General features: G+C 30.8%; 3 protein-coding genes across 3 annotated transcripts in view; 2 read left to right on the top strand and 1 right to left on the bottom strand.

Moving 5' to 3' along the window:
• Positions 1 to 3,456, top strand: part of LOC114183582 (trihelix transcription factor ASIL1) — a 3,764-nt gene extending 308 nt beyond the window's left edge. Inside the window, exons 1-2 of the mRNA XM_028070655.1 lie at positions 1 to 729; positions 3,157 to 3,456. The exon at positions 1 to 729 is cut by the window's left edge and continues 308 nt beyond it. Coding sequence (XP_027926456.1) covers positions 1 to 729; positions 3,157 to 3,170 — 743 coding nt within the window. The 3' untranslated portion in view covers positions 3,171 to 3,456. The remainder of the gene's footprint in view (positions 730 to 3,156) is intronic.
• Positions 3,457 to 17,073: 13,617 nt separating this feature from the next.
• On the bottom strand, positions 17,074 to 20,438 carry LOC114183865 (protein LIGHT-DEPENDENT SHORT HYPOCOTYLS 10-like). Its single transcript, XM_028071025.1, has 2 exons — positions 19,750 to 20,438; positions 17,074 to 17,296 (listed from the first exon to the last, which is right to left on the bottom strand). The coding sequence occupies exon 1, from the start codon at positions 20,277 to 20,279 to the stop codon at positions 19,776 to 19,778; it is 504 nt and encodes a 167-aa protein (XP_027926826.1). The 5' UTR covers positions 20,280 to 20,438; the 3' UTR covers positions 17,074 to 17,296; positions 19,750 to 19,775.
• Positions 20,439 to 53,663: 33,225 nt separating this feature from the next.
• LOC114185473 (T-complex protein 1 subunit beta) lies at positions 53,664 to 59,457 on the top strand. Its single transcript, XM_028073209.1, has 11 exons — positions 53,664 to 53,965; positions 54,054 to 54,110; positions 54,272 to 54,337; positions 54,435 to 54,546; positions 55,413 to 55,541; positions 55,980 to 56,051; positions 56,210 to 56,325; positions 56,961 to 57,037; positions 57,324 to 57,809; positions 58,315 to 58,630; positions 59,095 to 59,457. Exons 1-11 carry the CDS (start codon positions 53,960 to 53,962, stop codon positions 59,239 to 59,241), a joined length of 1,584 nt encoding a protein of 527 aa, XP_027929010.1. The 5' UTR covers positions 53,664 to 53,959; the 3' UTR covers positions 59,242 to 59,457.
• Positions 59,458 to 60,948: the final 1,491 nt, after the last annotated feature.

Genomic DNA, 60,948 nt, shown 5'->3' on the forward strand with positions numbered 1-60,948 from the left:
GCCAGAGGCACTGGCAGGAGGTCGCCGACACCGTCAACGCACGTCACGGCCACGCCGGCGCCAGGGCCCGCCGCACCGACGTGCAGTGCAAGAACCGCATCGACACGCTCAAGAAGAAGTACAAGATCGAGAAGGCTAGGGTTTCCGATTCCGGCGATTCCGCCACCGCCTGGCCGTTCTTCCGCCGCCTCGAGTTCCTCATCGGCGACAATTTCCCGGCGAAGAAGCCCTCCCCGCCGGAGTCAGGCTCCGCCGATCGACGGAGCACTCCTCCGGCGAAGTCCCCGGCGTGGGCCCTCATTCCGGTGGGTCCTCGATCCCGCTCCCAGAAGCGGCCGACGCCGGCGGCGCCAGCGGCAGAGAGCGTTGCCGACTCATACTTCCGGCGGAATTTCTCGGTTTTTGCGGCGGCGGCGGCGGCCGCCGCGGAGGCTGATAGCGATAATTCGAACGGTTCCAAATGGAGCAGTGGGAGTGAGAAGAGAGAGAAGAAGAAAAGAGGAAGGGATTGGGAATTTGGTTACAGAGAGGTTGCAGAAGCGTTGGAGAGGTTTGGGGAGATTTATGAGAGAGTTGAAGAAGCTAAACAGAGGCAAATGGTTGAGTTGGAGAAACAGAGAATGCAGTTTGCTAAGGATTTGGAAACCCAGAGAATGAAACTCTTCATGGAAACTCAGCTTCACTTGCAAAAAATGAATCGCTCCAACTCCAAGCGTTCTTCTGCAACTGGTTAGTTACCCTCTTTTCTTTCATGCCAATCACTGCATAAGAGACAAAATTCACAGATAACAAAAACCAATTATCATCAACCACTGTTTGATTGGTTACCTTCTTACTTTCTTCTTTTATGAATACTATAACTTTATTTAATGTGATTATGCATTTTTAGTTATTGTGCTGTTGTTATTTATGTGCTATTTTGATTGATTGTAATTAATCTCTTTAGTTATAGGTAACAGTATTTTCGTGGCGTTGTTGTTTTAAAGCCAGATATTGGCTCTGAATCATTTGTTTAATGATTCTCATAACGGGTATCTCGTATAGCATGATACACCTTTCTTTTGAACCTTACATGTTAAAGTGTTTTCTTCAACATTTTCTTTTGTTCATTCTGAGTTCTACCCAGGCTTTTGTTGGCATCTGATTTTTGAAGATGAGGATTTGTGCTATCTCATGATATTTTTAATTACAAATGCATGTAAGATTCAAATGGTTGAAATCCATGTAAACCTAATCACAAATATGTGCCTCGAAACTCTTTGAAAATCAGCCATACCAGTAATGTGTTTCTGTCATCAAACTTCACATCTATTGGTCATATTTTTTAAATAAAAGGCGAATCAGAAAATTTTGCTTTAAGAAAAGAGTTTTCTATTATCACTACAGAGGTCAAACTCTGTCTCTTGCATTAGAACATCTGCTTCAGAACTTCAGCTGCAAGCCTATTTTCGTTTGCTTTTTCTTATTTTCTTTGTTTTGAGAGACACTACTGTGTTCCCATGGTAGAAGAAAATGAATGATGGATGCAGTTTAGTACTTAAGATTATGATTGATTCACAAGTAACAACTGCTGTGTGCAGCACTGAAATGATTAAATTTACAAAAGAAAAAGCATAGCACACTTAGTTGTAAATTAAAGGCCAGTAGTCATTCATCGAATTCCATTGTCATAAATTTAACATGAAAAGTAGCGAATGGTGTTTTTTATTCAGCAATTTTTTATGCTTATTATCTTATGATGATATGGGACAATAATGGAACATTTTGATTTTTGTTAAGAATCTGGGTTAGCAGTGAACTGCTTGAGCCATAGTACTATTTGTTGTTCTAAATACAGTGATGGGCATATAATAATTAGAAATCTTGCAGTATCAGAAAATAGTGAGGTAAAGTGAAAACCCATACATTTGAAATAATTATTAAGGATTTAAAAATGATATAATCTAATAGGTAGGAATGATATTAAAAAACATTAAAATAATATAGAATGGTGTTAAAAATAATGCAATGATTATCTTTTTAAAAAATTATTTAGTAATTTTGGAATAAAGTCAAATTGTTCAATAGCTTATTTTATTAAATAAATAATTAGTTTTATTTATTAAAGAATAAAAGTGTTCTGTGAAACATAGGTTATATATATAAATGAAAATAAATATTTTTAATATTTTTATTATGTCATCAAGATCAGAACAAAATAAAATATTTTTTAAAAAACAAAGAATAAAAATACTTCAAAGAAACTTAAAAGTTAGGAAGATTAATTTCTGTTAGTTGGATCATTTAAAATCAGATTAAATAAAAAATGTACTATATTTTACTCATCAAGACCTCCTCCACTTTTCTTTTACTAATTCGGAATTATTGATGTGGCATGGATCGGCAACCTTATTCTATATTTTAATAATGATATTATCTTTTTTTAAATATATTTATGAAAAATTTGTTTGACTCTTACTTTAAACTTCTACAGTTTTTTGTTTGTTTAAGTGATATCATAGTTGTAGCAGTATTTTTAGTACTATTTTTTTTCTTAATAACATGTTTACAGTGATAGTCTTTTAATAATGCTGTTTGCTTTGTATATCAAAATACTATTATTTTAATAGACTACTTTGATAATAGTATATTAATATTTCTAATGTATTTAAGTCATTTAATATTGTTTCTATCGAAAATATTTTCATTCTTTGTTTTATTCTTCCATAATACTTAAATTCATGAATGTTATAATATTTTAGAATTATTTTAACAAACTTACACTATAGCAGTGGAAGGCATTTTTTATAAGGAACCGTGAGAGGCATTATTATATTATTTGAAGTTACATTATATATATATATATATATATATATATATATATATATATATATATATATATATATATTTTAAGTAAGATAAATGTACTAGGCCAACCAAGCACACACACTCATTAGCTTGAATCATATTTCTTGGTTTTTTTTTCTTTGTTAGAGACCATATCTGGTATTTGTATTACATGGTTAAATCTTTCTCATATAGCTTTAGTTGTCGGATGTGACACTGATTTATTATGTTTTTATTTTTTTCACTGATTTATTATGCTTTTTTTTTTCTTTCCCATGTTGGAGGTAGTGGAATGAATCTAATGGGTTATATTTCTCTGTTCCCTTGCAGACAGTGTCTCATAGCAAACGGTGATGGAGACTCTGATCCAGAACAACAGAAACACATTACCATTGGACATGGAAGCATCTTTAGCCTTTTTATTTTTTTAATGAAAAAGGAATTTAGGAAAGGTATTTTTACAGTAAGGTTTTAATTTGGTCGTGTTCTAGAATCTTAGTAGTCCAAAACTATCTTTATGTGCAGTAAATTTACTTTATCTGTCTTCTTCCAGCATTTCAACAAAAATGAACAAAGGGGCTGTGAATATTCAATTGGAACTTTAGTTAACCAGTGTGTTTCTCCAAAAAATCTCATATTCGGTTTTTTTTTTAAAGGTGAAAATTGGTTGTTAATATTCCATGTTATACTTTTCATTTTGCTATACTACATTACATTTCTTTATTTAAGAAAACCTCTTAAATATTGTTCGGATAATTTTTTAAAAAATATTTATAAAAAATGTAAAATATAGCAAGTTTTTTTTAAAACTAAAGTAAATTTATTTTTCTGTCTTTTCTAAAAGTATTATAGAAGATGATTTTGGTTTGAGATAAGCATAATTTATTTATTTTATTTTTTAACTAGTATGAATGGAAAAAAAAATTATCTAAATAAAGTCTCAATCATGTTATTTCACGTCTTTCTATATTTTATTTTATTTACATTCATATTTGAAGATAGTTTCGTCTTTTGATGTTGATGCATGACATTGTTGATTATTTAACTATTGCTTTTGAGAGTCATTCAATTGAGGGTTTCAGAATTTAAACTCTCAATTTCTTTTAAATTTTTATGTTTGAAATATCATTTAATTATTAAAACTCGCCTTGCTACCAAAACTACACAACTAAAATTATACATTCCAAAAATCTTATTCTTTAAAACAATGTCTTTAAATTTATTTACATTAACTTCGTAAAAATAATTTAAAAGTAAAAGAAAAAATTGCTTTAAAATTTGATATTGAGTAATTTTTGAAAAATAATTGTAAAGGCTTCTACTATTTTATTTTAAAGTACAATTTCCTATGATTTAAATTTCTTAAGTTATATAGTAATCGAATTATTTGTTAAATCAAATGTTAATGTTTTCAATTGCATTCGTGACCTAATTGCTCTGAGAATTTTTTTTTTAGAAATTTAATTGCATGGGTGTGATTTATAAATTTATATAAATTTTAATTAGTTGATATTTCATCAATTTCATTTAATTTAATATATGATATAGTTTGCTCATAGAACAAAAATAGTCATAAGATTATACAATTATAAATATTTTATTATCTAAGTTTTGACAAGAATTAACTAGTTTATTCCAACTATTTATTTTAACTCGTCTTTACTAACTCTATCATTACTTATACCTTTTGAACAATTGGTGATTTCATGTACGTGGAATTAGAAGACCAATGATGAGTGAAGTAAGAGTTCTGTTCTTTTAGATAACAGATTGTTGGAGAATCACTTCCTGCACCTCAACATTGGAGATGCTGTTAAATAGGACCACTACATTGTCCTATGGCTAAACATAAGACAAAACAAAAGCCCATAACTAAGACCAAGTTCCTCATTTCACCCTTAAAACTCTACAATTAACAATAATGAAAATATTCTTACATTTATATATTACATTAATCTTGAAGTAATGATGCAAAAGTATATAATACTAACTAAAGATTAAAATCTAATTAAAATTAAATTATGTATCTTTTATTGTCTTTTCTTTCCGTGTCACAGTTGTATATTTTCTCATCTTACTTTTATGTTTTAAGAATAAAATAAAATCAATAATTTAAATTTTATATTTATTAATAATTATATTTTCCTATTTTTATTTATTTTCTTCACATTCGTATTCAATTTTTAACATAAGCAACTCGTCGTTGGACCAACATAGTTCATCTTGAACTATATTTTTGCAATAGACGCCAACCACCATTGAAACTAACATTTTCGTGTTCTCTTTTGGTGTGCTATAATAGGTTCTAAATATTTTGCATTTTGTTTACTCTCATGATTTTTTGTAATTTTGCTTGTGATGTTTCTATATTGGTATTTTACTATCTGATGTGACCACGCTTATTAAAAATTGGTTGAAAACTGAAAAATTAACGAAATATTAAAAGCCAAAAGACTACCCGAAAGCTGAAAAACTAGACTAAAATTATTTAGTAAAAGTAGTTAATTATCTGTTAGTATGTTTTAGCTTTGGAAAACACAGTTGGATTAGTCTGAGATCATTTTCTAAACAATACTTTGAAGGAAAGGTTGTGATCACAAACATGGGAGATTACATCTCTCTTTCACAACTTATCTACATACCATTTACAGCAATGCACCATGTCCCATCTAATTAAGAAAAAAAATATTGGGGTGTATGTTTTCTTTTATAATTATATTTGAGAACCTAACAAATTGAATGAAAAAAACGAAGTTGAACTAATACATATGAGGAGGGATAACTAAGAAATTTATAGGAATTTTCTTCCTTTTAAGATCAGAATAGACATATTTTATAAAGTTTCTTGTGTTGTCCTTTTTATTGAGTCTCAAAATAGGTATATTAAAATTTGTGTCTATCAATATGTTTTGAAAATTCGAGACAATACAAATAAAATCAATAAAAAAATTCAAATTTCTATTATATTTGGTGTTGTGTTATGTTGTATACATGGTGTAAATATTCAATTTCGTTCGGAGTAATAAATTTATTTTCAAAAAATAAATAAATAACTTTTTTAGTTAACAGTAAATAAAAAAATATGAAACAAATTTTTTTTTAAAGATTTTCAAATTTTAATTTTAAAATAGAGAAACGAAAAATGATAAGAAAATAAGAAGGAAAAGACTCAATTTATTTTTAGTTATTACACCATTTCTCATGAGCTCAACAATCCAACCTATTTTCACCTGACTCTTTGCATTTTTTACCGTTTGTTTCTCATAGAGTAAATAGTGATAAGATTCTAATAATTAGAAGCGATATCTGTTCTAATTATTAGAATTAATATTATTGATGATTGATAGTGTACTCTGTAACACATTCCTTCCTTATATTGTTTATTACAATTAAGGCTGAGATTGAGATTATATTAGTATTGTAATGTGTATATATAAATACAGAGCTTGCCATATGAAGAGAGATCGGAAAAGGAAATATTCTCTACACTTCTTTCTTCCTCTCTCATTACCACTCACACATACACACTTCCTATTTACCTCTTTTGGGAGAAAAACAAAAATGTTAGAGAAGGAGGCAGAATAAAAAAAGATAGGAGAAAAGATAGTTATAATGTAGGAAACGAAAGGCTGAAATTGATAGAGAATAATAGCAATTGAAAAGTTTAGAAGGTTTTTTCTTTTGATTTATGCATTCCCAATTTTTCACTATATTTTGTTTTAATATTGTACATTTTTTATACCTAATTTTGGCCTTCCCTTTATGGTCATTAGTTCTCTTATTCATAATATGTTATACCAAAAATCATAAAAAAAAATATTTTCCTCATTTCTTTTTAGTGTCTGTTTGGCCATTTATGTCACATGATACCAATTTTTAAATTTTTTTCTAGAAAATATAAAAAATATAAAAGAATTAAAAATAAAAAATATTTTTCTTTGTTTACTTTTATTGTATGTTCAGCTACTCACGTCGCGTGACACTTATTTCCATATAATAAAAAATACTCAAAAAAAAACATAAAAAGATTTTCAAAATTAAAAAAAAATAAAATCACATCAATAATTTTTTTAAATGTTCATTAAGAACTACGTGATCATTGATTTTCAATTATGAATGGAAATATGTATAAACGAATACAATCCTTGTCGAGCTCACCAAATAAAAATTAAACCATTTCTTAAATAGAATTTCATTTAAATTTACGTGGTCCTTTAATTCTCATTTTGAATGAAAATACATAGGAACGAAAGACATACTTGTCGCGTCCAAATTAAAAAAAAAACATTTTTTTTTGTTTCTTTTTTAACACATGTTTTCTTATTTTTGACGAAAATTAAATATTTTGAAAACCACATAATTTTTTCACATTTAATTAAAGGTACCATCTTAGGATGCATTGGCAGAACATGGTTTTATGACTAAGGGGAGCCATGGCTCCCCCAAAAGTCTTCAATTTTATTTTTTGTATGTATTTAATTATATTATATTATATTATATATATATATATATATTATAGATTATTATTATATATATATATATATATTAAGTTTTGAAAAATTGTTATCATTTTATTTATATATATTATTTATTTATGTATTTTTATTGTTTAAAAAATAAAATAAAAATCAATTTGATAGATGCTCGTTAATAAAAAGGAATAAGATTTTGTCTTTGTACATAAGGTTCTTTTTCAGTAAGTTATTAATAAACACTACAAGAAAAACGTGATTTATCTACATATATTTACATACGGATTTGAATCCGTAGGTAACGTAGGTATTACATACGGATTTTACCTATAGATGTGTAAAATTGAGTTATATACAAATTTTTTCGTAGGTAATGTAAAAAAGTATTATCTGCTGATGTTCTGTATGTAAAATTCGTATGTACATTTAGCACATTAGAGCGATAACATTTGCGAAGGACAGATCTATAGGTAATGATCCGTATGTAAGTTCAAAAAAAATTAACTACTAATTTTACATACAGATTTAGAAATAATTAAATATTAAAAATAAAAATCAATGTTTATTTTCCACTATAAAAGAAGAAACCCTAGCTAAGAAGCTCACTCACTCAAAAATCACTCTCCGAGAAAAAACTTTCACTAAGAAGCTCACTCGTTCAAAAACACTCGCGAAAAAAAAAACCCTCTCAAAGCTCACTCGAAAGTCACTTGCATAGAAGAAATCCTCTCGAAACCCACTCGAAACTCACTCGAAACCCACTTGAAGCTCATTCAAAACCACCGAATCTCCATTCTTCTCGGACTCAGTCTTCATTCTTCTCGCACTCACTTCCATTCACTCGTCGTTCAACCACATGACATCAAAACCCTAGCCTCCACTGCTTGCGCCTCCTTTGCAGTGGCCCACCCCTAGAACCATCTACACTTGAGCTCATTGCAGGTTGCTCGACTTTTGGAGCTTGCACCCTTGCGTTGCATCACGGAGCTCTCATCCCACGACCACCACTACGTCTTCTCACCTCCAGCGAAGCATCCCAAGGTTAGGGTAAACAACCCATCCGAATCCTAAACTCGATTGGGTTGCAAGTGGATAGAAAATCCATTTTTTCTCTGCGTATATTTTGGATTTTGATTGAATTCAAGAGATATAAATTTGGTCTGCTATGCTTTGTTGTTTTGAGTGGGTGGGTTGTTCTTTTGTTTCTTGTTTTTGCATTGTATAAAATGTTAAAGTAGTGATATATACATATATTTTTGCTACATAACTTATTGAATATTTTCGTTTTGGACTGTGGTTATGGCCCTTGGGGATGCTTCTTCAATTGATCTTTGTAAGCAAAATAACTAGTCCTATAGTCAAATATGGTTCCTAATTGTGTAATACAGGGTTGTAACTACTTACTAGGTTAATGTGCTTTGTCTTGCACATCTTGATGATTTGAACTTAAAGAAAAGGAATTGCTTGCATTATAAATTTTACTTTAATGGTCCAAAAATGTTCTTCATAGAAAATTTAAAATACCAAGACAAATGTGTTAGTGTAGTCGTCAAGTGATGAAGGCATGCAGGTTTCTACCGATGATTATTACCCTATTTGTTTCATAATAGAATTGAGATGGCACCTCAAATATTTCTAATATTTGTAGTAGTCTTAACCTCTTTAAAGAATGGTGCCCCTCTACTATAATAAAATCAGATAGCAGGTACTAGTTTGAGAGTTAGTAAGGAAGCCAAGGAGAAGCTTAATCATTGGTCAACAACAGGATATTGTAAAAGGAAAGATAAAAAAATAATCGGGGGAAGATATTGAAGAACAAATAGACTGAGGAATGTATTATCACAATACATCTTATAAATCAATATTAGTATTCCATTATGATTTATGTATCTTTAATTTATGATTCTTTTATTCCTATTACAATATTTTTTCCAGCTTAAGTTTTCTCCAAATTAGTATGAACCCTAATCAAGATTTATGTATAAAAAGTTTATTTATTTAATTAAAAAAATAATAATTTATGTATACAAAATTTTAATTTGGCACTCCTAAAATTTTTATCCAAGTTCCACCATTTTTAGGATGGGCATTGTAGGGTACCGACACATGGACCCCAAATCTGGTTTTTGCAAACCTTGTCTTATCTTTTCAGTTTTGCCATAGTTTTCAAGAATAAACTATGGTGTCAACTCCAAACTCTGTGTTTTCCATTTTTTTGTGTTCGACATCCCATCACGAGTTTGGTTGCGACACATAGGTTTGAGTAATGATGAGGTTCTAATGTAATAACTAATTCAAGTAAGTGCATTGGTGCGTAGTAGTATCAACAATTGTCGTATGCTCATTGATTTGTTAATATTATCCAATATTTATCTCTAGATTCAACAAAACAATGTTTGTAAATGAGTTATTGTTTATCATAAAGAGTAATCAAAGTTCAAGTTTGGAAAATTAGAATAATAGATGCATGGTGAGATTAGATTTCATTTCCCTTTATTATATTATACTATCTATGATCTTTTATACTTATTATGTCTTTTGCTTAATATTTTGAAAGTACTCTAAGGTAGATCTAGGCCCATTTCTGTAGCCTGAAAGCTAAGGATTTCAGACCCTGTGTGATTCCTCCACTCCTGATTGAATGAATCCTTATTTTATTGTGCAGGACTTTTGGATCCAGCACACCTTCTAATCATATGGAAACCTCTAGCTAGAGTTGTCAAAACGGGTAAACCGACCTGACCCAACTTGACCCACCACGAGTTGATCATTTAGTGAGCCAACCCAACGCGGTTCACTTATTAGCGAGCCAAACAAATTCGAACCCGACCCAGCCCACCACGAGTTGGTGGGTTAAACGGGTTGGCTCACGGGTTCACTTAATTAATGAAATACAATTTTTTTCCAGTCAAAACTAAATTATAATTCTAATTAAAATCTAAATAAACTTTAATACAATCCAAATACGAACCAAAATCACAAAAGTACAAATTATCTATGTGTTGGGTAAAAAAAACAACATAACATGACCCAAATGCTAAGCCTAACTTAACAAAAAACACTTGTGTGACCCTTTATTTGTGGGTTGGTGAGCCATCCTGGCTCACCACGGGTTCAACCCGGGTGAGCCGTGATAACGTTGTTTTTTACCTTTTATTGATGTTAAGTTTTGTGAATAAAATCAACTCCTACCTAACTTTTATCTTCTTTAATCCTCTAGTTTATGTTATTTTTGCATTGTTTCGTATTTTAGTTGTTTTATGTTTTTTTACTTCTAATCTCTATTATGAGTTTGTGAAATAAAACAATAGGAAGCAATTCTGGTGGAGGAAAACAAGTTAAAACTCAAGGAAGCATGATTGGACATGAAAGATTGACTTTTACACAAATACCCATGTCGAGGGGCACCAAGATCAAGTCCAGCACTGCAAACATTGAGAAAGGACTCACCTATATGTATATACTGCCTTTGACCAACCTTGGAAGGCCAAAAAATGACCATTGGGCATCAGGGTCACTCGCTGGGCGAGCTGGTAGCTCGCTGGGCGAAAATGACAGACCAGAAGTGCAGTAATTGAGTCGCTGGGCGAGGTTGCATGTCCAAGAACGTCGATTTTATGCCTCGCTGGGCGAGTGTGAAGCCGCTGGGCGAGAATATCGACCCCAATACACGAATATGGTTATTTAATCATGTTTCTACGAGAGTATTAGGGGATTCCTAATTTTTTACGAATAGAAACACCTTGGGTGCTTGGGAGAGACTCTTGGAGGCTATTAGGGGTGTTGGGAAACTCTCCCTTCTCCTTCTTGAGTCTCCTTCCTCATCCATGGAGGTTTTACACCTTTTGGATTGGAGAGGATGATGGGCTATGAAATTGAAGGCGGAGATGCGAATGGGAGGCGCAATTGAACCATGAGCAGTATTCAAGAACCTTGGAAGAGGGATTGTTTCTACTTTATGGTTCCAATTTCTTCCCTATTCTTCAATTTTGTAAAACCCTAGGTTCTCCACCATGGAGAGCAATTTCTATTTGTTGAGATTAGATGTAAAACATTGAATTCTTGTGTTGTTAATTTATATGTTTTTCCAATTCATGTTAGTATTTGATTTCCATGCTTAATGCTTGTTGTGGTTTAATCACCCATGCTTGATTTGTGATTCTTGAGGTGTTGGGAAACATCTTTAGAATCTAGATTTGAAATTAAATACCTAATGGATGCTTGTATCTAGGAATAGAACTTGGTTCATTAGTAATTTTAGATTCTTGAAACTAATGCATGATTTCACTTGTTGAGGATTCAAGGGATTGAAACTTGATGAGTAATCATAGGCTCAAAGGCTCTAGGAATAGGATTTGAGTATTCTTGTGAATTGATTTTAACAATAATATGGAATTGGGATAATTTAGAATGCATGAGAATGAAATGGTTGAAGTCTAATATTGACAAATTGTAAATACACTATGTTAATTTCTTGTTGCACACCAACTGTTTCATAAAATACAAAAAGAGTTTCCATTGTGTTTGTGTGAACTTTGTATCTAATTGAGTCGTGAATTGCGAAAGTTGTCATGCGTTGCACAAGTCCCTTGGGAGATAACGATAAAATACTTATTACTTGCTATGTGTGACTGATGCACTTGCCATGTTGGTTTTTCACTAACAAGCCGGGTTCTAGGTGAGTCGAGTCAAAAATCAACCCGTATTGAAATTTGTAAAAAATTTTAACCCAACACGGCCTGAACCCGTGGTGAGCCGGGTTGGCTCGCGGGTTCCAATCCATTTTGACAGGTCTACCTCTAGCAAGAGTTTGAGTGCACCATCGTTTGAGATTAGTCTTCCAACCTAATCCAAACCAGTGGAATAAATGAGTTATCAATTCAAAACCAAAAACTATTGAAACAAAATACAAATAAAAATTAAAAGAGTACTACTGCAGAAAATCAAGGTTAATTACATCCAACTTCCCACAAGAGAGTTTAGTCATTCATGATATTATACTTATTACAAAGAGAAAGTGTCTAAAGCTATGAAAATTGCATGATGAAAACAGAGGTAGGGCCTTGTTTTAGAGTTTATTGGCAATGCTCAACCTTGTCTTTAGCGCTCAGCCACAAAGGGTTTCCTCATAGGTGGGTGTTCTTCTCATAACAACCATTTGTCCTAGTGCTCAACACTCTTGAGTTGTACTTCCTATAGGAAAGTTTTCTTGGTTGTTCAACCTCATGTATTGGTGCTCCAACTTCCCTTGCAAAAAGGGTTTCCCCGTGTGGCTCAACTCCTATTTTTTGTGCTCAGCCAAAAACTCGAAATATGTTGTTGTGTCTTCTCTACTTTCATGGTTCAATGCGAGTAATGGTGGCTCAACTACATACTTAATATTTCTCTCATATTCACTGCAAAACAGAAAAATATCACTAAAATTTAGAAAACTTCAATTCTTTATGTACCTCATTTTGTATCTTAAGTAAAAAAGGAATGTTTTTCCTATTGAAATAATCATCTGACCATGTCTAAATTGATATGAAATTTAAGATATCTCCTAGATAGTTATCAAGTAACATTAGTATTCCTTGTACAATTTTATTCTTTTGCAAATATATATATAAAAAAAGGGTAAGAAAAAAGTGAGAGGAAAGGAATTAATGTACATTAGAAGAATTTTAGAATTAGTGGGTGTGATGAAAGAATAGGAAGCAGAATTAAAGCAGTGGTAGGTTGTTTCAATATTGTCTTCTCCATGCATGTGAGGGATCAACCTACACCAACACACACAACAAAGAACACCGTCTTAAAAAGGTGAGCTGCTCATTTATAAGATGAAAATATAGCACCTCATGTGACCCTTAATTTTTCCTTAGTCTATTTATCATACTAAGATATATCCTCACCTAAAACATTTATTAACAATATTTTCAAATATAAAAATTATATTTTATTTGTCTGGGTGATCACCAAAATAAATAATTATCTTTTATATATTTATTTCAAAAACAAAAATCCTCATTGAACTTATTAGAATCATACCTAAATTTTCTAAAATTTAATATAAATGGAATAGAATGTGTTATAGGAACTTAGAAGAGTCTATTTTTATAATTATAATTTATATTTAAAGTAATTGTATTTTTTTATAATGTTATTTTTATATATAAATTAAATTTTAGGTAATACTTGTGTTAAAATTTATTCCGCATTATAATTTAAAAAATATAGTGTTTCTCAAAAAAATATATCGTACTAATGCATAAATTCGTACAAGTTATTTTTTATAAAGGTTGGAACACCTTTAAGTGTTCTTTTTTTTTATTTAATTTTATTTTTTATTGATAAAAAAAAACATCGTATTAAAACCAAAAAATAAATAAAACAAAAACTAAGAAAGTGTATCACTTAAATTGATAACTCAAAATGATACAGCATTAAAATGATAATCCAAATATCATAATCACAAATAGTATTTAAACACCACTAGTGCAATTTTGGCCTTTTAACTCGCGTTATAGGCCTCGGTTGTCGCGCAACCGAAGCATAAAATGGCGCGGTGAGAATTTTGTAATTTTTTTCAACTTTTATGCCTCGGTTCATTAGAAAACCGGTGCCAAAAGGTCTAATATGCCTCGGTTTTGAAGACTCGAAGCCTAAAAGTTGGCTAATATTTCAAAAATGTCATTATAGTAGTGACATTTGGCCTCGGTTGGAATTGAACCGCTGCCAAAAACTGTTTTTTACCTCGGTTAAAATTGAACCGAGGCCAAAAACCAGTTTTCTGCCTCAGGTGGAACTGAACCGCTGCCAAAAACCAGTTTTCTGCCTCGGTTAAAAATTGAACCGAGGCCAAAAGGTTCATTAGGGTTCAAAAATCGCGAATCACTTTTTTCCTCTTCTTCCTCGCGTGCGCGTTCTCTCTCTCAGCCACCCACCTTCATTGCTACTGTTGCACTCCGACCACTCACAACTACTAGACGTTTGGCTCATTCGTGTTCTGGCTTGGCGAAGTGCGATTTGGGGCTCGCGAAGTGGACATCAGTTCGTTGTGTTACAGGTGCGTGGTAGATTGGTGTTGTGCGTGGATGGAGATCTGTGATTTGCTGCAGATGGTTGATTTTGGTTTGCATTTATGCAAGTGTGATGTTCACATTTTTGTGTATGAAGAACATGGTGGTTGCACGATTCAAAAATTGCTCTTACGATGAAGGAGAAGACTATAGTGGCTACAGATCTTTCGTTTTGTGTTTCAGATCTGGCGGTGGTTGACGAAGTTGTGGTGTAACCATGGTGACTACCTAGGGTTTCTGGTGGAGAAGATGGGCAGAGAAGCACATATGGCCTCGGTTCTCAGCAGAACCGAGGCAGAATATGGAGCTTCTGCTTCGGTTGAGACCCGAGGCAAAAAGTTAACCTTTTTGGCCTCGTCCTAATATGCCTCGGTTCTAGAACCGGGGCAAAATGACAAAAATAACCGCTGCCAAAAGCCCTTTCTGCACTAGTGCACTAAGGTTTTCTGAATTTTACCAATTTGAAACCCAGTCCATGAAAATAACATTATTTAAGTTAATTATGGCAATTGAAATATTATCCCTAATCTAAGTCTAAAAGGAATAACGATTTCAATTTTTTCAAAGAATCGCAACACTTTATTTTTAAACAGTGTTTTAAAGTGTTGAAGGACAAAAATATATTTAAATTATTTTTGTTTTGAACTTTTAAACGATATGGAATGTATTAGAAGAAGCTACAAGTTAAGATTTAAGGGAAATTAAGGGAAAAAAAGTTTCAATTCCTTAGAAGAATGATTATTTGTATTTGAAGCCTCGCTTTAATTCTTACATACTCCACCAATATTTCAACTTCATGTCCATTAATATAATATCATTAAGAATGACCACTATATTTGAGATATTATTTTTTGAACGCAAAACTCCACAATTTTATCCTTAAAAACATGTAAAAAAATATTTACTTAAATCATTCTTAGCTTTAACTCTTGAATAATATGAACTATTAGATATACCGAAAGAATAATATGAACTATTAGATATATTGAAATAAACACTTAAGAAACTCTACAAAATTTTAACCAATAGTTTTTTGTTAAACTAAGAAAATAAAGGATTACTTCCTATGCGAATATATTATTTTGGATGGAATAGAATAAATATTGAAAACATAGAACTTATATTATTATGTGTTATTAACTACTGTGATGACTTTGAAAACATACAAATCATGGTCTGTGACTGACCATGCATAATTTGATTTTTGAGGATGTAGTGTGATTATAGGTTATAATAGTTAAGGGGTTTAAACCAACATATTCAATGTTTTTATCATATATTATTTCTTTTGTATGATTCGTTCTGGTACCTTCTAAGTATTTTATATTTTGTCATCCATACTTTGAAATATTATACATTATCTTAAAAGTCATATCACAATAATGTATATAATTAAATAGCAGTGTAAAATAACTTTACACATTATAAGTATATAGTTTAACATATTATAAATCTATATATCTATTAGAAGTTAATTTTTACGCTTAAAACATTTTTTAAACAAAACTAACAGTTTAATTAGAAGTTAATTTGTTGTTCTTAAAACACCTTTAAAAACAATTGAAGTTAATTATTATTCTTAAATCATTTTCTAAACAATCTGGATTCCATGACTTACACTAAATAAAAAACCTCCCACGTTCAATTGTACAACTTTATTTCTTAAAAGTGAATTTGTCTCAAGAAATTGAAAAGGTCAGAGAATATATACATAGATACATGAATTGCAATCATTATTGCAACTTGCTTGTCTCTCCATCTTTTCATATTAAAAATATTGAAGATGAAAAAAAAAACTAATTACTAGTTAAACTTATTTCAACATTGACCAGAAAATAATTATTAACTCTTATTAAATGGAAAAATTACCACAAATATATATTCATCATCCAACCAGTATTTCACTTTCTTTTAAGACAAATTGAAGGTATCGGACAAAAAAAAGACGAAAAAGAGTAAATTAAGTGAATACCTATTTAATGCATATTTTAAATATTTGATTCTTTAATTTTTAAGTAAAAGGCAAATACATTTACAATAAACAAAAAGTATTGACCAACGACATGTTTCAATCACTGACATTTAAGATATTTACCTACATATTGCAAATTATAAACTATAAGTAAAACTCATTAAAATATGGAAGAACCTAATCAAATTTTGGTTTTCAATTTTTAATCAATAATACTATTAAGTAAAACTATATAAAAGTATATGTTACTATTTTTCCAAACCAAAATATCCACATTCACGAAGTACTTACAATTAATTAATGTGTGTGTTCCTTTATCTTTATGTGAAAATTAATATTCTTTTATATGGAAACAAAAAATTATTAAGTAACCAAGTACGATGTCTTACAGGGCAATTTTATTAGGACGTTAAAAAGGAAAAAAAATGTTACATGATCCATGCATCAATTACAAATAAAAATTGATTAGTGAAAATATTAGCATAAATTTCAGACCTTGCATATATACTCCAATTTTACTATTAGAACTAAACAGCTGTCTAGGCAAAAAGATTAATTATGAGAATTTTTCTGTAATCAATCACAAAAGACAAATGCATCAATAACATTAGAAAATGAGTTTGAGAAAGACTTTGTTTCTTACATTGATGACAAGAAAGCAAAGGATATACACTCACCATTTGGAAGAGCATAGAACCCAATTAATGAAAATACCTAACCATTTTTCAATCACCAATTCCAAAAGTACATGACAAAATATAACTATATATGTATATATGCAACTGAATAGTTTGAAGACAAACAAAAGCATAAGTCATATATATTTAATGAGTATGTTGTTCATTACGCTAGGATCTTACAAATTCCCCAGAAAAACAAAACACAACAAATTATCGACCGAAATAGAAACCGAACCTCCAATGCCTTTGAAAAAAGGATCTCCAGATTTCATTGTATGCTACATTATCCTGCAAGGAGATACATAACCATGGCTTAATATATATAAAAGCAGAAAAAAAATGGTGTGACTCAGTTATTTCATCTGTCATGAGAAGAATAATATGAGAAATGCTGAAATGAGTCTTTCAATTAGAACAATTAATGATGTTTCGTACATTGTGTTAATTATTACTAGTGTTTAATTAACAAAAAACAATAAAATACTGTGAAAGATTAATGCTGCAGGAGATGCTTTATGGGCCATAATAACTGCTTTTGTTTGTTCTGAGGCATATATCATTTCTGAAGTTAAAGATTTCAAAAGAGATATGCATACCCTACACGGGTCCGTAACAAAAAAAAAAACCTAGTAATTCCTCAAATAATTCACACACGATGTACATTACCAGGCAACAATCTGTTTGATGAAGTTCTTACTCTCACCTTAATTGAATATTTATTGAAAAGAATGTTATGTTTCTTTCAGAAATGAAAATAGTTATCGAGAGAAAGTGGAAATATATAGTACCAACTTGGTAGGGAAAGCTGATTAAAAGAAAAAGCTTACCAATATTCTAAATTAACTGGTTCATAATTATGACTTATGGATGGGGAATAGAAAAAGAATGAAGGTAGGGAAAGATCTGATGCACCAACAAATGTTTTTGATGAAGGAAACAGAAGTGTAAAAATCTGATACTATATCATAAAAAAGTCTCAGATTCCCAACAAAAAAAGCTGCCGACAAATAGTTTTCACATACTTGGATCATAATACGTACAAGGAAAACCCTAACTTGCCACCAGCTGCCACACACTGACACACACTGTGCAGACAAACAGCCGTACAAACTGAATATTCCCTTGATCTTTGCTATTAGCCACACATGATTTTCTGTATCAGTGTTGTATTATAGGAAGCATTATATATGCTTAAAGAAACCCTAACCCAAGTTTTACGTAGTTCAATAATCTAGATATGCATAATTTAAAGGCTCAAAGAGTGGTGTTTGCAGTAAGTTTTACGTGTGTGAATGGAATAATCACTTCAAACCAAGAACTTGTCTTCAATGTCTAATATATATATATATATATATATATATATAATCTACTGGTAGTGCAGATAAAAAAGAAAAAAGAGAAAAGAAAGCTTCTCGTTCAAATTGCTGTATGAAGTTGTATTTAAATTAATGAACAACCGACAAGAACATGTGAGGTGATGGGAGGAACACAAAGCTCGACCATTTGCCTAACCAAACAATAATGAGTTTATTAAAATTATACACATGATGACTAATAACATTGTGAAGAAGAATATATAGGTACTGTTCCACAGAATCAGAGGCTAGACAACATGATCTAACCAGGGTACGTTTTCGACAGAAGTTACATGTTTCCATTTTCTATTCTCTTACATGTCTCTCTCCAATATATAACATTCTTTATCATATACTAATTTGTTATTTATTTATTTATTTATTTTTACTAAAGTGTTAAATTTCTATTAAGGGACAGGAAAGGAAAGGAGACACATACAAAGAAGACAGAATATTTGAATCCGTACTTGACATGGTAATAAAACAAAGTGGAGAAAAAAGACATGTATATCCAGTCACCCTTTGCATGGAAAGATCTTCTACATCAAAGATAGCAATAAGTGGGGCATATGGAGGTGAGGATGGTGGGAAATGTTTAAGGTTAACATAACATTAATTAAATAATTAGCGTCAGATTTCTCCAACATTTACTCAAAGAGAGATTCCACACAATCATGACTTTGTTAGTATTAAATTCTGAATTACAAAAGCGTTACAAAAAGCATGCATTTTCTATAATTATTTGTTACAAACTATATATTAATGTTGAGTAGAACCTTAATTAACAGTTGAATTAAAAAAAAAAACTTAATTAATCAAATGCTTTTAATCATTGGTTTAGTCTATGTGCAGGAACTGAATAGAGAAACCAAGCATTTCACTTTGAACATTCATGGGACATAAAATCTGCAGAATCTTAAAAAGGGCAAAATTTAAGGGAAAGGTATAAGATGCAAATAACAAACATTTAATTGAAGTTATGCAGACCACAAATATTTTTCCAGAACAATTCCATGTCAGCGGGTACCTGAGGGGTTTAACACAATCTTTACAGTTTTAATATCAGCACACGTTTGCAACCTAATGAACTGATAACATTGTTAATAGTTTCTTTCGTGGGTAAGTAATATTATTATTATACCAACCCAATGTTTCATAAACTGATTAAATAAAAGTGAAAATCTTGGTTTATATGATGAAGATTTGCTATCTGATCTCTCTATATTTGACAGCAACTGTGTAAACATAGTACTTTCTGATACACTGATGTTTTAATGAACAAGATCAGATGCTCCTAGATTGAATTCCACATTAGGTTACACAGTTATACATGACAAAACTAGATGGTAAAGCAGCACATTGAGTGTGAATGAATGAATGAATTACCATGATGATGATGATGATGATGATGATCAAGAGAAGTGGATGGTGGAGGTTGATTCATCATTTGGCTTGGTTTGATTTGTGCCCTTCTTTTTCTTCTTGTAAGGGATACCTCTGGCCTTAGCTTGGCACTCTCGAACCTCTTTGAGATAGACACGGATGGAGCCAGAAGCAAAAGGGTTAGTCTCTGGGGAGCCACCATTTTCCTCATAAGCAGCCCTGAGCCTCCCTATGAGAGCATCAAGGCTTCCCCAAGCCTGTCTAAGGGGGCATGTGCAGGGTGCTGGAGGTTCTGGCTGCCCATAGAACATGCAACCTTGAAGATGAACCTTAGTTTTCCCAAACTGGTCCAGATACCTTAGAAAATCCAAAACATGGTTGCAATTGCACTGAGACAGTGGAACTGGTGGTCTCTGATTCTTCAAATACTGCCCAAAAGTGTTCCAATCCCTTCTCTTCTGAGACTCATAGCGGCTAAGTGTCCCTGTCGGAGAGCTTGATCCTTCTCCCAAATCCTTCCCACTTGAAGACATTTCTGCTGCTGAAATGGTGAAGATGATGAATTGGGTTTTCTAAATTAACCAAAGGGAAGGGAAAAGGGGATGTGAAAGCTTGGTGAAATGAATAGGGAGAGAGCAATGTCATTGGGCTAATGAGTAGACATTTTATGGGCCATCTTAGTTGCTTTCTACTCATCTTTTTCTTCTCTCTTTCATATTTATACTCTCTTTTTTTAATAGCGACCTTACCATTTAACTATACATTTTTCCTGTAATCAAACAATTATTGTTTGCCATTTCTCAACACGCATCAACCTTATCACCTTATTATCAATCTCACTTAACATTATTGCCCTAACTATATATATTTATCAATCCATTAATAGGACTAGCTAGCTTCTATAACCCAACTTTCTTTATTTTATTTTCCTACATCGATACAACTCAATATACAAAAAGGGTGTAATCTTTTATCAGAAGGAGGTGTTTGGTGCCCAATTTTCTTTATTTTCCTTTTTCTTTTTGACCAAAGTTATCATAGGACTTTTTATTTCCCCTTTTTAATTAATCAATGTTATTATATGGTTAACCTGTATAGTTGACACTCTTTTCTTCTATCCACACCATATCTAGTTATACAGTAATATCAAACTAATCTATTTGTAGTGTAAACATTGTGGAAATGAGTTTTATATATTTTCTATACAGGGCAAATAGAATTTTCACTTAATAATAAGGGATAAGCAGTATTTTCCTCATACATACACGACAATGTGTGCCAAGTCTGAATTCATACATGTACGTGTTAACTATACTTGTATTTCAAGTTTATATAATATTTATATATATATATATATATATAGAGAGAGAGAGAGAGAGAGAGAGAGGGAGCATGATTTTTGTACAAAGAGTCTGCAGTGTTGACGTTTGAGGCCACTGTGATGGTTGTCGTTGTCTAAATGAGTGTTGGAATAAGCACACAAACCCTAGAGTAGCTACATTATTGGGTGTGAAAGAAAATATTATATGAAATAGTTATGTAGTCAGACAAAACAAACACAGCAATGACAGAGATAGATGTGCTTAGAGCCATGATAAGGAGAAAGAACCAAAAGATACAGAAAAGTTAATGTGGAAATTTATAAGTGGAATTTGTGTTTTACACATTGTTTGTGCAAGTATCACTGTTCATTCTATAGATTATAATTACCGCAAGAAAAGTAATCTACATATACTATACACTGTATTAACCAGGAACCTTTTCCAGAAACAGTTCTTATACCATGTTTTTTGGGACAGTTCTCTGGGATATTGCATCACACAAGATATTTGGCCGTACATCTTTTAGCACGCAAGATCTTTTCTGTATTCTGTTCTGTTCTTTTCTTTTCTTTTTTTCCTTTTCTCGTAAAATATAGTTTCAACAGTATTAAAAGCTCAAGTGGTTAATAAAAATAGTTTTTTGCATAATTTTTTAGTGAATCCTTTTTAGAAGATTCATCTGGATTTCTCACTATCGATTTTCAGGTGATTTACCACAAACACAACATCACTTATGACATAAATTCAATCTATATAAAATGATATTATATTTAATTTAAAACTTTAAAATAATATATTTATAAATTTTTCTTCTTTTGATTTTAGTATTTGTAACAATGTTTTTTCTCAATTATTTTAGTTAATGGGTACCAATATTAATTAAAAAGAGTTTAGTTTCACATTAATATCATTAGAGGATGATAAATTGACACAATGTCATGAGCTCAACTCCTTTGCTAACAAAATATTAATAATTATTATTTATCGATAAAAAAAATTATCACTCTCTGACAACATTAATGCGATTATAATGAAAGGGACCTTCTATAACTCATCTAATGAAAATAAGGACATCCGTTCCTTCTAATAAATATGGAAATAATATTAAGTAAAAAAATTGAGAGAAAATATTGAACAATTTTATAAATATTGGGATAAAAAAATTATTAAGTTATTTTCTTTCTTATACATTATTTCATTTTTTTATTTTTGTTAATATGATACTTAGACTCGTATTTAGATCTCTAACTGTAAGGTCCACTTATATTTTTGTCCTAATGTTTAAGGGTTGTCCCAATCAGTTGGGTCTAGGACAGATCCATAGGCTATCCAAACCCCTAAACAGCCCTAACACTCTCATTTCTCTACACTTTTTAGAAATCATTTTTCCTCATTCTCTTTTAGAAACTTCAACCGTGCTCTGCTAGGGTTTGGTCCCAACTCTCGATCAAGCAAGTTCATGCTTTTTCTACTCACGTAAGTTATTTTCAGTTCATACTCTTCTCCTTTGGTTTGATTTTCGTGATTCTAGTTACGGTTCACAATAGTAATCACGTGTTTTATCTCCTCCACTATTTCCAGCTCTCGAATCTTCTTCGGGAGCTATCGTACTTATTTGCTTAGGTGTCGGGGTATTTTGCTAGCGTTTTTCAGGTAAGGGAAAGTTATGGCTTACTTGTTTAATTCGATTTTTGCTTGCCTTGCCACTGTTTTCACAATTTTATGTGTGCTATTGTTAATGTATGGAATGCCTTATTATGTTGTTTGGCTGTGTATGTATGGCTGATGCAAGGAGAACAGTGGCGAGATCTGATGTTTTCGTCCAAGCGAGACTAGCAGAAACAGGCCTAGGTTCATACTCGAGCTCTCGCTCAGGCGGAGAACTCTCGTTTTGAGCGAGGTACTATCTCGCTCAGGCGAGAGGGGCTCACCTAAGCGAGAACTCGTGGGAGCTTGAGGCGTGTCGCTGCAGTTGTAGCCCAGGCGAGGAACCTCACCTTTGGACGAGGGGTGGTCTCGCTCAGGCGAGGAGGGCTCACCTAAGCGAGAACTCGCGAAATCAGCAGAGCTCTCTGTTGGCAGTCTCGCCTAAGCGAGGGCTCGTAGCTTAAACGAAAGACCCCTTTCGTTTGAGCGAGGGTCCATGGCTTGAGCGAGACTGGTGCAGGGATTTGCTTTGTGCCTGTTCTCCCCTCTCTTTTTGGTTGGTGATCACTTGTATGATTGTATTTCTTTATTAAGGCATGAATTGGTGAAGTATGCATGTGCTAAGTGGTTTATGGACTGGAAATAATAAGTTTGGTATGATCTTAGTATGGAATATGAATGAATGGTTGGTTATAAATGTTGACATGGAATTGGTATGAACAATGATTTTATGTTGGTTGGAGGAACATGATGTTGGTGTAGTCAGGACGTAATTTCATGATAGTTTCGTGGTGGTGTCTCATTGGTTAGAACGTAATTCCATGACTCTCTAGGTGAGATCTCATGGTGGTGCCTCATTGGTCAGGACGTAATTTCATGATTCTCTAGGTGAGATCTCATGGTGGTGCCTCATTGGTCAGGACGTAATTCCACGATGGTTGCGTGGTGGTGCCTCATGGTCAGGGTGTAATTCCATGACCCCTGTTAGTGGAAGTTCATGGTGGTGCCTCATACTTAGGACGTAATTCCACGAAGTTCGTAATTTAGTAAGAATTCAAGTAAGGATTGCATCCTGACACTCTAAAGAGTCAGTTAGTCTCATGTAGAGCGTACTGACTCAAGTGGTGAGAGTAGTAGGAGGACTTAGATATTTTAAGGCTAACCTTGTAAGTGGTAGGGTGAAACCATTGGCAATTAGCTCTACAGAGCAGTAGAGGCCGCCACAAGTGCAAGCATTCGGTGAATCCGACTAATTATATGTATCTGGATAAGTCGTGTCTTGAGTCTTAATGTATTGTTTGCGAGTCATCACATGATTGGTTGATGTATGGATCTTTGACTATGAAAATGTATACACTTGTATGATAAACTGTTTTTCTACTCTAGCTTACCTTTCTACTTGTTTGTATGTTCTATGTGTGGTTTTCTTTTCTTGCGATAATCATTGGTGTGAGCAGATGTGAGAACTCCTCGTGGTCGTCAGGGTGATGGAGACTCTGCTGCTTAGCTTTGGGATGGATTTCGTTGTCCAAGTTTCTTTTAGGGTTGTAGCCCATGTATTTGTCTGCCTCTTGGACAATTATTTTGAATATTGTCGATCTTGTACTTTGTTTTATATTGGCATCATGATATGTCTTAGTATTTCATTTTTAGTACCTTAGATAATTGTAAGGAGTGACGTTATACTCCATGACTTTGCTTCTTTTATTATTCTGCATAATATTTCATTTAATTACATTATATTTTAAATGGAACGTTAGACTAACGATTTTCTAATTTACTAATAAAAATGATTTCACTAATGTAAGGAAAGTTGAATGGAGGAATTTTTATATACTTCACAAATCTTTTTATGACTGTTCATAAAATGTTGTGATAAGATTTTATAATAAGAACAATTTAAATTTTGGTAGAAACGTAAGATCAAAGAGATTTATTGCTTGGTTTTTGTCTGCTCATAACTTTTATTATTTTGAACTCTCATAATGTTAAATAGGGACAGATATTTTACAGTGAGTCGATTATACCTGAGAAATAGTTGTTGTGAGTAGCCTTGTTCAAATTATTGAATATCATTTCAAATGAAAGCAAATAAAGATTAGGTGTGGCATGTGACACAATTCTGGAACTAATGGAGTTTTTTATTAATGCATATCAACAGATTAATTCCTTTTTGCTATGATTTATAAGAGAAGGAAGTTATAGTACACATCCATTGCATTTAGTTTATTTTATCTTAAGGGTGTACATATCAATTTGATGGAGACAACAAGCTAGCCGAGCAATCTTCTGAGATGAGGGGCCCATAATTGACGCCCTTGGTCACAAGTCAAATGCAATAACATTTCACTCATTCATTCCCTATTAAATTTACAAAACCCTCATCAATTCATTCAAAAGTAAACGGCTAAAAAACACTGTTTTCACATTTTTAATTTCCTAAAATTTTATACTAATGAAAATATATCACTAAATATCATCACGATTTTGAGATATTGTTCACTTTGGAGCACTGAGCATAAGATATAGAGCTTCATCACAATTTTATTTTTAAAAAATATTTAGAAAGTGAAAAGAAGAAAAAATATTTAAACTGTAATTGATCTTTGTCTTTAAACGATGTGAAACTATCGGATGTATTAGAAAAAAAAAACATTCTTGATGTTATTAAAAAACATGCTCAAAGAATAATGGCAAGTGACGTGTCTTTCGTCCACCATGTACATTCCAGTCCACCCAAATAAATGTCCCAATTCATAGCACCGACACATGAAACTGTAATATCAACAACGCATTAAGAAGAACACTAACTCAATTCTCCGCCAATCTTCTACACATCACCCAAACATGTATAATGCTATTCATGTTTCTAAATTAAACAAACGAATATTACTTAATTTATTTATTTTTATATAATGGGAGACACTCTTACTTTAGTATGTGAAATGATTATATATAATACAATTGTCTAAAAAAGATAAAAATAAAACTAAGGAAAGATATTATTGGAAGGAGACACGTTTCTGAACTATAAATATTTAAACAAAAATGTGAATGTAGTAAAATTTGGGACAAAAGAAGTTTGTGGGGTAGTTAACTGAATAACTGTAGTATGAATCTTTCTTCAACTATAATTTTCTTAACAACTTGTCTTCACACATAAGTAACGGTCTTCTCCAACTCCTATTCCACTTCCATCCACTTATATCAATAAATGTGCCTTTTTTATAAACTGCAAGTGCATATAATCTGTGAAATTTTCATCTTAATATGTGACCCCACCACCATATAGCTTCGTGACAAAACGAGGTGTTTTTCCATCTCCAATCTTTCTGAAAAATTAATAATTTAACGTATAATCATTATTTTATTTTCTACTGTCCACAGCCCAAAAGAAATGGGAGTCACCATCATAACTTATCTTTAGATAGAGAATTTTATAATTTTGAAAATTTTAAATATACTAAAGTAAATTTATTGATCAGTATTGTACCGTATGACCTATTAACACTCTCAACCGGACAATCCAAGGATAAACGGTCGAAGACCACCCGCTACAGGTGGACTATTCAACGGTTGGGATTCAAAGTTGTGAACTTTGTTGATGTGGCAATTTCTCCAGAGTGATTTTAGGGAGCTCACAATCAAACGGTCCCGAGAAAAAGCGGTCGAAGGTCGTCCGCTACGACCGATCGGCCTTGGCCATAAGTAATTCAAAATCATATTGAGATCTTTCTTAATGTGAGCCATGATTTATCATTCTTATCCAACTATTTGGCCACAAGAACATGGCCGACCGATGTGCGGACGCTCAGCAGCGTCAGTCGAGCAGACCAAAAGGTAAAACCCTGTAATTAAAGTAAAGTAGGTCAGTAATCAAGTTTAAAAAGTTTAAAAAGTAATTGGGTCGTGCTTAAGAAAACCCTAATCACAGACCCATATAAAAAACTATAAATAGGAGCCCAAGGTTGGTTAGTAAGGACTTTTACCTCACATTTATTACAGTATTAATTGCATTCATCCGAATCTACTTGAACCGACTTAAACATTGGAGCCTAATTAACAGGTACCTCGATCGTCTAGACAATTGAACGGGAGAACGGGAGAAAAGGAGAAAAGACCGAAGGCGAAGTTACAAGGAGAAGACAGAAAGTTGAGTAAAGACTAATTGAGTGTTTTAGATAGGTATTTGGTCCATGTACTCGAAAGTATAACATATAATTTTTTTTCTTTTTGGAAATTTGTTGATTAAACAAAATGTATAAGCTGAAAACTCAGATTTATTAATTGAATTGAACGTGGCTAGAATAGTTTAATCTGTTGATTAAATATAAATGATATATTTAGTTATTTTACTATATATACACACATATTTCAATATTAGAATTTATTTTTAATATTTATCGGCTTAAATCGAAGACAATCATTTTTACTTTATAAAGAAATCAAAATTTATTTAAAGGTTGTTAAAAAAGTGACACTATGGCCACAAAGTGTCACAACGAATAACCGTTGAAATAAAGATATTTTATTAGTTAAATTATAGGTTTGCATAGCAGTATAAAATATTATTTAATCAATTTTTTTTAATTTAATTATAATTTATATAGTAAAATATTATAAGAATAGAGTTTTGCATAGAAAAATATGAATGAAAATTATAGAATATATTTGTTAGCACAATTCATTTAATAACAAGTGCATTAATCACATATTAACAATATTAACAAGAAGTAGTAAGTAATTATCATTTAAAGGATTCAAAGGATTTGCATAATTGCAATCTATAACTAATTTAGAAAAAAATCCATAAATTATTTTAAATTTTTAAGGAATTAAAAATATTAAAAAACACGCTTTTTGAAATTTTACAAAAACACTTAAAAAGCAGAATAAATTACAAATTATATGATTTATTTTTGTTAGGTTACACTTTTCTTTACCGAACTTCATTCTCATGTATATAATCACTTAATTTCTTTCTATTGTAATGTCAAAGTCAACCCACATGTTTACTCAAACAATAATTCCTTAGTGAAATAGGCCTAAATTTTCTTATTAATATTTAATTCCATGAATACTTAATAAGCAAACTTATTTTCATAGCAAGATTTAAGACGACTAATAAATCAAACTTCATTAGGTATTTTGCTTTGATTCTAGATTACAAAAGATATTTATGAATACCCAAAGAATTAAATATTAAGTTATTCATAATCAGACCTAATCAGACCACAACAACCATTAAGCATAGAAACTAAATACTAACATTCAATAAGAAGACATATATAAATATAAACAACATAATTTATATGAGAGTTTAGTTGGTAATATCTAACCCCAACAGATGGGTTTAGCTCTTCATTGTCGTGAAGAGCCCAAAAAAAAAGATGAATAATAGAAGGAAGATGAGGATTCAAGGAAGAGAATGGACGTTTGCAAGGAACTTTAATAGATCCACAACCTTCAAAACTCATTCCTCTCTTCAAAACCACCCAAAAATTCCCCTTTATCTTGAAAAAGCAAGGATAAATAAGCCAAAAGTACCACACCAGCAAAAGCAGGGCCTAGCCTAAAACATTCCACGTTAGGCACCTCAACATAAACACATTTCTCTATTCAACTAGCACTTAGTGCAAGTCACCCCGTTGGGTGCATCAGAGGAAAGAAAAGAGTTCTTTGTCCCAAGTGGAGCTTCGTGCGAGTGAAGTGGAGCTTAATGCAATTTTGACCTTTTATGTACACTTTTTAGCTTTCAATCTTTCTGCACTTGATCTAAGATCTTCTTGTTCAATTATTAGAAAAAAAAAAGGTAATTAGTGGTATAACGTTACAAGAAAATTGTGTATTACCGATGAGCATAATCTGTCATTAATAGCAAAAATTTATTGGTAATTTTTGTTTACCAACGGATTACCAACAACCAAAATTTTGTTGATAAAGTGGTCATGGATAAATTTTACTAATGAATCGCAATATCCATCGATAAATATTTGTTTGTAATTACCGATAGGTTATGGCCATCGATAAAATCCTTCAGTAAAAATCGCAATTGGGTCTTATTTTTCCTTCTCATCTTCTCTTCTTTATTTCTTTTTTTATTTTCTTCTTCTTCTTCCTCCTATCGTCCTCGTCCTACGTCCACCCTAACACATCTCTTCTTAATATACAAAAAATCTTATCAGATTGGCAAAAAATTTACCAATCAATTTTCCGACCAAAAAAATCGTCAGTAGTAGAAATTATAAGTTATCAACGGAATTGACCATTGGATAAGTTAACAGCAAAAATATTTGTCGATAATATAAATTCTAATCTACCGATAGATTTAACTGGCAAATTTATTATTGATGAAAATATTTGTCAGTAACTTAAATTCTAAAATTCATTGATAAAATTTGTTAATAACTTTTATTTATCGAGTGATTTATTTTTGTGGATACTAACTGTAAGGCCCATTAAAAATCTTTTATTCATTTCTGCCCTAAAGTTAGTGGGCTGCCCTTGTAAGTGGGCCTAAGGCCGGCCCAACAGATAAAGTCACTAGGTCTGCCCTAAACCAAACATTTCTCCCCATTTTCAGAAAACTATTGTCCTTGCCTTAGAGCCACAGCCGCCTTCTACCTTTGCTAGGGTTTGGTACCATCGTGAGCACGCAAGTTCGAACCAGTTCCCCTTTCCTACGTAAGTGCTTCCTCTATCTGTGCTTGTTTTTCCACCATTGTTGCTCTAAGTAACTAATGTTTCCGCTATTGGTTATAGTTTCCAGCTCTTGGAGTCGTCTCTCGAGTACTGCGTTCCGCTGTTTAGGGTCAAGATCGTGTACGAGTCTTTTTCCAGGTAAGTAAGCTAAAACCTTGCTCATATGTCCTGTTTTCTTTGTGGTTTGGTTGTCATTTCGAGTTGTATGGTTGGTATGATGCTATACTGGTTTGAATACATGAATCTGTTGTTGAACCTATTGTCTGGCTGGTGTGAGGGACTGTTACAGGAGAACAGTGGCAAGACCTGCTAATCTCGCCCAAGCGAGCCAGTCTCGCCTAGGCGAGATGAGCAGGGACTCACCCAAACCCTATTGCGCGAAAGGTCGCCCAGGCGACCCGCTCAAATTTTTGAGCGAACGAACACCTCGCCCAAGCGAGAGGGGTCTCGCCTAAGCGAGATCCCGTGATGTTCTCTGGATGCTTCCTTGAGCCCTCGCCTAGGCGAAAGGGGGCTCGCTTGAGCGAGCACGTCTCGCCTGAGCGAGACCCTTCAACCTGAGCGAGGGGTTGGGCGAGGCAGTACGTTGTTTGGGTGTTTGTTCATTCTTGGATGATTGGTATTGGTTTGGGTATGAACGTTATGATGAGAAACATGTATATAATGGAGTGTTATGTATGCTTGGCATGAATCACGAATTGTAGATGATGGGTCTGGTATGAAAGTTGGCATGTGAACTAAATGAGTTGGTTATTGTTAAAGTGACACGAAAATGAGATGAGTTGAGATCCTATGAACATGGATGGTTTATGATGAGTTGAAATGGATTGGGCCTGGAACATGAAAGGCTTTGGCTTTAAAGGTCGGTACGATTAAGGTATATCTATGCATGGTGAATATTCTTTGGCTGTGTGAATGTGGTTCATTTGTGTCAGTGCATAATTCCTTGGAGTCCCTAGGTGAGACTTTCAGGGTCGCGCTTCAGTGGTCGGGACGTAATTCGATGGCCCCTGTTAGTGGGTGTCCATGGTGGTGCCCCATCTGTATAACTAAGTAAGGATTCAAGGTAAGGTTGCATCCTGACACTCTAAGGGGTCAGTTAGTCTCACCTAGAGCGGACTGACTCCTGTGGTGAGAGTAGCAGGAGGTCCGAAATTCATTAAGGGCTAACCTTGTGGTGAGGGAATATTGATTCAGTATAACACTTGTAACACATAGCTCGGGGGTGAGCAGCTCGGGGGTGAGCAGAGGTATCCACCACAAATGTAAGCATCCGCTGAATCCGACCAAGTTATATATATCTGGATAAGTCGAGTCGAGTCGTAGTGTATTGTTTGGAAGGTCGTGACATGCTTGTGTGATGTATGTATGATGGACTGTGTAAATGTATCTGACTCCATTGATGAAATGATTTTATGCTCTAGCTTACCCTACTTTTGTTGTTGTGTGTTCTGCTGTGTGGTACTCTCTTTTGCGATGATCATCAACTTGTTGGTGTGAGCAGATGCGAGGAACACCCGTGGACAACAGGGAGGTGGTAATTTCGCTGCATAGTCTGCGTGGATTGGACTTTAGTTTCCTTTTGGACTAGTTTATATTTTCGTATGAGTTTATCTAGGGCTGCGACCCATGTAATTGATGGTTTTAGATTTATATACTTCTAGTTAACTCCTTATCCAGTTTTCTCTTGGGCATCGTGGTGTGCCATGGGTTGTAAGGGGTTGAGTTTCAAACTTGAACTGCGCTTGTATGTTATATTTATGCGACGCTACATTTAATTTCGCTTATAAATTAAATGGGGTGTTACACTAACAAAAATTCTTATAGTATAATTAGATGAGAGTAATAAATGTCCAATTATTTACGAAAAATAAAAAGTTCAAAATGGGGACTAAGTAAATAAAAATAAATAAAGAATAGTTGATTTTGTTGATGTAAAATAACTAATAATAATGTTGAAAATTAACATTATCATACCTCTAGTTTAAAATTTGGTACTAGAGTTTAGGATTTTCTTTCTTTCTTTGAATTCTTGAAGATCATATTAGGAAGATATCATAAAAACCAAATTCAATAGTAGTTCAATATGAATGTGTCTTTAACGTAAGCATCATTGTAAATCCAATTATGATATTTAGTCACAACTAATGGAGATGCACATCGCGAAGAGAGAAAATGTCATATATGCATGAAGGTGAAACTTTCAATAGAAAAGAAAAAATAAGGGATATGGAAAATGGCATGCTGAAAAACCAAAAAGGGAAAAAATGATTGTTGATGTCTATGAAGTTAAAAATCATAAAAATATATCACCTGCCCTTTTTTATTTTTCTAAAATATTCATATAAATTAATATTTTTGAAAATAACATACTACTTCTACAATAATATTGAATAAAAAATATAAAAGTAATAAGGTGATGATTATATGGTTTGTAGATTATTGTTTAGAGGTTAAAAAATGTATTTAAAAGAGTTTAACAAATTTGAAAAAACAAATGTCAAACTATTGATTCTAGAGTAATAGACGAGGTAATGCAACATTGAGATTATTATTGTGGGTTGGGCAGCAGAGGAGAATAATTTGTTTTGGGTGTGTAAGGTCATAAGATGGTCTAAGATACTCGACCCCACAAATCCCTTCACCCTTTTTTGTGACGTTGAAAGGAGAGTATTATCCCCCACATTCCATATACAGACATGAACCCTCTCATATTTTATGGGCCAAATTCCACTCATATTTTATAACTTTTCCACTACGGACAACTAAACTTGTGTTTAGGTGAATTTATTTCAAAAACAAAATACTATCATCACATTTCTTTTCTCTCTCATCTTCTTAGGGTCCCAACTCCCAACTTCAATTATTGAGTGGATGAATAAGAATCATCCACTCTTATGACAACCAAACGGATAAATGCTCTACTTTTACATCTTCAAACCCTCGTTCCTCCTTATTTTTGTGTTTATAGGAGTAATTTAAATGAAGAAATTAAAAGAAAATTAACATTGAGATATTTTAAAAACGTATTTCAAATAATTAAAATAATAAAATTTAAAATTCATTCAAAAAAGTGAGAAATTGAAATTATCCAAGTAGTAAAATTGTTCATTGTTTGGACAAAAAAATACACGTTCCAAAAAATCGAGTTAGGTCAGGCCTAAAGTTGAGTTGAGTCAACTCAAGTCGAAGGTCAAGCATAATCGGCCTGAGCAGAAGGTCGAGCAGAGTCAGCTCGTGTCGAAGATCGAGTAGAGTCGACTTAGGATGAAGGTCTAGCAGAGCCAGTTTGGGTCGGAAGTCGAGCAAAGGCAGCTCATACCGAACGTCAAGCCAAGTCGGCCTGGACCGGAGGTCGAGCATAACCAGTTCAAGCTGAAGGTTGAGTCCAGTCAGCTTGGACCAAAGGTCAATAGTCAGGTAAGGCCGTCAAGCCAAGACGAGTTGAGCCAAAGGTGGAGCTGAGCCAACTCAAGCCAAAGGTCAAGTCGAGCCAACCCGAGACAAAAGTAGAGTCGAGCCAACCCGGGACAAAGGTAGAGTCGAGCCAACGATTGTGCCAAGTCATCCATGGCCAAATGTCGAATTGAGTTGGCCCTTGTCGAAGGTTGAGCCTAGTTGTTAGTGTCACAGGTTGAGTTGAGTCAACTTTGACTGAATAATTTGAATCAGTTAGGGCCGATTCAAGAATGTTAGTTATAATAGGTATGTTATATAAATAGAATGTTGTACATTTTACAAAAGCTAACATTTGAGTTATATTTTAAATGAGAGTTTATGACAAAAACAATAATGATGTGTTTGGATGATGCAATTTAAGAGAGTAATTCATTTATTTAGAGAATTTGAATTTCTTTAAAATAAAATGACTTGTTTGGATGAGGAAATTAAAAAGAAATTAAAATTGAGGAATTTTAAGAAGGTCTTTCCAATAACTAAGCTAATAGAATTTGAAAATCACTAAAAAATTAATGAAATTCAAATTCCACAAGTTGTCAAATTCCTCATTGGTCAATATAAAAAAAGGTCGGGGATGACTCAACCAATAATCGATTAGGACTGACTTGGCCGAATTGGTCAAATTTTGGTCAATGCCGACTTAGCCGAAATTTGGTTCGAATTGAGTTGGCCGAATTCTGCCGAATTTCAGTTTGGGACGACTCGACCAGTTTGACCAAATATTTGGCTAGGGTCAACTCGAGTGAATTTGGTTGAAGCCAACTCGATCGAGTATGGCCAAATTTTGGCCGAGGTCGACTTGACCTAATTCAATAAGGGCCAACGAGGCCGATATTCGACCAAGGCAGACCTGATCAACTTTGGTCAAATTTTGTCGGGTTGATCCTGACCGAAATTCAGCCGAGTCAACCTCATCCGAAATTGGGCTGTAGTCGATCGAGTTGGTGATGAAATTCAACCAGTCGTCCTCGAGAAAAAATTGGTTGAATGTGATCGAAGTTGGACTTGGCTAAAATTTACCCGAATTTTATCAATTACGCATGTCTAAAATTTGGCCAAATTAAGCCGAGTTGACCCTAGTTGAATTGTGGTCAAATTCGGAAGAGTCAACCTTGACTGAATTTGATCGAATCGGCCTCGATCAAAAATTTTGGCCAAATTTGACCTAGTCGACCCAAAGAGAAATTCGGAAAAAATTGATTGTGACGACCCCATCTGAAATTCTGCCAAATTTGGTCAACTTAAGCTCGACCAAAATTTTGCAAAATTTGGTCATATCGGCACCAGCTGAAATAATTTGGCCGAGTTAACCCCGACCAAAATTCGCCCAAATTAATCCCAACCTAAATTTGACAAAATTTAGTTGAGTCAACCCCAATCGAAATTTGGTCGAGTTGACCACGGCTAAAATTTGACCGAGTCGAACCTGGCCAAAGTTTGGCCGAATTCGAATGAGTTGTCCTCTACCAAAATTAACTGAATGCAACGTAGTTAGGTCTTGCCAAAATTTGACAAAATTCAATCAAGTTGGATCATTCAGAATTTTGATCAAATTTGGCCGAGTCGACCCCGACCTAAATTTGGCCAAATTGGACTGAGTTCATGCTGACAAAAATTTGACTGAGTTTAGTTGAGTCGATGCGATTGAAATTTGTTCGATTTTAAATATTTTAAGTTGACTAGTATATTTTTTAAAATTTAATTTTAAATTTTTAAATATTAAAGCAAATATTGTTAAATGAAATTGAAATGTAAAATATTTTAATTACTCTGTCCAAGTATATTATTTAGAAAATGAAAAAAAATTTAATTTTAGAAATTTAAATTCAATACATTTTAATTTTTTAAATTATTAAAATATTTTTTCGAGACACAAGGTAAAGTTGTAATGTTTGAGTTTAGTGAATTCTTTTATAAATATAGATTGAAGTTTATTAATTATTCGTTTGAACCATGTTAATTTCTATATGTAATTCTCTCTTGTTATTTCTATTACTATTCACCTTGTACCATTTTCTTATTATCATTTTTTTTTGTGTTTTTGTATTAAACACTCTTTAGTGAATTTATTTAAGTTAGTTTTTTAATTAAATATTTAGTATTTATTATTTTTAATCTATAAATATATTAATATGACTACTTTAAAGTTATGTCAAATATATTACCTCTTCTTAGTTTAAATTTTCTTCATTTTTAAGATTTTCAAGATATATAGTAATAATAATAGAAAAGAGAAAAACAATGAAAGCTTGAGAATTATGACAAATACATACATGAACAAAATTCCACTATTTCTTGCAAAATTTTGTCGCCGTCTCAATATCTCTTTGTTTTCCTTTTTCCGTGTCTTGTTTTTCATTTTGATTTGATGTCTACGGACAAAAGATAAAAAGAAAACTCATATTTATCTTATGTAAATTAATATTATATTAATTTAAGTTTAATTATTGGACGACCATGGTCTTAATTTCTATTATTAGTCTAGCTACCAGCTATTAACTGGTTTAATAATTCTGTAAATTGTTTTCACATAACCTAATATATTTTTTATTTCTTTTGTGACCACTAATCTGTTTGACTCTTTTCAAAAAAATTTCCCACAATAGATTCTTTTACATCTTTGTTACCACCACTACGCTTACACATATTTTATTTTTCTCAATTAAACTCTTTTACTATTAACACATTTTTTTTCTTTTTTTAACTTGAATATATATATATATATATATATATATATATATATATATATATATATATATATATATATATATATATTATTGAAAAAATAAGTAAAAATGATTATTTAAAACTATAGAAATATAAAAAAAGTTTAATTAGAAAAAAATTAACAAAATATCAAATTTTTTAATTGAAATTTATAAAATAGAAAAAAAGTTATTACAAAAATTTTATTTAGAAAACAAATATAAAAATTGAAGTTGGAGTTGGAGTTTCTATGCGCAATTTTTTTTAATTTTAAGTTTGGGTATTATTATTTTTTTTAAAAGAAATAATATGAACAACAACAAAAACATTTAAAAATCTAGTTCAAAATTTGGTTCCTTAATAACCAAATTTAAACTGATTTTTTTATGTAAAAAGATTCCATTGAAGGTAAAAAAATTGACTCTTAGAGAGATCAAATTCTGATGTAGAAACAAAATCATGTTATTTTTTATTTATTAGCGAACACAAACGCTATCGCATTTTCTTAATTTTTATAAAAATTTGAGTTAAGATAAATAAAAAATATATAATTAATTATTAAAATAGTTTTTAAATGTAAAATTTAAAAAATATATATATATAAAAGAAAATTTGAGCATAACGGTTAAGAACAAAAGAGGTTTTTTAATAATAATTAAGGATAAAATGAAAATATCAAAATGTGGACACAAAAAAATGTATCATATTTATATATTGTTATAGTAGAATGAGAATATCGAAATGTGGACACAAAAGAGGTATCTCTTTATATATTGTTATAAATAATTAATTTTAAAAATAATAATTAAGGATAAAATGAGAATATCAAAATGTGGACATAAAATATGATATCATTTTTATATATTGTTATAGATTATTCGCAATGTACTATGTTGGAAAAATAAATCCAAACGTTCTTCAAAAAAAAAATTCAAAAAAAAAACTGAAAAAACCGAAGAAAAAACATATTGAGAATTGAATAAATAAATAAATAAATAATTTTTTATTTTATTTTAAATAATATGAACAACAACAAAAACATTTAAAACTCTAGCTCAAAATTTGGTTCCTTAATAACCAAATTTTGACTGATTTTTTGATGTAAAATGATCACATTGAAGGTAAAATAATTGATTTTTGAAAGATCAAATTCTTACGTAAAAACAAAATCATGTTATTCCTATTATTCACAATGTGCTATGTTAGAAAAGAAAATCCAAATGTTCTGTCAAAAAAAATTCAAAAACCTGAAAAAAAAATCGAAGAAAAAACATCTTCACAATTGAATAAATAAATAAAAAAACACTAAATTCACAAAAAAAAATATGTATTTACATTTATATATTTAAAAGCAATAAAAATAATCAAATTGATTTCATATATCTTAAATTGCTATATTTTTATATTTTATTTTTATATTTTTTTTCTGAAATAAATTTCTTAAATATATTTCTATACGTTTTCTATTTTAAAAATTTTATGAATTTCGATTAAAAATTCTATATTTTGATATATTTTTAAATTTTTTCTAATTATTTAATAAATTTTAAATATTTTTATATTTTTTTTCTTAAAAAATTTATATTTCTATAATTTTAAATGTTGGTTTATGTTTATCCAAATAAAAATTTATATATTTAAAAAATAATAATAATTAAATTGCATCTACATTAAAATATTTTAGTTGAAGAAATAAAATATATGTAATTTAGTGGTGGTAATGAAGACTATTACATGAAACAATTCCTCTTTGCAAAAATGTTTTTAAAGGTTTGTTGAGTCTTTTAATTTAAGTTCACTTGTCTATTTAGATGCAACTTATCCATTCTTTATATTTAATTATGGTGTTCCTATTTTTCAAAGTCAATCTATACTATTCTTAACGATGTCCATAGAAAAAATGATAGCATAAAAGTGATGGAATTTAAACAAGATATATATGTATGTGAACACGACGTGTGTCATGCTGCATGTGGTAAATGTCTCACACGTAGTTGATTAGATCATTAGGTCATGTTTATTATGTGTGTAAGAGTTAAAATTGTTGTTTTGTTATCTCGCTAGTCGACTAGAATATTAATTTAGTCAACTAAATTTATTTTGGAACATGAACTTAAGTTCTATCATAATCTAGTTGATTAGCCAAATAATCTAGTCAACTAGGCACGTCCAAAGAGTAGTTGATTCATATAATCAAATCACTGCACCAGTTATTTGGTGATCTCATATGTTTTTTGAACCAAAAGAAAGAAGAAAGTAAGCTGAATATTTTCTTGAACACTATTTGAAGATCTATTTGAACTTCATCAAGATACATCAAGATTGGTCTCTACTACATGGATCTTGGCTTGGCAAGTTAAAGGAAACTCAGAGTTGGACAAAGGCGTATTCAATCTAATTTCTAAGCTACATTTATGTGTTCTGTTATAGTTTGAAATTTGTTGTATTGTTGATTGTGTTTGAAGCAAGTGTATGGTATAGCCTTGCTGATTATGTTTGAAACAAGTGTGGGTTATAGCTTGCTTGTATGGTTTGCTTGTTTTAGAGTTAAGATTTGCTAAGTGTCTTTGTAAATTTTGTAAATCTTTGAGATATAGTGAAAGAGACTCTCTAATTGTGGTTTACTAGGGAAAACTGGATGTAGATTCTAAGGAATCAAATCAGTATAAATCTATTGTGTGTATTTTATCTCTTCTCCTCTTTATTTTTGACATGGTATAAATAATCCAAACTTTAAGCATCAAATCACATTGTTTCAATTGTTTTAACAAACCAAGGTTTTTCAAAACAGTTTCGAAATTGATAAATCTGGATAAAGATTGTCAAAATCAATTCACCCCTATTGATTGTGAAATATCGGTACATCAAATCTAACAAATTAGTGTCTTTAAATTCAGTACAAATAAAATAAGTGATCTCAAGTGTGAATCAGAAAACTAATTAATACTTTAATGCAATTTATTCAAAATCAGTTAATTTAATGGTTTAAATAATATAATTTAATGGTTCAATCAAACTACTTATAAAGTAAGTTTCATTTGGTTTACTTCAAAATGTTGTGTTTTAGAAGTCTTCAATTAGAATTGGGTAAATATATTAGTTAAGTCTTAAACTGGTCGGATTTCAAGCATAAGTATAAAATAGAAAAATATGATATTAGTAAAGTAGTTAATTAACATTTAATTATTATATGATTTTTTTTTTGTTCATATGTAAATGGATGTGGTTTGACTCTTTTAATATGTGATTTTGGGTTTAAATTCTCTTTTACTAGTAAGATATTATATTTTTTACACAAACTTACAAAATTTCCACGGACTTATTTATAACAAAATAGAATTTTTAAATTTTAATCCAAATTCGGTACATATTTCTGAATTTCCTATTTCTAAACTTCTAACTATATTATATCCGAAATTTATCATAAATCACAAAATATTTGAATGAAAAATAATAATTGAGTGCCTTATGTAGAAATAATATTAAATGTAAAATGAATAATTTTGACAATAGAAGACTTAATAAGTTTTAAAAAGAAATTAAAAAATGAAATTCGTACTCGATCGTTCCAAAATAGATCAAGAACAATTTCAATAAGTCTACACAACATAAATAGTACAATTAATTCACCCGTGTATAATTTTAACCCACGCAAACTTTACTATTAGTTTATAAACAAATAGTTCATTTTATTTTCTCCACATTTTAACTATGAATTTATCAAGCTATATCTTAAACCATGGACAATATATCCACCATTATTGGAATAACATTTTCTCAAAACATTTCAATCGTTTATTTAAAATAAAAATAGTGAAAAATATTTCTATCCATCAAATCAACAGAAAAGAATTAGAGTAAATATTGTAAATCTTAACAAATTTATGATACACAATAATTATAATCAGAAGACAATGTGAATTTCCTCTAAATAACTACATTAAACATTTACTTAAGTTTACATTTTGATCTTAAGAGTTTGAGGTTGACTTAATTGGAATGTGAACTTAAGAAATTTTAAAAATCATATTACAATATGAAATATTATAATTACAGTATGAAATATTGTGAGTGTTGATAATTTGTAGGAATTGTAAAAATATGATAAATATAAGATATATGATAAATATAAGAAATATGTTATTTTATTTTATTCATATACTTTTTTTCTTTCTTTGTATATATAAACAAAATGTAATCGAATATAAAGTCAAATGACTTTACGTAATTTTTTTATTGAAAATAAAATCAAAATTATTAATCTAAGAATTTTTTCTTTTTAAATGAAGATGTAGATAAAATACAGACTTAAATGAATATAAGTATAATTAAATATTTAATAAACTTTCTTTAAAAGAAAATTAAAAACCTTATTCATTCATGCATTGCAGCAAAGAATGACACTTTTCATACACATGACCCGCGGGTTAACCTAATAGCTAACAAGTCAAGTCCATATAACCAACTGGACTGCCATCAAAAGCCTATAAAAAATCATGGCTTCTTCTTACACCTCCAAACCTTTTTTATGCACCTCCAACAATTTCGAAAATCCTGAAACTACCCTTTTTACCTTTTATTGCTTTTAACCCATTTTCACTTATTTTAAACTAACAGTTCAAATATTTTTAAATGAATATCATATGTCAACATGTGTAACATATGAAAGCATAATACCGGAAATGGAACAAATATCAATTTTTTTTTAAATATTATCAAATGTCGATATCCGTAATAAATATAAATTAGATGTCTACATCCATAATAGTCTAATATCAAAGGTGGAGATCTGGTTTATACACAAACCTTCCGAAAGTGAATAAATTAATTCAAAACAAAAAACGTTTCAAAAATAAATTACCTTTAACAAATTATATAAAAAATTAAATTATATTTAATAAATTAATTTAAAAACATAATTATAAAGAAAATACAACTAACAAATAAATAAATTATAAGCAACAATAAAACAATAAATCAAAAAAATTAATAAAATATATAAAAAAATCAAATAAAAAGATAACAATATTTAAAAACAAAATACTAGATGTAGACTTTCGGAAACAATAACAATCAAATGTGGACTTTCAGTAAACGTATAGATCTCGACATCAATATTTCAAAACAAAAAAAAACAAATTCACAATTTTAAAAAGTTATTAATTTGCTAATTAAATATTTACAAAATTTAAAAATAATATGTTTAAATAAATTATAAATGAATAATATTTATAAATAATTAGATTCAAAAAATAAATTACTTTTAACAAATTATATAAAAAATTAAATTAAATTTGATAAATTAATTTAAAAATATAATTAAAACAAAAAAAATACAACTAACAAATAAATAAATTATAAGCAACAATAAAATAATAAATAAAATTAATAAAATATCAAAATAATCAAATATAAAATAATTGAATAAAAAAATGAAAACACAATACCGATGTCGAAATCTGGTATTTGAAATTGAGATTAATTTCCTCATTGTACTAGATCTCCACATCCGAATTATACAAGATGTTGATATCTGATTCTTATTAATTTCGAAAGTCCACATTCGGTGTTGTGTTTTTATTCTTTTTAATTTTTACTTTTTAGTTATAATTTAATACTTTCTATTTAAAATTTTATTTTCAATAATTTATAATTTAATGGATTTATATTTAATAAAAAAATTATTAAATATTATGACAAATTAAATAATTTACAAATAAATGATAAATTAAAAAACATGAAAAAACTTACACAGATATTGAAATATAAGAGAAACAAATTAAGGATTTCAAAATCCGTTTTTAACTTAAACCTTAACGTCGTGGTCACTTTGAAAGATGAAAATAACAGTCCTTAAATTAATTATTGTCACCTACTTTAGTGACAAAGTTATTAATGTAATTAAAGCAGAGAGATTTGGAGGGTGTAGAACAAACGGTTAGAGTGCAGGGAGAAGCCCTCACAAAAAATCCAAATTCAACCATGGCCTTTATAAATTGGTTGGACCTATTAAACCTGAACTATAATTATTACTAACTGCACCTGCATGTTAACAAAAAGACTAAAATACTCTCTCACTGCACCATACCGTTAACACCCTGTCACGGCCGTGGCCCATCGTCACCGCTTGATGCACTTCCATTTTATATTGCATTCGTTGAGAGGAAAACAAATGCTTGCTTGAAAAGAGGATTGTGCTTTTCAAAGATATCATTTATATTCTAGAAAACATGTTTTAAAACATTTTATTTTAAGTATTTAAAAAAAAACTAGTACTAATAGATTATATATATATATATATATATATATATATATATTTCTATCTCAGATTTAATAGTTTCACATCGCTTGAAAATCGAGGTCTAATGCGATTTAAATAATTCTTCCACTTTCTGAGACGCCTTTCAAAGACGGAGTATACATTTAAAAGCGGACAATACTTCGTATGTAGGGTAATTGACAACGATTCTATCATCAGATTTGGTATCAGAATATTTATATTTCTACCATGACTAATAGTCTCACGTTGCTTAGAAGACGAGATGGTCTAATTACTCATTCCTCCTCCATCCTCCGATGCGTCTTTTAAGGTCAAAATCGTGACGGAACACACGGTCCAAAGCGGACAATGCTTTAGATGATCCCTTCATTTTTCTTAGATCTCGATTGGGGGCTTATATTCCTACGAGTGTGATATATTGACTGAAATAAGTATAATAATAAGGTGATATATGACCTGATATACTAAATATTTTCTCAATATTTAGTATAAGGGATTATTAGGATGTAATATATTAATATTTAATATTAAAACATGATCAAATTGTCGAGATTATCATGATTGTTGTTAACATATGGATATCTTCTCAAATAGTTAAATTTGAAAATATTTTGTGATCATGAATATTATTAGACCGGGTAAGAAAAAAATATATTTTGAAAACTTTGTTCTATATAATTCGTTTTGAAATGATTTTTGTGTATTATAAAAAAATAAAACCTGTTCCAAAAATTCCATTTTGGAAATCGTATTTAAGAAATTTTCAAAAACTTATTCCAACAAAATTTCAAAACAAATAATTCAGAAGTTACTTGACAAAATAATCATTTTAAAAATCATGGAGGTGTAGTTAAAACTCATTCAGATGTTTGAAGAAAAAACCTACCATAGATGTGAAATGTCATATTAATTTAGTCTGCATAAAATCAAGAATAAAGTGAGGCTAATTTATCAGAGAGGGTTAATTTATTTTTGTATTTACTTAAATAGTTAATTTTTTGGCTTAATTATGCTTTGAATATCTGATCAATTTGGGAAAGTCTCTAGTAAATTTTCGTGTTATAATTTATTGAGTCCTTCAAATTTTAAATTTTTTCAATTGAATTCTTACCATTAATTATTATTGTTAATTTTGTGAAATGATAATTATTTTCATTATTATTTTCCTTGAAAATCATCACATAATACTTTGTTATAAGAGTTTGTGATGACGAGATTTTTTTTAAATATTTATTATATTTAAAGAAAATTGTTTTCAAATTTAATTAAAATTAACAAATTAAAGATAAAAAAATTATATATATATATATAATTATAAAAATATAAAATATGTAATTATAAAATAAAAAAACTAAAAAATATAAAACTACAAAAATTAACAAATTAAGAATTTATAAAAATAAATAATTTAATAATTATGAAATTATAAAATATATAAATATAAAATTATATAGTTATAAAGTTATAAAATTACCAAATTAAGAAATTGTAAAATTATGAAAATACAAAATTATCAAATTATCAAATTGTAAATTTTTTTAATTTTGATTTTTTGTAATTTTACAATTTTATAATTCATAATTCATAATTATATATTTATATTTAATATTTTTATAATTTATATTTTTATTTTGAAATTTATAATTTAAATTAAAGTTAAAAAGATTTGTTCATTAAATACAATCAATATTCGAGAAAGATCTCACGATCTCTTGTAACAAAATACTATGGGACAATATGTGGCGACATGTAAGAAGGATGACGGTACAAGATAATTGTTATATCACAAAATTAACAGAAACATCTAACTGTAGAGATTCATTTGAAAATTTTCAAATTTATCAAGGGCTTAAACCATAATTAACCCTAAATTTTTAAATTTTACCAAACAGGATAAAGTCGGAACATGATTCAGAACTTCAAAAGATAAAATCGTTCTTAAGTAAGAAACAAGTCGTACGACATTATATGACTTCTTCTTTTTTTAAAAAAAAAAAAAGAAAACTAAAGTTGTCATACCTATATGTAGACTTTAATTTAAAACTTTTTATATTATAGTTGAAGTTGTATGAGACTAGATTACTTCAATTTTTTTTTAACTGAAATTGTCATGCCTATGAAACCTTCAGTTATTTTTTTTTATGTTGAAATGGTTTTTAATTTTATTTAAAGTAAAGTAACATTTTCTAATTTTTATTCTATTATGTTTAATGAATTTTAAATTTTTAATGAATTATCTATAATTTATATATATAAGATGATTATTTCTTTTTTGTCCACAACAATTATTATTTCTATTTGATCATTTACGATAAATTATTTATTCATTTTTTAAAAAGTAACCATTATTTTTACATGTTTTATATAAAATTGTCTTGAATGGTTATTTTTTCCTTTTTTTTCTCCATTCATAAGTAGTTATTTTCTCTTCTTTTTTCCGTTCATTTCACTTTGCTCTTGTTAAATATAATTTTACTTTGTATATTAACTTAATGACATTACCATATCATTACCTACTACTAATATAATATCATACATATTTAAAAAATGCATACACACAGACACGACTACGTTGATGTTTATCCTAGTTTAAAGTAAAGTGATTTTTAATTTTTAAATTCAATTCATTTTTATTTAAAGTAAAGTGATTACGTTTAATTTGTAAAACTTTAACACGAAATTGAAATTCGTCAATGTTTGAAACTTTAACACGTTCTGGTCCTGAACTTTAAAAATTAACGAATATAGTCCTTTTGATCCAATTAGATTGTTGCAGGTGGCATTAATTGTCATGTGGCGGAAACCAAGTGCGTTGAGTCACAATCGAATCGTGGCATTTGGACTGTTACACTCTTAAGTAAAAAAAAAAGTTACACTCTAACTAACAGTTAGACCTCTTGGCCTAGTAGTAAGTGCTCGATCGAACAAATGGTATTAGAGCCAATGTCATGTGGCGGAGGCCAGGTAGTGATACAATCCTATGCAGGAAAGAGTATAATCGTTTCTGAATTTGAATCTTCAAGAGGCACAACACGAATAAATCAGAGAAGAACGCAAAATAAGACAAATAAGACAAAGATGAAGGACGTCATAATCTAGCAGATTGATAAGTCAAGTGAAGATTTGCCACAAAGATTGTTGGTGAGTAAGGTTGTCAAGAGACAAGGATTTGAAGATGAGATTGTATGAGTAGAAAGAAAAACGATTAGCTTTAATGAGTAATACCGTAACATCCTGGTAGGATATTACTTATATAAATAAAATAAACAATTTATTGAAATAAATTTCTCATTTATTATCAAATCATTTCCCAAAAACGTAGAAATTTAAAACTTTAAAGCTTAAGAATCGCGATATAAAGTCAAAATATTTGTAATCAGTCTTTACAATTAAAAAGTCAAAAGCAGTAAAACCAATAATTAAATTACATGAAAATTTAATAAAATAAGTCTTTATAAATTCTCATGTAATATGCTCCCGCTCTCCGCCACTAAGCATCTCCTGACTCACCTGTAACATCATCTACTCTCGGATAACAAGTTACTCGATCATTGCCACACACAAACATATAGGGTGAGCTAGAGATGTCAAAATGGGTTTCAACCCGTGAGCCAACCCGGCTCACCACGGGTTCGAGCCGGGTTGGGTTGAGAAAAATTCAACTTTTTCAAAAGTGGGTTGAACTCAACCCGGCTCACTTAACCCACGGGTTAAACGGGTTCGAGCCGGGTTGAAGGTGGGTTGGCCCACTTAACCCACCAACATTTTTTTACAATTTTTTTTATTTTTTTTAAATTTTCTTTTAATTTTTTTTTAATTATTTACTACTCCAATTATATTTGTTCACAATTTCATATTTTTAAATGCTAGAATGTTGCTTAATTATATTTGAATTATTTGAATGTTTAATTAATTTGATTGTCAAGTTATATATGTTGATACTTTAATCTTTAACTATAATCTTTATAGTAAATTACTCAAGTAACCGTCTTATAAACAATTTTTTCTAAATTAGCATGAAAAAAATGTATAGTTTTTTTTATTTATATTTTGTTGAATAGCATGACAGAAAATTTGTAATATTAGTCATGCTTTCTTAGACTAATGGATACTTTCTTGGAAATAATTCTTCATATATTGGTGGTGAGCGTGATCAAAATATTGGTTCTTAATTTTACTATGATTGTCATCTCATGGGTTACTTAAAAATTTATTTAAACATTTGAATAATAAAAAAAATAAATAAATAATTTTTTTAGGTGGGTTGGTGAGCCAACCCACTTAACCCACCAACCCGTGGTGGGTTGAGCCGGGTTACAAAATTTCTGGCTCACCAGAAAGTGAGCCGGGTTGGGTTCACTCATTTTGAACCCGGCTCGTGGTGAGCCAACCCGTGTGAGCCGGGTTGGCTCACTTTGACATGTCTAGGGTGAGCTATGCACATAGATAAAAATAAATATGAAATAAACCCACCCAAAAAATCTCATAATTATTTATCTTTTAAAAAAACATTGACTTTCCCACCCTCATAACCATTATGAGTTTATGCATGTATTCTTGATCATGGGACTTTCCCGTGCTTCCACGAACCTCCTCACTCTTGGTCCAACCTACGAGCCTATCCCGCTCGTAGTCCTGCTTCACAGACTCCCTCGCCCGTTATTCGAACTCCTCACTCGCACCCGGACACGCATACCCGCCTTTCCTACTATGAACTCCCTCGTTCATAGCATTCTTAAGTTTGAGCATGAAATGAACTCCCTCGCTCACTCATCCCAAACAAGAGTACCTCTGGTGAACTAAACCGTTCACGTTTCGCATGCAATTCACCCAACACAAACTCCTCGCTCGTGACTCAAACCAAGCACATCCCAGATAGCCTATGGACTTAGTCCTTCAAGCCCAACATCACAAACATAAAATGCCTAGCCGCAACTGTATCCGCCTGGCGCTGCGAAAGCCCCACTAGGCGAAGAATCCACGCATACCACCTGACGCCACTCCTCGTGTCGCCAAACGCCACATCACTGTTTTGCCAAAACTGTCACATTGTGTGGCTTCCGTCTAATAGGTCTATTTGCACTGCTAGGCGCCACACCAGTAATGTGACACTATTAATTTAAGGTTTTAAAATAGTGTCCATATAGCAATTAACCAAACAAGTTCTCATTCAATCTGAAACCTCATCTTCATAACCCAAAAATCCTCATACCATTATAATATAATATTTTTACAAAATATGTTTTTTATAATCATCATCCCGCTAATCTACAACATACGCATATATATAAATAAATCATGCTATCTATGCTAATAGATATTCATACGTAAATATTAAAATCATATAAATTAAAATACTAAAAAAAAAACTAATTCTATTGGACCTTCCATAATCACATCACCATTTTTTTTCTTTATATAAACAACATCCAAAAGCAAATTTAAGAAAAAAAACTAAAGATCTATCCTACAAATTATTTATTGACAAATAAAACAAAACAATCTTCATTTTTCTAATAACCCTTTTTTTCTTTCCGCCCATACATCCAACTTTATCACTTATAAAAATTTTATAAAAAAAAACATTAAATACACCTTATAAGAAATCCACAGTCCCGTAACCAAACTTTTCGTAAAATATCCAACCGCACATTAATTCACGATTTAAAACATCCAAACATTAAAAAAATAGAAATTAAAAGAAATCAAAGACCTCAATTTATAAACAAAATATCAATTAAATCTTATAAATATATTATAAATTATATAATAAATGATATTATTATGATTCATAATATATTTCCAAATTTGGAAAAATATTCCAAATTACATAATTTGAAAATATATTGTACATAGTAATATTTTCATATATTACATAGACAATTTAACCTTTGTCTCATACTTCGCAAAGGTGTAGGGAGGAATTATTGTGGTACAATAAGGAGAAGCCTATCCATTGCATCAAATGCCAATGCCCAAAACTTGAGATGCAATGAGGCCTATCCAATGATAAACAGATAGAAAGAGAATTGCCTCGTGCACATCCCATTATTATAATGTGTACAACAAATAACAATAACACTTTATTTATTATAATAATTACTGATATGGTACCCAATTTTTTGGGTAAGTTCAATTTGGTACCCAAATTTTTTGTTTGTTCAATTTAGTACCCCAATTATCTAAAGAGATTCAATTTGGTCATCTCCGTTAAGTTAGAGTTAACACCGTGTCTGTACAGGACACGTGTCAAGCCATGAAATTTTTAATTTTTTTAAAAAACTTTTTTTAAAATTATTTTTTTTTCAAAAAAATTAAAAAACTGTCTCGTGTCAGTTTATCATCGTGCCACATGGCAACTTACAATCATGACACGTGGTAGTGGTAATAGTTGCTTTCAATTTAGTACCCAATTTAAATTTTTGGTTCAATTTAGTACCCCAATTTTTTAAAATGATTCAATTTCGTCATCTCCAATTTGAGACCAAATTAGTAAATAAGCTTAATTACAACTTATATATACATGTTACAATAACTTTTTCTAATATATACATCAAATCATTTCACCTAAATACTTAAATTATTTTATTTTTTACATTTTAACCTTTGTAATTTTTTACACGAAATTTTTTACACTTGTACATTTGTATAAAGTAAAATAATTTGAATATTTAGGTGTAGTGATTTGATGTATAAATTTAAAACAATTATTTTAACATGTATATATAAATTATAATTAAACTTAGTTACTAATTTGATTTCAAATTGGAAAGGACGAAATTGATCATTTTAAAAAATTGAGGTACTAAATTGAACCAAAAATTTAAATTGGGGTACTAAATTAAAAACAACTATTATCACTGCCATGTGTCATGATTGTAAGCTGCCAAGTGACATAATGATAAATTGACACGTGGCAGTTTTAAAATTTTTTGAAAAAAAATAAATGTTTTTGAAAAAAAAAATTAAAAAAAAATTAAAAAAAAATAAAAATTTCATGGCTTGACAGTGTCCTGTATGGATACGGTGTTAACTCCAACTTAACAGAGAGGGCCAAATTGAATCTCTTTAGATAATTGGGATACTAAATTGAACAAACTAAAAGTTTGGGTACCAAATTGAACTTAACTAAAAAGTTGGAGTACCAAATCAGTAATTATACCTTATTTATTCAACTAATGTGTGAAGATGTTGAAATAAATTATGGACTTGAACAAACGATTGTTCAAAATACATTTTTAAAGAATGTTAAGTTAATTATTCATTTTAAATGCATATAAATATTTTTAGTATCATTTCTTTATTTTTTTTATTATATGTTAGGCTTTCAATAAACATTCTTCACACTTTGCATTTTTATTTCACATATCTAATGATAGTAAATTTAAATCACTTGACTGTTGATAACTAAATAAAATATAAATATCATACTACCATATAACTCATGTTTTTTTATGTATCAAGTTAGTTCATTTTATTTTATAACCACGGATAAAGCTGTATGATTTAAAAAGTAGTTAAAAAAAATACTATGTACATTAATGTAAATATCATATGTTATGATATCATAACTTATTTTCTATTCATATGAAAAATATCAAATTGAAATTTGAAAAGTATTTTTTGTATTTTTTATTATTTTACTATATAATATGCATAAATGTTTTCATTTTATACCTATTGTTTGAATATTATTTCTGTTCACAACCACATCTCTTAATTTAGAAGTGCAACAATGAATAGTAAGTTTCAAATTCCATTAATTTATAAAGTAACTCACGTTATTTTAGTTTTTCATATTTGGTTTAGCCTTTGAGAGAATTGAATTTCTTAAAAATATTTTAAATAGTGCTTTTTAAGTTCATGTATATTTTTAAAATTTTTCTTGTAAAACCCATTTTTTTCTAAAAACAAACACCATACCCTAAGTTTTATTTTGTTGAAATGTTTGTCTCTTCTTTTTCTCTCAATTGAGGGCATTCTCCTAAACTCAATTTTGTTCTTTCTCTTTCTCTTTTGATCTTCCTTCTCTTTTTGAATTAGAGTTAGTTTTGGGTTCATGGTGGAGTTCTATTCAAATCCACCTGAACAATTTTTCATCTGTTTAAGTTGATAATCTAACTTCCACCCCTTTCTCTGTTTTAGGGTTTTTATTCCTCTTTAACCATGATCAGAGCCCTAATTATTTTTCGTGTTCTTGGGTTTTGGTTTCTTTAAGTTAAATTGGGGTTTTACAACTCAAAATTCGTCTTAAGGGTTCTTCGTTGTTTCAATCTTGATCTATGTTTAAGGTGAAGGAAGCTATTTCTTTTATGGAAGCTATTGGATGTTATAATTTAATCGATTGAATCGTTTAAATTGTTGTTTTTTATGTGTTGGATTGATGAGTCGTGTGAAATTTTAGTGGTTTGTGGTTCTGGTTTTGGATGTTGAGAACAAGTGAAAATCTACTATTTTAACTTAAGTGAGAATCTTTAGTTTAAGTGAAAGCCTTTGTCGCTTAAGCGAGATAAATCTAGCTCAAGCAAAAATAGTCAAAATTCCACTTTGGTCTCTGTTCAAAATTTAACTAAAGCGATAATGTTTAGCTTAAGGGAGAGCTCGTGTCGCTCAAGTAAGAATCTCTAGCTTAGGCGAGAAAGCTACTGTAACTCTTTTTGTTTCTGTTTAATTTTAGCTCAAGCGAGAATCTTTAGCTTAAGCGGTAGCCCCTATCGCTTAAGCAAGAATCTCTAGCTCAAGCGAGAGCCTTTGTCGCTCAAACGAGAATGTTGCAAAGTTTTAATTCCTTATTTTCAACCTGTGATTGTTTAAGTTAATTTTAAAAACATGATGTATGAAACTATGCATGAATGATGTGGTATTTTGAGACTTGACTTGATGTGTTTTAAATGAGATATGAGTTATTATGAGATAACATGTGAAATATATGAGAGTTTCACGGAGGAATTCCTTTGGTGGTAATATATTGTATGTAATGATTTATGGAGTCAAATAAGGTTACATCATGACACTCTAATGACCATTCAGACTCACACAGAATTGAATGTGGTGAGATTAGCATGAGATCCTAGTCTAAGGCAGGATAGTTGCATGTATCCGGATAATTGAGTTAAATGTCTTTTATGTTTGGTGATACATGTTGGTTGTGTTTAAAATGGCTTGATTATTATTTGTTCATTTTATTTTCACTAGCTTACCCTTTTCATTGTGCTTCTATTTTGTTGTTTGTCTTTTTTTTTTCAATGATCATCAAAAATAGGTGTGAACAGATAAGGAGACACCTGTTTATCCTAATCAAGTAGAGGAAGATGTTGTTGTTTATAGTAGATGTTATAGATAAATAATTCCCTTTCTTTTAACATCCTTTTGAGAAACTCTTCGACTGTTTATGTTCATAGTTTGTTCTTTGGACTATTTTGTGTCCTTAGGATGTTTATGTTCATAGTTTGTTCTTTGAGTTATTTTGTGTCCTTAGACATTTTGCATAATTAAATATTTGGATAATTGTAATAGTTAATCTTGTAACCTCTTTGTCGTTTGCTCGTTTATATCTGTATATATTCAAGCGACGTGATGTTTTATTTAATGATATTTTTCTATTAAATGAGAGGTTACACTTCTCTTGTCAAGAGTTAGGATTTTTACTGTAAGAGAGAATGACCACATGAGAGTATGTTTTTTTCCTAAGAAATACTAGTAATATTTATAAGGTCTTTAGCCTAGAGGTCCATGTGATAAAACTGGTATGGTGATATCAAATAATATAAGTAAAATAATGACTTACCTTAATTATGTAATAATCATAATAATATTTGTGCCAACGTACCTCTTATGTCAAGTATTATGAAAGTATACAATATTAAGGAATATATGGAATAATAAAACTACTGAAACAGTTACCCTTAATATGAGAATAAATAATAGGTTTAATTAGTCAAATGATATCCACTTTTGTTCGTGTAAGTTAGGTACCCAATTTTAAAAAGGTGTCAATTGAGTCCTAACTTTTGAAAAAAATGTCTCAGTTATGTCTCTTTTAAACCAAAAAAATTAATTATTAGTGTTGTTAACAGTATCGATATTTAAATTGACTTACAAAGTTAAGTATTGATATTTATATTAAAATTTTGTAGTAAAAGTTATGAATAAAGTTAACGATGTTAATAATTTATTTTGAAGTGAACATAATTGAGACACTTTTCAAAAGATTAGGATTCAATGGACACCTTCTTATAAGTAAGTATCAAAATGATACATGAACACGAAAGTGGATATCATTCCACTTATTAAACCTCAATAATATGATGAGAATATTTTGGAATATCTTCATTTATTATGCTTAATGAGCTCATGGATGAACTCAGTAGGTGCAATTATAACAAGTTAGTTATTTTTAGTAACTTTTAGATAAAATAAAAGTACATTTATTATTAAAACTAGCGTACACACATGCGCGATATTGTATACGCATTTTAAAAATATTAATGATAGCATGTTAGGAGGTGATAATAGTCTAATGTTATTAAATTAATATATAAAATAAATTTATATTTATTAAAAATAAAGTGAAATAATAGAGAAATTAATTGTTAATGAATAAAAAAAGAAAAAAAGAAAAACACTTTTATAGAAAATAGGTAAAAATAACCATTAATTTTAAAAAATTTAATAAATAATTATATTATAAAGGGTAGAAGTGATATATTGAAATATGGACACAAAAGAGGGAATCTCTTTATATATTGTTATATATAAATCTTATTTTATATATTACATAAGAATTTCCAAATTTAAATCACCTAAATCTTAAAAAAATATAAATAAACTGTTCCATTTTATCTTTCGATCATTCTGCTTTGAAAAAAGAAGAAGAAGAAGTAAGCCCTTGATCTAAAGATAAAGATATACTTTTTGTTTTAAAATAAGTATCAATCATACTTCATTAAGAACAAAACTGCTTTGAAATTATTACTTAGAACCATAATCATATTTGCATTGAGTTATTTACTAATTAATTCATATTGCAGATAGCAATGTCAATTTTTTCGTCGAGTAATACAAAAATTGGACAAACTATATTAAAAAGAAGTTATTATCTGTAAAAACATAATTTACACCAACGTGTTATCTCTAGAATTTTATTATATTAAAATAGTATAATTTATTACTTTTATGTCTGACTAGCATAAACACAATGTACATACTTTTTAAACATAATATTATATTTATTTTATTAATAATATAAAAATAAATTTATATTAATTATAAATAAAATAAAATAAATAGAGAAAATAAATTTTGATAAATAAGATAAAAAGGAAGAGAAGGTAAACAGTTTTACCAAAAAAAATATGTAAAAGTAGTGATTAATTTTTAAAAATTTAACAAATATATATATTAGAAATGATAAAGTTGAAATGATTGAATAGGAAAAAAGACCAATTTTCTTTATATATAATTATCAATTAATTAAAAATTATGAAAATAATATGATTTATAAAAAATATATATACTTTGTAAAATAATTTGACAATTATTTTTAGAAAATAAAATTATTCAATTATTTAAAAATGAAGTGAAATTACTTAATTATTTATTTTATCAAAGAAAGAATATATTTTATTACATGTCTAATTAACAATATTATAAATTAGATTACCAAATCTCTTAACATAATAACTTTACCTACCTTTATCACATGATTTTATTTATGTTTAATTTTATGAAAAGCAAATAAAAATTAGTGAGAGGTGCCGAAACGATTCGTTTTAAAGAAGGTGTATAAACCCATATTTTGACAAAACAAAACAAAACCCATAGGGCAAACCAAAACGAGGCACACAAACCGTGAGCCACCACCACCGTGAGCAGTGACCACCACCACCGCGAGCAGCGACCACCACCGCAACGCCACATACCACGTGACACGAGGGAGAGCGAGATCGGGAGAGGAGGCGCACGGTGGCGGTTCCCAAAGCAGAGGTGGTTCTCACAGCAGCGGCAGTTCACACAGCAGCGGCGGTTCCCACAGCAGCTGCGGTTTCCACAGCAGCGGTGGTTTCCACATTTTTCCTTGCATTTGAATTTTCCTGCAATGGCAGTAAGTTACATACTATACAATTTTGTTGTTTTCTTTTCTTACTTTTTTTTTCTTCATATGAGGATTTCTTTTGTGGTGAATGCTATAGATTGATAGAATTTTTAAAGATGAAGCCAGTGAAGAAAAAGGAGAGCGGGCCAGAATGGTGAGCATGTTGTGATCTTATGTTTTTGTCTTGTTTTCTCGAGAATAGTATAATGTTTATGATCTGTACCAGCAAATGTTACCATGCATTATTATTTTTATGAGTCTAGGAACATTGGTTAACTCTAATTATGTGTGTTGAATGATTTGGTTTTTGTGCAGGCTTCTTTTGTTGGAGCCATGGCTATTGCTGACTTGGTCAAGACAACATTAGGGCCAAAGGGAATGGTAAAACTATTCTTGGCTCATTTTGATAAGTGGTGGTGATCAATGCTTTATTTTCTACTCCTAGCCAATTCATATGTCTTGGATGTGATTACTGCAGGATAAAATTTTGCAGTCTACAGGTAGAGGACGTGAAGTTACTGTCACTAATGATGGGGCTACAATCTTGAAGTCCCTCCATATTGATAACCCAGCTGCTAAAGTCCTTGTCGGTATCCTTATCAACTTTGATTGTTTTGGTGAAAACAGCTTAGAAAATTTTGGATTTTGGAGAGAGCTAATGTGAAATTCTTATTCATGTTACCTAAGGGTTTGATAGTTACATGATGAATAGTTTTTAATCATGGAAAACGCATAATATAATGAATCCAAGGTGAGAAGTCTTGATTTTAAGCACACGAGAAACTCCTAGTTTCATTGAAGTCCCTAATCAATGAAAAGCGAATTGATGTAGGTCTGGAGCCAAAACCAAAAAACAGATTATGATTTGGATAGATTAAAGGCCACCATTAATTTAAGGAACCTGCAATTTTAAAAGACACAGACTAATATACATTTATCACTTTCTGAATCTGCAAAAGAGATGCAAAAGTACTATGTTGCAGTTCACAAACTATATGGCACCCACCAATACGAGGCAGCATAAGTGAACAGAAGCAGAAAGGAATCTCCAAATTTCTCAAAATAGTAACTCAAAAATTCCTCTTATACTAGAATCATACAAATGGATGGCCAATTTTGAATAATTTCAACTAGTGGTAATGTTATATGCTGCATATTTATCTTTGAGGTGGCAAGCAATTTGTTAGTTGCATAACACCTATCCAGATAAGGTTGATTATTGACTCATTGGTAGTTTTGCTGCCCTGTGAGTTATATATATAGTTCACAGTTTCAAGTCTTGGAAGCAACCTCTCTAGTTTTGAATGCAAGGGTGGGGTATAAGGTTGTGTGCATACCCAACCCAGATCCCACTTGTGTTCGGTCCTTATGGTACCCATCCAGTTATCAGAGGCATTGGCGTGGATATTTTTTTTCATGTTTAAAACTTAAGATAACCATCCTTAATATAAGTTAGACATATCAAAAGTACAAGATGATGAAGTTGGGGATGGAACCACCTCTGTTGTTGTTTTGGCTGGTGAGCTTTTAAGGGAGGCAGAAAAGCTGGTTGCAGCCAAGATTCATCCAATGACAATAATATCAGGTTCAATTCTTTTCTTTTCTACAATGGCTCAACTTCTCTTATCCCGAAAATGTTGTTATGTTGTCATATTAATGAATTTTCTACTGGCAACTTCAGCGATTCACTCTTTGAATACAAGACAATATATTCAATAAGTTGTATTGGATAAGAAAGCAACATCTCCCTTATTGTGCATCATCTGTTTTTGAATAGTATTTTGGATAGCACGTCTTTTCTGATGTCTAATATCATTAATGTTCCTTTGAAGCTCGACATTAAGCAGGGAATGCAAAAATTTTGGTGCTTTGTTTTCTAATTAAATTAAGAATTAATTTGTTGATGCTTGTTAGGTGTGGTAATATAAGTAGTCAATGAAATTTCCATTGTCAATCTTTTATTTTCCTTATTTCGAATGCTGCCCTATATGTACTAGTACTTATTTTTCCACATGGTTTCTAGGTTTCCGAATGGCAGCAGAGTGTGCTCGAAATGCTTTGTTAGAGAAGGTTGTGGACAACAAAGCTGATTCTGGTATTGTTTCTCCCGCTTTTTAGTAGGATTTGTTTTTGGCGTTTTATCATTGTCTCTTGTTACCCTTTAGACATTGTTATTATTATTCCGGACCAGGTATTTAGGCATTCTTATAACTTGTTGTCTGATATATTGATATAATTTACTGGAATGTGCAGAGAAATTCAGGTCTGACTTACTGAACATTGCAATGACAACTTTGAGCTCCAAGATTCTTTCACAGGACAAGGAGCATTTTGCAAAATTAGCTGTGGATGCTGTAATGAGGCTAAAGGTAAATCGTTCCTATCCTACTGGATACCAGTTTTCAATTTTAATGGATACAGCAAATAGAGCCTTTGCTGTTAGCTAAATTATCCCTTTGACAATTTTGGAACAGAAGATGAATTTCACTCTTGATACACCAGATTCAAACTTATCGATTTATTTTTCCACATACTTGACTCAACTTTCTTGAACGTGTTAGTAGGTAGTTGGATTACATAAGTACTTTCATATGAATATTTGTCGTTTCATAACCATTTCTTACAGTATGAATGCGGCTATTCAAATGTATTCCAATCAATAAATAACAATATGCATGTGGTGCAATTTCATAATCGTGAATTTGAAACACTCTGTAGGAACGCACAAATTATTTCTTTAACTCTTTTTTTTTTTTTGCTGGGTTATGGCAGCTTTTCATGTCTTGTAGTGATTTTTTCCTTTTCTAGACGGTCTTAAAATAGGAAGCTTCCTTAAGTTGTTTTGTTAATTTTGTAATCTGGGCTATTCAATAACATTACTGTGCGAACAAATGTTTATTATTGTTCAATATTTATTTTATTAGTTTGAGCTATATTTTAAGTATGTCTTTTCATTCTTTCATCTTCTTATATCCATCCTTTCAATGGTGTTTTTCAAATGCAGGGAAGCACTAATTTAGAATCTATCCAGATTATAAAGAAACCCGGAGGCTCACTGAAGGATTCATTCTTAGATGAAGGGTAATATTATTGAAAAGTTGGACCATTTTGCAGTTTTCAAATAGGAAGTTTTCAACTTGTTGCTGAATCCATTATCTTTATTATATTGAGTTGCACAAGCTGTTTACAAGAAACTTGGCAGAGTCGTGCTCCTAAAAAGGATGATTATGAACTTCTGCATTTTCCTGTATAATGATGGATTTTGCTACAGTAATCTTGTTTTTCTTTTTTCTTCTAAGCATGACTTAACATTGCCTTGCTCTGGCAAAGTGTAGGCTATCTTAATTGAATTCATATTTCTCGCCAGATTCATTCTTGACAAGAAAATCGGTATTGGACAACCCAAACGGATTGAGAATGCAAAGATACTGGTGGCCAACACTGCCATGGATACAGACAAAGTGAAGATATACGGTGCACGTGTTCGTGTTGATTCTATGGCTAGAGTTGCTCAGATTGAAACAGCTGAGAAAGAGAAAATGAGAGAAAAGGTGCAGAAGATAATAGGTCATGGTATCAACTGTTTTGTTAACAGGCAGTTGATTTACAATTTTCCAGAGGAGCTCTTTGCTGATGCGGGGATATTGGCTATTGAGCATGCTGATTTTGATGGTATTGAGCGTCTGGCTTTGGTAACTGGTGGTGAAATTGCATCGACCTTTGACAATCCCGAGTCTGTTAAGCTTGGTCATTGTGACCTTATTGAGGAGATTATGATTGGCGAGGATAAACTGATTCATTTCTCTGGTGTTGCTATGGGACAGGCCTGTACAATAGTTCTGAGAGGTGCTAGGTACATTTATTTTTTTGTTATTACAAAATTTCTTTCCAGTATTCTTTTACATAGTTAGGCAATTTAATATTGATAACATGCTACATCAAATTTTGTCAGCTGAAGTTTTTATATTTTGGCAATAGGGTTTGTTTGTATGTTCTGCTTCTATCAACCTTGACCAAAATCATTAACTATTTGTGGTGGATTACAATCTTATGCTGTTTACGTGATGACTTAACTGAAATTTCACACCTAGAATTGTACCACACAGTGATTTAACTACCAATTGCTGGATTTCTGAATGGTACTTGCTTTATTTGGTGTCTTAATGTCTTCATGTGATCATAGTGAATTTATGCCTTTATGTAGTGCTGTTCAAAAATTATATTTCAGTCAGTGCATTGTGAGCTGGACATGCTTAGGAATGTTTTCTTTGTATGAATAGACCCATTTTTTAAACAAACTAGAACAAATGTTTTTTGTATGGGCAACTTTAAGTCTGATGCATCTGCTTTTTTGGCAGCCACCATGTTCTCGATGAGGCTGAGAGGTCATTGCATGATGCTCTTTGTGTGCTATCACAGACTGTAAATGACAGCAGAGTGTTGCTTGGAGGTGGGTGGCCCGAGATGGTGATGGCAAAGGAAGTGGATGCATTGGCCAAGAAAACTCCTGGAAAGAGGTCTCTTGCTATTGAGGCATTCTCTCGTTCACTCTTGGCTATCCCAACAATCATTGCTGATAATGCTGGTTTGGACAGTGCTGAGTTGATTTCTCAGCTCCGTGCAGAGCATCATCAGGAGGGCTGTACTGCAGGAATTGATGTTATTTCTGGTTCTGTAAGTATTGAAACCAAGAGTTTGGTGAATTTGTTGAGTGATTATCATGATGTATGATATTGCCTTGTTTATGTTTTCTCTTGCGTTGGTTGTATGAAGTAGACTTGTGAGAAGAGCTATTTCATTTTGTAATGTAATGTTTAATTGTCATCTTTATTTATATGGGTAGCTGATCGTTTTTATTTTTCACTTGTCATATACTGATTTCTGGTTTAGGGTCAAGGGTTTTTAGAGTCATATAACTTTTGCTATTTAGTTTGATGTACCTTGTCGAAATGTAAAATATATGTATATGTTCATGGAGGGTATGTGCCTAATGCCGGGTGAGTTAGGACCTGTCATTATTGAGTGTGTGTGTTCAAGTTTAACATGTTAGTAAGAACAGGATTTTACGAGGGTTTGTATATAGTTGTAGTGTCTGCATTTCTGTTCTACTTTTACCTATGTTTTTGTTTTTGTGGAAGGTTGGAGACATGGCTGAACGGGGTATATGCGAAGCATTCAAAGTCAAACAAGCTGTATTGCTATCTTCAACAGAGGCAGCTGAGATGATTCTCAGAGTTGACGAAATCATCACCTGTGCTCCAAGGAGAAGAGAAGATAGAATGTAAAATATGGTGAAGGTACGAGTGCTGTGATTTTGATATGGTGGTTGTGATTGGAAAAAACTGGTTGTAATGCTAAAAGTTTGTTAGGTAAGTTTTTGACTTGTTTTGCAATCCAGTCGCGTGCAAGTGGCAGAGTCAGGTTAATTAGAGTTAATTATGTTTATTTGAATTTAAGAACACTTTCTTTCATTCTTCAACGAATATATCTTTTAATATTTATCCTTTCAACGAAGTTTATAGACAATATCCATTCACTTCTGCCTAACACGTAACCAATAAATTTGAAACTGGTTTTAAATTTACTTATGCGAGTTAATTACCACTATTAAAAAGAGACATGGATGATGGTTTTTATGTTGTTATAATGATTTCATCGAATGGGCGATGCTACAGAATTCAGAGTAAACCTTTCATGGAAGGTTGGTTGAGTTTTCTGATCGACATTAACACTAACCTGTTCTCTCTCTCTCTCTCTCTCTCTCTCTCTCTCTATATATATATATATATATATATATATTATAGTTAAAAATAGATAATAATGTTCTTGAAAGGAAAACCTAGTGTACCCTGCATGCGGAAACGCATTCTTTTTGCAATTGCAAAAGTGGAGGAAGTGTTAGACAACCATGGAAGGTTAAACACGAAAGGGTAGAAGACAAGAAGAGGAAGCATGAAAGAAGGGGGAAAGATGGCTCGTGGAGCAGAAGAAAGATATTTATGTTTCAGAAATTTTATTTCAAAAATTTCATTCCGAAATGCATTTTTGTGTATTCTAAAATCTTGTTCCGAAAATACGATTCCATAAATTCTATTTTGAAAATCATATTTAGGAAATTTTGAAAAACTTGTTCCGGAACAGATAATTCAAAAATTACTTTTATAAAAGATAAAATGTTCATTTTAAAAATTATGGAGGTGTAGTTAGAACTCATTGAGATGCTTGAAGTAAAAGCCTACTTTAGTGTGAAATGTCCACATGCACACGGAATACTACACAAAAATCAATCTATAAGATTAACATATTAATTTAGTCAGCATAAATTCCACAATAAAGTGATTCCCAGTTTAGATTTTGGGTTTTCTAAGCATTTTTTAAATAGATAAAGTGGATCATAAATTAGTTTACGCTCAAATTGAAATGAAAATTTAATAAGGTTATACTAAATAAATTCTACGAATTAATCTTTCCATAACTTACTTTATCCAATTACTAATGAACATCATCCATTTAATAAAGTAGTATGAGAAAATAATATATTTATGTTCTTAAAAATAGTTTCTAAATTTGTTTAATTTTGTACTTCTGTGAAGTATTATTAGGATATATTTTCGTGTAAATAGTAATGTTTAAATTGGGCCTAGTTGAGCTTTCTCAAATCCAAAGACATTGACAAATAGGACAAGAAGATATGGCCTCGTTTGGAACCTAAATCGGAAGTCCAATTTTAAAATCCAATTCATCGACCTTCTTCTTTCGGGGGGATTTCTCCATATATCTCCAGACATCTTTCCAGTACTCCAAAATCTTTTTAAATTTCTATTTTGTCCCTCAGTTAATAATAACTACATTTTTTACTCTTTATAACTCACTCACGTTCAAGTATTTTTTTTTCTGACGGATGTGGATATTTGTTATCTTATTTTATTTTATAGGATGACATTTGATACTTTATTTATTTATTTTTAACTTTTTCTTATTATAGATATCCA

The sequence above is a fragment of the Vigna unguiculata genome, chromosome 5 (genome assembly GCF_004118075.2).
Source record: "Vigna unguiculata cultivar IT97K-499-35 chromosome 5, ASM411807v1, whole genome shotgun sequence".
In the NCBI taxonomy this organism is placed as follows: Eukaryota; Viridiplantae; Streptophyta; class Magnoliopsida; order Fabales; family Fabaceae; genus Vigna; species Vigna unguiculata.

Coding starts and splice junctions, on each gene's coding strand:
- LOC114183865 (XM_028071025.1), bottom strand. CDS start 20,279: ATGTCTTCAAGTGGGAAGGATTTGGGAGAAGGATCAAGCTCTCCGACA.
- LOC114185473 (XM_028073209.1), top strand. Junction 54,111..54,271: donor AAGGAGAGCGGGCCAGAATG/GTGAGCATGTTG, acceptor GTTTTTGTGCAG/GCTTCTTTTGTTGGAGCCAT. Junction 57,038..57,323: donor GATTCATTCTTAGATGAAGG/GTAATATTATTG, acceptor ATTTCTCGCCAG/ATTCATTCTTGACAAGAAAA.